Source organism: Prionailurus bengalensis, chromosome C1, assembly GCF_016509475.1.
Source record: "Prionailurus bengalensis isolate Pbe53 chromosome C1, Fcat_Pben_1.1_paternal_pri, whole genome shotgun sequence".
NCBI lineage: Eukaryota > Metazoa > Chordata > Mammalia > Carnivora > Felidae > Prionailurus > Prionailurus bengalensis.
Genome location: NC_057345.1, coordinates 130,423,623 through 130,495,711, shown reverse-complemented (window position 1 = coordinate 130,495,711; position 72,089 = coordinate 130,423,623). Strand labels below are relative to the sequence as shown.

At 37.1% G+C, this 72,089-nt stretch overlaps 1 pseudogene; it reads left to right on the top strand.

Moving 5' to 3' along the window:
• The first annotated feature begins 29,349 nt into the window (after nucleotides 1-29,349).
• Nucleotides 29,350-48,823, top strand: LOC122479474 (annotated as a pseudogene).
• Nucleotides 48,824-72,089: the final 23,266 nt, after the last annotated feature.

Below are 72,089 nucleotides of genomic sequence, written 5' to 3'. Positions count from 1 at the left end.
TAGGTCTGTCTTTTCGCTCTGTCTCCACATGGCTTTTCTTCTGCATGTGCAACATGTCTGTGTCCAAATTTTCTCTTTTTTTTAAAGGGCATCAGTCATATTAGATTAGAAACTACTCTAAAGGCCTCATATTAACTGAATTATTATTTTGAAGACCTTATCTACAAATAAGGTTACTTTGTGAGATACTGGCAATGGGGACTTCAGCGTATGAATTTTGTGGGGAACACAGTTCAGCCTATAACATGGAGCATATTTTATAATCCTCTTAGGGTTTGTCTTGAAGATCCAATGACTTTTATATGTGAAGTGCTTTTCAAATTTTAATTTGCTATATAAATGAAGAGCCTGACATTTAGCAATAGGAATCTTTAAATCCTTATTTTTAGAACCCACAAGCTGAATGGTTAAATGTTCAGTTTTATAGATTTATTACAGGGTCGTGATGTTTAAATATTAATACACTTCTATATGTTTTGATATATATTTTTTCTTTCTTGGTATTTCATACACGCTTTTCTCTCCCATCTCCCACCTGTTAAACATATCCCCTGGTATGGGTTGCATAAGGTGGACAGAGCAGAGAGAGAGGGATCTCTCTGCCTTTTGCCATTCTAGATGCACAGACAGAGTGAGTGCACACAAAGTCTAAGCAGAGGGGATCTTGACAAACCCACAGGCATTCCTAGTCTCCGGTGTGGCACAGAAACATAGTAGGGAGAGTTACAAGACCTGCAGGTCGAAGTGGACAACAAACATGAGGAAAGTTGCTGTGGAAACCTTATGATCTGACAACTAGGAGCCAGACAGAATGAAAGATGTCTCAGAATCTCTATATGGAAAATGGACATCTGGAACTGTATCTCAGCAAGAAACCACTGGCATCCTCACAGAGGACTAGCTGGGGGAGGGATTATTTACCAAAGGAATGATTACAAATGTGTGAGTACAGTGTAGAGTGCAGGAACCTGGGGCTAGCACTGTTAGCTCTGCTAGGCCTGAAAGGCTGAAGGGAGAGCATGACATTAGAAACCAGAAGAAAAAGAATCATATAGAGAAGACTGATTCTCTCTGGAGCAGAAAGAAGGGAACCCTGTCGACGTGCTCCCTTTAATTCAGGCTCCAGGACAAATTGCTGGGGTGGAGGTGAGGTGAGAATGAATCTGGAGTAGCAAATAGAAGATTTTCCATGGCCATAGTTCTTGGCACTACACATGTCCCAAAACATTGGCATAATCCTAGGGGAAGGGAACAATGTGGGCATGAACCGGTTAATACTGAGTTTCTACCACTGTAGCAGAATGGGGACTCGAAATAGAAAGTGAACTGAATTATAGAAAAAGACATATGTTATAACTTCTTACAAAATATGAGATTTGGACTGAGAATTGTATCCACCTCATATAATCCATAAATCTAGTGTTATATATACCATACACATGTGTATCCATACACATATGCATGCACACACACACACACACACAACACCAAATGACAATGCAGATGACATTTACATTGGAGTATAAGATAGACAAAAAAGTGCTGGCAGAGAGAAAGAAAGTCTGAGATGAGTAAGAAATCAGTAGGAGTGCATTAAGTCAGAAATGTCAAGCAAGGAATGAGGAAATGGGATTTGGAATGGCAGGAGCCACTGGTATTATGAGCTGGAGACTCCTTGACTGACACTGAGCACTTATGGGGAGCAGCAGAGAAATTCTTTCTTTGATCTAGGATGAGGCCGAGAGGCAGAGCAGCAAGTATCAGCTAGGAGAAGACAAGAAGGAGGAATGGGGTCCTGGTGGGACAGAGGGAAGCTTGCTTTTCCACCTTCTTATTCTCACTTCCAGTAGACCTGCAGGCTGGCTGTGCCTCTAAGTCCTCAGTAATCTCCTCTTTTAACCTAGTGTGACTGGGGCTCAATTCCATGGTGTCTGTTGTAAATTTTACATTTATTTTCTACAGCTCATTTAAGTTTTTGAAACTCAACCCCCATTCTTCATGACACAGAAAATGAAATCTAAACATTTGATCAAATTTATTTACTATTTGTCACTTCGTGTTGGAAATTGTCAGTCAGGATTGTTTTACTTTCTTTTTCTTCCTCTTCCCAGGTTGAGGTTCTGAGGGCCCTGAGCCATGGTTATTGATGGCATTAGTAATGAGGGAAAGTCCACTGCTAGTATTCTGTTTCACATAGTACTTGACCCTTTAAGTTATAGCTAGTTATTATCTGGTCCTAATGTTGTCCTCATTGACCTTGGCAATCTGCTGAAATGTGGTCACATCCTATTCTAACCTTCTGTGCAACAACCCACACCCTTTGTAGCAGGGTTCCTACATCCCAGCCATGAGTTCCATCCTCCCCCTCCTTTCAACTTCACATGCAAAATTAACCTTGAAGAATATAAAAGCTTCAAATTATCGCTGATATTGAGATAATATTTCAGGAAAAGAAATGGTCTGGGTGAGGGAGAGGGAAAGAGACACAGAGAGAGAGAGAGAGAGATTGATTCCAACTAAGGGCTTTTTCTTTTCTTTTTTTTAAATAAATATGATTTTTAATTCAGAGTGGTCTAGTTTCAAATCCTATTTTGGTTACTTATTAATTGTGTGGTATTGGGAAGCTTAGTTAAAATTGCGGAATGTGTTTCTGTAACTGCAAAATTAGGAAAAGAATGTCTACTTCTGGGGAGGGGAGGGGATACAAGGACCTGGAACACTATATGTGATTGATAAATGTTGCCTGCATTTTATTTCATTCCATTAGTGATGCAGGCTTATTGTGGGCACAGTGAGAGGAAAGGAATGACCATAAATTAAAATGTTGACTTGTTTTCAGTTACTCTTTATTCTCCTTTGTGCAGCATCCTCTCTGGTCTTGGCAATCTCCTAAGGCCAGTGGGTGTGGGAGATAATTATGGGTGAGGGTTGCCTCAGGGATCTTTAATAGCAGCTCCTCTTCCAAAAGCAGATCAGTGGATAATATCTTTGATTAATTTTGGTGCCTTGTAAAATTAAACTTTATTCTGTGTAAAAGTTTTACACATCATAATGGAGACATTGTAGATCAATGAGTAAGAGAAAGATTGCTTAATAAATCTTATTTGGGCAAAGTGTTTAGCTACTTGAAGAAAAACTAAATTTGGATTCTCATTTAACAGCATAAACCAAAGTCTGTTTTATCAAGATTAAAAAGGCAGGGGCGCCTGGGTGGCTTAGTCGGTTGGACGTCCGACTTCGGCTCAGGTCATGATCTCGCGGTCCATGAGTTCGAGCCCTGCGTCAGGCTCTGTGCTACAGCTCAGAGCCTGGAGCCTGTTTCGGATTCTGTGTCTCCCTCTCTCTGACCCTCCCCCGTTCATGCTCTCCCTCTCTCTGTCTCAAAAATAAATAAATGTTAAAAAAAAAAAGATTAAAAAGGCAATTTTAGAATATCAAAGTTAATTTGACCTACCAGAAATAAAAGGTGATTATTTTCCAATTTCTAGATAAGGGAGGAAGAATTCATAAAGGAAAGGAATAATAGATTTGACTGTAGAAAATACAAAATTTCTCAGTATCAGTATTATGAACAAATTTAAGTACACATATGACATAATATTAATATCCCTAATGTTTAAGGCAGTTAGTTATATAAATTGATACAACTCCAATATGTTAATGAGTACAAGACATGAACAGATAATTTATTTAGTAGGTAGAAATGATTAATGCATGCTTTAAAAAGTATAATGTTACTAAATGCTCAAAAAGATAAAAGTGAAATGAGATAACATTTTCACCTACTGAATTAAAAAATATGAGAACACTCAATTTTGCTCGGGTCACTTCTTATACAATACTGATAAGAGCTTAAATTGGTTTGCCACTTTGGAGAATAATTTGACAATATGTATGAAAATTCTTAAAAATGTTTACATCGTTTAACCAAGAAATCCAATCTCAGGGCATGAATGATAAACAAAAAATTCTTAAATTTAAGAAAAGCTTCATTATAATAGCTTTAATTCATTGATTGCTTACCATGTGACTGGCTTTACTTGAATAATTCACTTCTCACCAAAACTCCTAAGTAGCTGGGCCAGGATTTGAAATTACATCTGTCTGCTTCAAATTCTGCTTGTATTCTTTGTTACTATTTTATCCTACACAAAGATACCTTTCATGATATAATAGTGAAAATTTAGAAATACTTAAAAAAATCCATTAATAATGTAATAGTAAAACAAGCTATGGTTAACCGATTCCATACAATACAGTGCAGCTAGAAATGATATAGAAAGTGCTTATTTTCAATCATTTTAAATGAAAATAGTGTAAAATAAATTGGTATATTTCTTCTGTGATTTTAAGTATTTAAAGGAGATAGATAACAAAAAAGAATACCAGTTAATAGTAGTTGCCTTTGATTTGTAATATACTGGTCCTTTTCTTCTTTATCTCTATACTTTTGTGGTCTTCTCAGATTTTGCAATCAAAATAGATTATCTTATATTCAGGAAAAAGTAAATTTGAATTAAAAAGTTTGTGGAGACTTTTAGGTTTTTAAGGCTTGATAGGAGATGTATAATCTTCATTAGGTTAAATTCTTAGTCACATACTCTGTCAAAAGAAAAGTGCTCTAAAAATTGACAAATCCAATGAAAATAGGCAATAGTTGTGAGGTTAGGTTATTAGTAGTGTAATTAGATAAAATCTGTTAGTGTCATATAAATAAACAACAATATCTGTATCAACGTTATAGACTTAAGACTGTTGATTTACCTATTGAAAATACAAGGATTGAGAACCAAGTTATAAATCTAATAAAGTTTCCAATATAATGTAAAAAGAGGTTATCTTAGTAATGACTTTCCCTATGACTATATATGATCTTTAGGAATTTAAATATCTTAATCAATTGGCTGAGAGTTTTCTTTCCTTGACTTACATGGCAAAACATAGATAAATATTTTTTAGGTGCTATCATCAAAATTGCACAACCTGATTTTTTTTTAATTTTTTTTTTATTTTTGGGACAGAGAGAGACAGAGCATGAACGGGGGAGGGGCAGAGAGAGAGGGAGACACAGAATCGGAAACAGGCTCCAGGCTCCGAGCCATCAGCCCAGAGCCTGATGCGGGGCTCGAACTCCCGGACCGCAAGATCGTGACCTGGCTGAAGTCGGACGCTTAACCGACTGCGCCACCCAGGCGCCCCAACCTGATTTTTTTTAAAGCAATTTCTGCAGAAGTGTCATCTTTTGGGAGCCCCATCTAGCTTTAGAAAATAAGCTTTGCCATAACACATTTAGAACAAAGGCAGTGATTTTATATTTATTTTTATTTTAATGGTTACAATCCCCTTAATTCCATAATTAACATTGTAATGATTTGATTATGATCAGTTTGTAGGAATATTAACCACTCTTGGTTTCTTCTCACCTCATTAACTAGCAAACTAGGCACTGACTATTGACGATAACCAGTTTCTCATGGACTGTTGCTCAGTATTACCAAATCTTTTTAGTTTTATGAAGCCATTTCCATTAGAGAATGAATAGATTTTCTATTTTTTTTTCCTTTTTAGCATATGTTGGGATCACATGAAAATAAATATGACTTTATCACCTCGTTTCCAATTTTTTTATCCTAAGAAGCAGCAGCACCTATTCATTGTTTCAAATAGTGCAGCGTTAAAAATTGTTTTTTAAATCAATGTTTCAAATAAGTGGAACTAGTTTAGCTAAAATGGCACTGCTCATTTAACCTGGTATATTGCTAACAAGAGTGTTGGGGGGAAAAAGTTGAAATTAAAAAAAAAATAGTGGTGGTAGCTTGGTTATAATCATTAAGGAGTAATAATATTGAGTTTGATTTATAAGTTGGAAAGATTATGGTGAGGGAAACAAACCAAATTCAGCCAATTTGAGAGTGTATTTGTTCTCAGGACCCTGATAAATGTTTATGGTTTGAGTGAATTGGAGCCCACTAGCATTGCCAAAACACCTGAAAGGGATGTGCATGGAAGAGAAGAGTGTTCTATGTTATACATCTATTTAAGGTAAATAACTATTTAGACAAAAAAGAAGAGGAAGGTCATCATTTACAGCACTATTTTCTCAGCATTACAATTTTCACTGCTTTTCCCCCTTAAAAAAAATAAAAGTAATTTATGCATATTTCCTATGAATTCCCAAATAAGTTTCCCTTTTCCACTTTTCTAATGGAATATCATTTTCTTTTTGTTTATAGAAACTTTTCATGTAACACAGCTATTTTTGTGCTTATTTCAAATACTTCCTCTTTGTTACTTCATGTGATTTTATTTGTGAATCTCTTATATTGATTTTACCATTCCCCTCTGTATAACCAACTAGATTTTAAGGATATAAATAAAGAGAGGAATTATATTTCATTTTTCTTCTAGAGAGGTAAATTGGAGCTCAGAAAAGTTAAGTAATTTAATTAAGCCAATAGACCAGTGTTTACTAAAATTTATCTTGTGGGTCATTAGATTTAAGGCAGGTATAATCATACACACATACACATGGTTTAGTGGCCAAATTAGTTTAGGAAAGACTGCGTACTATGTAAATTCTCAGTGAGTAACAGTAAATATTATATACCAAAAACAGAAATATTTCTGCAGCAAGCAAAGTCATCTATTCATCTATTAAGCTTATTTGAATGCATAGTGTCATTTGTTTTGCTCTTACATCTTTCGTTTGAGGGTTTTTGTTTTCTTTTTGCTTCTTGAGTTAAACTTATTCATATACATATTTTTTTTTGTTTTGTTTTTTTTGGTTTTTTTTTAAATTTTTTAACGTTTATTTATTTTTGAGACAGAGAGAGACAGAGCATGAGCGGGGGAGGGGCAGAGAGAGAGGGAGACACAGAATCGGAAGCAGGCTCCAGGCTCTGAGCCATCAGCCCAGAACCCGACATGGGGCTTGAACTCACGACCGTGAGATCATGACCTGAGCTGAAGTCGGACGCTTAACCGACTGAGCCACCAGGCGCCCCCATATACATATATTAAACTTATATATATATAGGTATATTAAACATATATATATATATATATATATATATATGTTTTTCAAGTAAATGCCTTTTAGGTTATAAATTTCCTTCTAAAAACCTCTTGAATTGTATCCCACAGGCTCTAAAATGACGTAATTCTTTAACACATAGTTCTAGATATTTTGTTTTTTGCATTAGGATTTCAGGTTTAATCCATAAATTGCTGAAGATATATTAATAAGTATCTTTACTCTGTGTATTCTTAGTGGGCCACAACTAATTCACCTTTTAGATATAACATGGCACAGCATATAGTAGATATTTCCTGAAAGCTGGTTTAAGTGAACTGAATCTTTTTTGAAATCACTTAGACTGACAGAAATGAGTCTCAAATATACATCTCTTGATTTTTTAGTCAGATTTATTGAGAAATAATTTACTTATAATAAAATTCACCCTGTTTATAAACTTGACACATGTATACAGTCATGCAACCACTACCACAATTAGGATAAAGATGATTAGCTCCCCACAAAGTTCTTTGTTTCTTTTGTAGTCAGTGTCCCCCTCCCACCTCCAGGCAACCATTGAACTCTTTTTGTCAGGATAGTTTTGCCTTTCTAGAATGTCATAGGAATAGAAGCATATAGTAGGTAGCCTTTGTGTCTTCCTTCTTTCACTCAATGCATTTGAGATTCTTCCATGTTGTTACATGTAATAGTAGTTTTATTCCTTTTTATTGTTGAGTAGTGTTCCACTAGTTGGCTATGACATAGTTTATTATCCATTCGCCAGCTGATGGATGTTTAGTTTGTTTCCATTTAGGTAGTTTTTAGCAATTATGAGTGAGGCTTCTATAAACATTCGTGTACAGGTTTTGTGAGGACATAAGTTTTTATTTCTCTTGGGCAAACACCTAAGAGTGAAGTTGCTGGCTGTTCTGATAATTGTGTGTTAGTGGTGGGGATTGGTGGTGGAAGAGGAGTGGATAGGCTCTCTGATGTCCTACTGCAGGATAGTGTTTCCTGGGCCTTCCAGCAGTGATAGCACACCTGTAACACATTAACATAATATCATGGGGCTGACTCCATACTGTTTCCTGACCCCCCTCCAGGGCCAAAGGAGTTTTTCTTCTACATTTTCCCATCAGCAGTGGGTCTTTACCTGTGCCTGGTAGTGACAGAGTTTTCTCTGCCCCTCTCACAGAGGTTTAAGGTTTTGCTACTTATGAGAGGATGGTCTGGGCAGGGTGTCTGGGGTTCATGCTTTCCCCACAGCAGCAGTCGCTGTCTTCCAGCTGGCCCGTACCACACAAGGGACTCTCTCGGGTTGTCTGCTGTGCTATCATCTTTCTCATGAGTACCTGCTGGGGTCCACGGAAAAGAGCCTGGGAGTAAGTACCAATTCCTCTTATGTCCGGGGCTGCCAGGGGTTTCATGCTGTCATACTACCCACACTCAACCTTTACCAATTCTTTAAAGGTTTGGTTGATGTTTTTTAAAACTCAGTTGTAGGGTGGTCAGTGCTTTTTCTCCCATTCTCTGCCACCTGTGGGCCAGTCCCAGGGTACTTGATTCAATTTAATTTTATTCAAGTATAAACGTAAACTAAAAACAATTCAGCATAGTTTAATTTCTTTTATTGCCTTTCTATTGGGGCATGAATGGAGGGAAAGTTAGATGATTGGGAGGATCAAAATCTGAATCCAAAGAGATGTGTTCTCAAACTAGCCTCCCGCAGGCACTGGGGTTTGGCTACAAAATTTGACTGAGTTGCTTTTTTCCCAAATACTCAGAAAATAGTTAAATTTATGGGTTGAATTTTCTGAATTCTAAGATTCTACCTCATAATTTGTTATTATTGTAAAACCTTGGTAACTGCTGCTGATTGTTTGCTCAGTGGTACATGCAGCTGGGTAAACAATCAGCATGAAAATGGCAAATTGGACAGCCAATCAAGCTTTTTCATCACTTTATAAGGTAATTTGGGTTCATCTTATATGGTTTTAACTTGATAAAACATTTTCCTGAAAATTTTTGTGTGGTTTGGGAGTATAGAAACATATCATTTTAGGGATGCTTAAAAAATTTGCATTCCCTGTAGAAACCCAAAGTAGTTTTGTTGAGAAACACTGCAAAGCAGAGGGGATGATGTAACCAAAAAATAGGACCAGTAAAAGGTCTTTGATTTCAATCTCATATTATTTCTGTTACTGTGCAAATTTTTACGATAGTGGCTCATGTTATGTAAAGTAATTTGAAAAGGAAGGATTTCAGCAAAACATTTAAACACCTCAAAGGAAGATATGTGAAGCCTAAATACAAAGCTTAATCATGTACTTAATCATGGGGGAGAAGCTAGGGGTGTTTCAATAAATTTTAATTTATGCCAATTTTTATCTTATAAAAGGATGTGGAAAGTCTTCCAGGACTGATTTGAAAATAGCTGAAATATATCCTGAAGAATTTTCAACTTTTGCAAAATTCAGTGAGTGAAATAAGTGATAATTCTGTAAGGCATAGGGTGTCTGTACTTATTAGAGTTGAAGGCATTCTGGGATATAAGGTCCCTCTCCAAATCTGAAATATATTTGTATATTTAAACATATGCAGTGTGCACTCTCAACAATAGCCAAATTATGGAAAGAGCCTCAATATCCATCAACTGATGAATGGATGAAGAAATTGTGGTTTATATACACAATGGAGTACTACGTGGCAAGGAGAAAGGATGAAATATGGCCCTTTGTAGCAACATGGATGGAACTGGAGAGTGTGATGCTAAGTGAAATAAGCCATACAGAGAAAGACAGATACCATATGGTTTCACTCTTATGTGGATCCTGAGAAACTTAACAGAAACCCATGGGGGAGGGGAAGAAAAAAAAAAGAGGTTAGAGTGGGAGAGAGCGAAAGCATAAGAGACTCTTAAAAACTGAGAACAAACTGAGGGTTGATGGGGGGTGGGAGGGAGGGGAGGGTGGGTGATGGGTATTGAGGAGGGCACCTTTTGGGATGAGCACTGGGTGTTGTATGGAAACCAATTTGACAATAAACTTCATATATTAAAAAAAATTAAAAAAACCATATGCAATGTAAATATAATTTGGTTAGGGTGGGGGTGGGGTATAATGGAAATAGGCAAAGGGAGGTACAAACTTCCAGTTCTAAAATTATATATAATATCTATAATTTTGATATATGTCATATATAATTTATACATAAATATATAAATAAGAATAATTATATAAATATAAATGTGTGTGTGGATGGGTGGATAGATAGATAGATAGATAGATAGATAGATAGATAGATAGATAAAACTTAGTTGGATGGGGTGCCTGGGTGGCTCAGTTGGTTAAGCATCCAACTCTTGATTTCAGCTCAGGTCATGATCTTGGCTCAGGTCATTATCTCATGGTTTGTGAGTTCGAGTCCCACGTCAGGCTATGTGCTGACAAAGCAGAGCCTGGTTGGGGTTCTGTCTCTCTCCCTCTCTCTCTGCCCCTCCCTGTTTCAAAATAAATAAATAAACTCTAAAAAAAACTTGATTGGTACCTATATATATTTTCTAGTAATATTTTCTTCTAGAAAATGTGTTTCTAGTTTATACAATAGAACTAAATATATCAATATTTCATGGTACTCTGCGAAGAGTACTATGATTTCCAAATAATATATCACATGTGTTTGAGTGGACTTTGATGTGTTTTCCACATGACCTATTTTGGATTTGGGGCATACTCTTGGATAAAAATTTGGCTCTGAAAAGTGATTGTGTTTCAATTTCCTCATCTGTAAGATGGGAATAATGATAGTGCCTCCTTCACAGAATTGTTATGGGAAGTAAATGAGGCATTGCTTGTAAACTGCTTGTTTCAGTGCCTGGCTATAATAAGTGTTCATTAGAATTTAGTTATTATTAGTACCTAAAACATAGAGGTGGTCATGGGATTGTTTTCAGGCCCTGGAGAAGAGCTATGTATCTTTGTAGTGATACCTCCATTTGAGACGGAAGGGACAATAGTGATGATGTTCCCTGACCCATTAATTTACAGCATTTGTTGTAAGAATCAACTGAGATAATGCTTGTTAATCCACATTGCTACTTTTGGGTATGCAAGTTAAAAACTTCACAATAAGAAAGAAACTGTCTTTATTATTTTATACACATCATTTTAAGAGAATCTGTCAACTTTTATTTTACATTTTTTTGTTTTATTCTCCTAGGTTTCTTTTTCTTGTTTTTAACCAACAGCTCTTTTAACCTTAAGTTTCAGACATCTCTTTCCATAACATCTTTCATCTGACAAGCATGGGTATCAATGTGGTGTGTTAGTTCAGTTCAGGTTGTAGGAAGCCCTTGTTGCCAGGATGACTGACTGGAGTGGGTTTTCCAGTTCCCTTTTTATCTCTAGAACCAGCAGAGGGAGCACCAGTCTCTCCCTATCTAAACAATCGTGATGACTTTTAAACATATGGTGGCCCTTTAATGATTAAATTTAAAAAGATGGTTTTTGAATGAAGATGTAAAATTTAAAGTGTGAATGTCCATTAATTATTTTAATAATGCAGACATGTTTAAACTTATTCAAAGGGGAAATTTTCTTTTCAAGACTACAGGTCATTATGGAGTGAAACTGGGAGCTACCGAGTAACTTTACCACAACATAATTTAGAATATATTAGTTTTCATTGGAAGTAGAGGGAAGGAGGAAGCTGAGAATGTCTGGAATCATTTAATAAATATTTATTGAGTGCTTGCTATGTTTCAGGTGATAAGCTAAATTATGAGGCTATAGAAATGAACCAGACTCAATCTGGGAGGCAGACCAAGAAGAAAACGTTGGGAAAATTACTTGAAAATGTCTAATTGTTAAATAAGAATTTTAAATAAAATGTTTGTTGAAAGAATGAATTATAATAGTATGTGTATTAATAATGTAAAATTAACATTTTTGTATGGTGCTATAATAGCATGTGTATTAATAATATAAAATTAACTTTTTTATATAGTGCTTCCACATACATTACTCATTTAATTAGACTTAGGAGAGGTTTAAAGTTCCACAAATATGAGGCACCTGGGTGGCTTAGTGGGTTAAGCATCTGATTCTTGATTTCTACTCAGGTCATGATCTCACGGTCATGAGATCCAGCCCCACTGTGTACCTTGGTTGGGATTGTCTTTCTCTGCCCCCGCTGTACCTCCCCTCTAAATAAATAAACTAATTAAAAGTTTCACAAATAGTGAATATATATAAGGTTTTTATACTTTAAAAAGATTATCTGCTTAAAAATAAATTGTTAGAAAACGAACATCCTCCTTTAGTATATTGGGCAATAATCCTTTTTAGAAGTTATTTTCCCACTCAGTGGAAACTATTAAATATCTATGTTTAGAAGATCAAGAAGGTTGACCAGGGGAAATAAAACTAAATATACAGCAAAAGCCCAACAAGAATTTCTTTGAGGTCATTAGACAAATCTTAGCTGAAGGAAGTACAGGGTAATGCCATTCAGAAAATTTCATCTATATGGAGAAAAAAATGATCCAATAAAATTAGTAGTAACTTTGATAGAACATCTGGGATAATATAAAATGTACATGTTTTAGATTAGGCAGTTTACCTAATATACAGAGCTCAGTTCTGCACTAGAAGAGAGTAACCCAGTGAGTTAATTTTGACTTCATTAAACTTTGTTGATAAAGCAAACTTTTGGTTATTACAGACATAAAGTGAATGCATATTATGATACTTTTTAGAGATCCTAAATAAATAGGCACCCAGATCTTTCAACAACCAGACTTAATCTTACCAAGGAGGGACAAGAACTCCAAATTGATCAAATACAAATGAAGCATGTAAGGTTATGAGAAATTTGATTTAGGAATAAAAATCCTACAACTAACCCAGTTTTAGATATAGGCTATTTCAATGTTTCTCAAGATGAGATATAGCCTTTGGCCCTACCAATTCTTTTTTCTATTTTGGGGCTTAAAGTAGCCACTTTATTTCTCTCAGTTCTTTTTCCAACGTTTTTTTTGTTTTTTTTTTGGGACAGAGAGAGACAGAGCATGAACGGGGGAGGGGCAGAGAGAGAGGGAGACACAGAATCGGAAACAGGCTCCAGGCTCCGAGCCATCAGCCCAGAGCCTGATGCGGGGCTCGAACTCCCGGACCGCAAGATCGTGACCTGGCCAAAGTCGGACGCTCAACCGACTGCGCCACCCAGGCGCCCCTATTTCTCTCAGTTCTGTTGGCTGACTAGGCTCAGTTGGTTGGAAGGCTCTTGTTCAGGGTTTTGATCAGGACTTACTTTTTTTTTTTTTTTCTTTAAAACTCCTTCACCCATTTCCTCCACCTCTCTGCTGCCCCCTGCCCCACCCCATCTCAGGCAACCACCAGTCTGTTCTCTGTTTCTGTGAGTTCAGTTTTTTTAGATTCTGCATATAAGTGAAATCATATGGTATTTGTTTTTCTCTATCTTATTTCAGTTAGCATAATGCCCTCAAAGTCTATCCATTTCACAATTGGTAGGAGTTCTGGCCCCACTCAGAGGGGTAGAGCTTGCTTTCTTCTGTTTTGTCCCCCAAATGCAATGGGCTTCCAATAGTGCCCTAAGGTAATTGGTTTCACGTTTGTTCTTCCCCCTGCATATTAAGCCTTTTGTTTTGTAGGAGACATAGAGGTGATGGGTTGAGCCAGGGTTTTGGCAGCAGCTAGTGTTTCCTCCTCTACCAGCACCCCAAGAAAAGCCTTCTCAGGATTCTCCCTGACCTTCCCTGTGAGTGTCTGGTGGGATTCATGGAGTCCAAGCCTGCAAGAGTGTGTAAAGTCCTCTATAGCTGAGATCCTTAGGAGTTGGCACTCTCATGCTAGTTCATTCTCATCCTCTAGCAATTTGTTTAAATGTTTTAGCTACATCTTCTTTTCAGCTAAGATTGTATCTAGTATTGTCTGCCTCAAGTCAGTAAATACTTGGCCTTGTTTCTCCCTGAAAACACTGTTTCTTCCCAGACTTCAGGTTACTTGGTGGCCCTGCAACCTCAGTTTCTTAATGTGTTAAAGAAAAGTTATTAATTTGCGGTTTGTATAGCTTTGTCCTTACTCCAAGATTGGAGAATACTCTACATCTCTGAGCTGAAAACCTTTATCTTACTTGTCATCTGTGCCATTTTTTGGTCTTCATTTGCCACCACCATGTTTCTCAGGATTTACTATGCTTAAGAATCAACTGAGAAGCATGTTAATACTACATATTTCTGTGTCCCACTCTAGAAATAGTGATTCAGTAGTCTCAGGTAGACAAAAGGGATTTGCTTATTGACAAAGCTCCCCAGAGAGTCCCCAGGCTAAAAAGGACTTTGGAAGGCAGTATCTTCCCAAAGGTAAATTCTCCCTGAGGGATGGTAGTGTGCTCATTCATTTTTCTGTCTTCCGTTGTGTCCATGCCTTTTATATGTTAGCCTGTCAATAATTATGCAAAATATGCATTGAATTTAAATTAGTTGCATAGGATCAGAGGTGGGGAAGAAACTTCCCTTGAAATATCCCACATTTATTAAACCTATCCACAATTCAAGGTTCAGCTGAAGTTCTAAATCTTCCAACCAACTTCTTGGAGTAAATAGCATTGGAGGAGTGGGGGGGGGGGGAGTAGTGAGTCAAGAAACCTGCTTTTAGCTTCTAGTTTGAGCTTCTAGTTTTGTCAGTAATTAGTTATGTGATTTGGCTAAGGCACTTAAACTTTTCTGCAATTTATTTTTGGCTTTGATTTAACAAAATATAAGAATGGAATACACTTGGAACATAAACATGAATAATCATGAAAATCAGTTGAGAAGGTGTTTATTTTTACTTATAATGTATGAAGATATGTTTATAAACACACACATACATTATACATACATACAGACACATGCATATATGCACATACATACAGTAACCATATCGTGTACATTATATATTTTGCATATGTAATTACAGATTCCAGTGCCTCCATCTGTAGAGATGATGAGTCAGTAATTTGAAATATATATATTTTTTAACATCTCTAGATGATTCTAATGAATGGTCATGTTTGAAAACCACTCAGTTAAATGCTTTGAAAATTTTCAAGTCTAAGCCTCTATCTCCCTTTACTGAACTGCATCTGATGGCCATGAACTACCAAAGAGTAGTGACTAAAAATATATTTAAGTTTTATTTTTCATTTATATTATCATCCCAATACATCCCAATATGCTTAGTGATAGAAAACGCATCATATTTTTTCTTGAATAGAGTTCCTAGTATAGTTTATAGAATCCTGCAAGCAAGTTAGTAAATTTTTGTTGCTGGATAGATTAAAATAAAAGTAGCCAGAAGTTAGAAGTCAGGGAGGAAAGGGAAGTTAGAGATAGGTGGGAAGACGTAACTGTCTTGGTCTTAGCTATATGAATAGAATATCTTGGCAGAGGAATTTTAAATAGATTGGATAGGTGACAAAGGAGAATTGGCAGAGAAGAAGGTGGCAGTAGTCAAGGTAACTAAGCAGTTGATGAGCATCTGAGTTGGGAGCTTCCGGAATGTGGAGGAGGAAATGACACATGTGAGTATCTGAGGGAGGAGTATGTGAGAGGAAGGGAGAGCTAATGAGGGGAGGCCGCTGTATTTCTAAGGGCTAATGATAGATTTCAGAGAGAGAGAGAGAGAGAGAGAGAGAGAGAGAGAGAGAGAGAGAGAGAGACAGGAGGGTCTAGAGTTGGGAATGTGCAAACATGTGTAGCACAAAGACTCCAGAAAGCTTTAATTCCTGGAGCTCAAAGGAAGGCAGTTGCCCTGGAGATCAGCTAGGATCTGCAACCATCACTGTGAAAGTGAGACATAAACTTTTGCCGAGGAGAGCCAGTAAGATCTGAGAATCCGTGGCATAGCCTAAGCCTATCCTGTCTGCCCTGAAAAAAAACTTTAATAGAGTTTATATAGGATGTTTTTATTGATCCTGATGGATCTGTCATTTTGAGTTAACAGTAAAATAAGACCCCAAGTATCTGAATGAGTTTGCCTGTTGAATGGATTTGTGTAATGCCATTATTGCTAATTGTGAAGAACATTTGCTCAAAATAAAAAACTTGAGTTTTTAAATTTGACTTAACCTTTAGATATAAGAAGCAAATGCTGTTCCGCTCATCATGGGAGGTCATGTTTACTACCAAGTAAGGAGGTGGGATTTTGATTGACTGTATTGATTTTATTAGTAGAATAACATCCAGGAAGTGTAAACATCCCAAAAGATATTTTAAAATAAGGTTTTTGACCTAACACTGAAGTTTCAGTGCAAGGACTGGAGTGAACAAAGATCAATGATTTTGAGTGGTCTTTTTCAGAAATTATCATGGTATCCATGTTTCCTTACAAAGGAGAATCAGTGTTCAGTTGTTATGACAAAGAAGTGATTTCCTTTTTAAAAGGTGTACTGTATTGCATAGTTGCAGCCCAGAGATGACTGATGCTCTGAAGAGACGTAGTGATCAGAGAAGACATAGCCACAGATTAGAAAGTTCAGGTCTGAGAGGCAGAGTGCTGCCATAAGTGTAACAGAATATTTGATGGAAGGCAAACTTTGACTTTAAATAAGTTCAGGAGCAAAGATGTGGGGGCCCGAAAACAGAAGTAGGTGTCGCAGCATTGAAAATCATGGAACCCAGAGAGGAGAGTCTGTTCTGGCAGAAACCACTCCCTTCACCTCCTTGTTCCAGGTTTATCATAAATTCTATGTGAGATAAACAGGTTTCAGAAACTATGTATCCTTTCTAGTTCATTGTATTTTAACAAGTTTCTAGGTAACATTACCATGTATGGAGTTATTTGACCTCAGTAAAATTTTTTGTCATCTCTATAAAGTTTTGAATAAAAGCAACCTTCCAATCTTCCATCACTGAATGTAGATACTAGAATTGGGAATAACTTACTCAGTACTCATGGTCAAGGCTGTGGCTCTTAAGTCACTACTATAGAATAGACACTGCTGTGTTATTGTTTGGCTGCCTAACAACCATCAACAATTCTTAATCTTCTGTGACTTTTGAAGGAATTTCTTCTTTTCATTTATGGGAATTTTGAGTGTAAATGTCAGGCATGTGTCTTGCATGCCCTAACTGAAAACCAGGTACAGAACTCAAGCTGATTAATCTTGCCTAGAATCTTGAGCTGAATCAAAAAAAAAGTTGCTTGAAGCTCATTTACTCCAGCACTTGGACCCAGGTTCCAGTTGTGTTGTTGAGCTGCTTTGATTTGTGTTTCTGCCTGTTCTTTCTCAAAGCTTAGTTGTTTTTCCTCCTTTTTATGACAAGTAAAATTATAATATATTTAAAGTATACAATATGTTTATTTGAGATGTATATATTGTGAAATGATTCCCATTATTGAGTTAATCAACATAGGCATCACCTCATAAAGCTTTTTTTTTTTTTTGTGAGAATATTGAAGATTTAGTCTCTTAACAAATTTCAAGTATACAATATAATATCATTAACTATAGTCACCATATTATACACTAAACCCTCAGAACTTACTCATCTTATAACTGGAAGTTTGTAGCCTTTAGCAGCCTCAAAGCCTACTTTTCCAGTTTTCCCTTTATTCGGTCAGCACTTGATATCTTTCCTATAAATTATATTTTTAAGTTTACCCAAATTTGTCTTCGATACTTGAACTCTTTGCAAATGTAGTGCAAACTCTTTTAGTAAATATAGTGAATAATTCTCAGGAGGAGAGTAATTTATCTCAGTTGGTATTTCATATTATAAAGGCCAACAGGAGGGGAAAAAGGAGGAAGGAAAATGTTTTTTTTTTTTACTTGTGGGCCCCCCAGATACTCCCTGCCAGCAATGTTAGTTCAACACGGGGTTCACTCACATTAGGTCCATCCTTTTATTTTCAGTTTGTGGGATCAAGTGCTACAAATATCATCTGAGCAGATTCAATGAGCATTAGTTTGCCTTTAGTCACATAGGTTATATAGATGAAGAAGGAGCCAAGAAAGGTAAAAGAGGAGGAGCAATCAGGTCCCATAGGAATACAGGCTATTCCTGACCTCTATAGAGGTCACAAAACAGTAAATATAGACCCAGGATATGAGCGTGGGAATTAACAATGTCAGGCACAGGTGCACAGGCGATATAGAGCACCTGAGCACCATGTGATGTGCATCTAGGCAAAGGCAGAGACAGACACTGGAGTGCCATTCCTCCATTTGAATTCACACTCCTCCACTTATTGGCATTGTGACCTAGACAAGCTATATAATTTCTCATCTTTTGGTGCCTCTGTTTCCTCATGCATAAAATAAGGACAATTGTATTTCCTACCTTACTTACTTACTTTCTGAGGACTGAGTGAGTTAATACAAGTACAGCAATTAGAACAGTGGTTGGTGCGCTTAATAAATGTGATATATAAAGAATAGTACTTGTTAAATAAATATTAACTATTAAAAGGTATTGGTAAATACAGTTGGGGTTCAACAGTCAGCTTTCGTTCAGGCACTTGACTGAGAATGTGGGAAGGAGGAATGAAGAGCACTTAGTTGGTATCAGCAGTGAGTGGGTGAGGATCCAGGAATGCTTCCTCCCAAATGCAAGCCTGAATTTGGAGACAAATAAATGTGGCATAATATAACCTGGAGGGAAACTTGCAGAACCCACATGGAAGAGACCTAGATATAATTCTCATCCGGTTCCCCCCTTTTATTTTCTCTTACATAAAAAAGAATCTGCTCGACTATAGCGGCAGGCAAATCCTTAACCTCTTTTTGTTCTGTCATCCATAAAATAGCACATTCTCTGTGCCTAAATGAAATTATCTGTGTGAAAGAATTTTTCACAGTCATAGGAAGTTTGTATTATTTAGGACTCTTTCAGTTGCAAGTGATGGGAATTCAAACGAGCTAAGAAAGTAATTAGTAGACTGATAAAACCGGACAGGATGTTGGGTATTTCATAGGACTGAAAGACATGCCGTAGGAACCTGGTCCTGGGAGACTGGAACTAAGTATTCAAAGTTACCTGCATTTTTTTTTTCTGATTACTAAGACTACTTTGTGGCACAGTTTCAGAGGAACTGTTCACATGGTATTCTAGAGGAGTTGTATAAAAGGCACAAGGTAATGTAAGGGGGAATGTACCCTTTGGAGATGTGACAAACTTTTATCTCTGATTTTGCTTCTCTTTGCACCTTATTCTTTTTGATACTAGATAGGTTTCCTCCTTAAGGCTGGGAAATGTGGCACAAATAGTTATAGCTTTTATTCTTCCAACACTGTAACACAGAGAAAACAGAATCTTTCTTGTTAGTTTAAGTAGAAAATTCCCAAGAAGGACACTGATTGGCCTGAGCTGGGTCACATGCCTATTCCTAAGTCACCGTGGCCTAGGGGATGGGGTCCTCTGATTGCAGGAGCCTGGATCATGTGCTCACCTTTGCAAGTATGCACGGGGAGTATGGGGAATGTTTGGGATTGAAAACCCAAAGAAGGGAAGTATGAAAGACAAGATAGAGTTATCATAGTCCACTGTAAACAAAAGCATTATTATTTTTTGATGTTTGAGATTATTCACCACCCTCCAGCCAACATTAATGTGAAGAGTGTGTTGTGCAGTAACAGTAGTTATATACATATGAGACATATATTAAGCCAAGATTTTTCTGTTGGGAAAACAGAGTGGCTGAATTAAGATACTTCAACACAGCTGTACTATTTTTCTTCACCATTACCCCTTTGGAACACTCTAATACTGCCATGAATGAGGAATTACTTTTCCATATACTATCTTCATGTGGACATGCTTTTTTAACAATCCTGAAAAGAACTGGTAACTATCTCTGTTACTAAATGGGAAGTAGGTGAAAATAGGAATTCAACGGGCATTCATTTGCTTAGTAAGTCTCCTGAGTGTGCTCACAATACCAAGAGTCAGCATGGCTTCAGGAAGAAAGCGTGTGTTTATCAGATGTTCTTGCTGAGGCGCATAAGCAAATAGTACTGGGACTGTGGAAATGATATGTGGATATGTTTCTGGAAATTTAATCAGGAGTATTATTCAGTGAGCAGAAGACTTGGGCTGGGAATTGATAACCCTTTGAGGGCCACTAGAAAGATCAGATATGTACAGATGAATAATAGCATGCATAAAAACTGAAGGTGAACTGGTAGTCAATCCAAATTTAATATAACAATAAAGAGTGCTTCCTCTTTCCCCCCAAATTTCTTTGCTCATCATTTCTAAGTTTCTATTTTAAAGACCATGATTTCTAGTCTATATACAACCTTATTGACAGAATTTTACCCTTTCATTTCATCCAGAATTTTTATTACTATTATGATCCTTACCTTATGGATAAGGAAACTGAAGCACAGAGAGTTTAAGAAACTTGACAAAGCTTCAAAGCTAGTTGGTGGCAAAGCCAGGATACGGACCAAGACAGGCTGGATCCAGAGCATCTGCTATTCTACCGTGTTGCATTTTCACTAAATTCAAGGTAAATGTTTGAAATCTGGGGCATGGTCAAGCTCTCCTTTTCCAGGAGAGTTTTTGTATGATCAGATAAGGTCATTGTATTCATCCATTTGTTAAATGTAGCAGCAAGATTATAATTTTTTTTTGAACATGGGTATGTTCCGAATATAGGTATAATTTGAGTGCTAGAACTGTCTCATCCTCTTACTAGCTGTGTGAATATGGGTATACTCAGATTCATCACTTGAAACAAAGGAACATTACCACTTGCTTGACATGCCTTGCAAATTATTGGGAGAAAAAGAGCTGGGAAGTGTGAATTCAGGACGCATTAAGAACATTTGCACCATGAAAATGAAGTAAATTGAAACCAACACCAGCTTCTCACAACCTTTTGCCATCTCATTTTCCTGGTTTTGTCCTGTCTAATTTAGATCATAAACCCTCCAGTCAGAAACCATCACCTCTTTATACAGAGTACGATGACTGGTGTCACTATTTAATAAAAACACAAGAAGCAGCTGCAAAGGTTTGAAATTGAATCTACAAACGTAAGGTGAAAGTTATATTGAGTTCCAACTGTAGGTCATTATGGCAAAATTAAGATAAGGACATGGATTTGTTTTCTTAATTTTCTTAAAACTGGTGTAATGTAGCAATTAAGAGAATGTGGTCCAGAGTCAGGTTTCCTATGTTACAATTCTAACTCGGCCTCTTACTAATTATATAATGTTTTGAACACACTATATTTTATAGATTCCATGAAATACAATATTTTACATTTTCACATTTCAGAAATTGAGATTATTTATACAAGGAACAGTATTTTATGATTACCATTGCCCACATAGCAGCTAAGATACAGCTGGCATTGCCTGAGCATGTGCGCACACACACACACACACATGCACACACACGCACACACACACACACACACACACACATGGCCATTGCTGTTCACGTTGTCATGAGTTTACCTGAGTTATAGGCATTGGTGTTAATGCACATGCTGAGGTAATTTGCTATTTAAACTGTCTTGAGAAAAATTACACAGTGCATTTGGCTTTAAGATAAAAAGTTACTGTATATGCAGAAACAAAGCAGTGGGGCTTAAATTTGTTATTTGTGAAGCAACAATTCATCACTGGAAGAATGACTGTTATGCCAGGTTTTCTTGCAAAGAAAAAAGAAGGGGGCTTTATGATATCCAAGAAAGGAAAATACCCTCAGGTAGCTGAAACTGTGTTCCTTTTGTTACTGAGGTGCAGCAAAAGGATTGCTTATCACACACCAAGTCATGCAACCAAAAAGCAGGAGAAATCCCAAATCCCTTGGTATATGGAGAAAAAAATTGCAAGGCAGCTAGAGGCTGGTGTGACAGAAGAACACTTTCAACAAGTATAAAATAAAAATCTGAAGTGGCAAGAAAATATTATATCACAGTTTGGCAGCATTCCCCCCCCCCTTTTTATTTGTATATTTAAAAAATCATATAATGTGCTCATGGCTTCCTTGAAATGTGAAATACAGAATACCTCATTAGCTGTGTGAGAATTAAATGAAATAACATAGGTGAAGTGTTATTGGTGTGCTTGACACATAGTAAGTGTATAATACATGTTGGCCATTATTATCATCATCAAATTACAAAGGCCTTTCATTTTCGTATCTGCTCTCTAATAGATTAATGGGGATTGGAAACAATTCAAGTGGGATACGTTTCATTTGAAAATAAAATGTGGTTTTGTGATCTCAGGGAGAGCTGGGGAAAGTTTAATTGGCAATATCAGGTATTTCACAAGTGGGAGGGATGAGTGAAGTGAGAACTTTTCACAGTGTGACCAACATGGGATGACTTTTCCTGTCATGGACTGGAAGTTATATGGTACTACCCTAAGAAATTGCTGCCTGGCAACATGATAGATACAGCTTCAGCCGTATTTCCTTAGCCAACAAAATTGCAGACATTTCTATGTACCACCTTGGTGTTTTATTCGAAAGTGTAGTGTTAATTTCAGTGTACCACTTCACACACACACAAAAAAAATTCATGGCTTTAGAAATTGTGATTTTAGCAGCTATTTGGAGCTGCAAGTACATTTAAGGATTTTATTGAAAAGTTCTCAAGTAAACAAATGTGGGCCTCGGCTCAGTGAATTTACACAATGTTCAAGTACACAGATGAATTCAACCTCTGAATTTTAATTTTCATCTAACTTGAGCTGTTGCATTCCTCAAAACATAAAAGGAAGAATTTGTAAAGTCATGAGTGACGCTAATTGGGATGTGATTTTTTTTCAGAATCCATTTCCTGGTTAGAAAGTCAACATTTTGAGATACTTTCCCAAAATGTCTTTCAGATTGTGTTCAAGAGTCTCTATTAAAAGTTAATTCTTTTTTTCTTTAACAAATTAACTTTTGAAGTCTGAAATATCTACTTGAATATATTTGATTTTTATTTATCAAGATAACTAAAGTAAAGGCATGTCATACACCACTCCTCTTTCGCTCACTACGTTTTTTAAGTTCATGTTTGTGAAGGACAAGCAAAGCTTGTGTGTATTTGATTTTTATCACTTTTGTTATTTCAAGAGTACAAAGATGATAACACAAGATATTTGAGACCTTAGGATTGAAAATCTCTCTTACGGCCAGAGGAATTATGGAAAGTTCAGTGCACAAACAATTCTGGGCTTATTCATTTGGCCAAATTAGTTTGTCTTGTTTTGCATTATAATTTTGATTGCTGCACTCCAGTGTCTTTTCTGTCCCTGAAAACTATCTAGAAATATTTGGCTATTGAGTATCATAATAATTGTGTCACGAGACAGTTGTTCTAGCAGTAAAGTTAACCAGTCATGATAGAGTGCCTCTGGACAAGTGGACTTGTGTGTGTGTGTGTGTGTGTGTGTGTGTGTGTGTGTGATTGCAAGTTAACTTGGTGTGTTTACTTATTAGTCTTAACAAAGTTATCCCTTTAAAAAGTGGGGAGGAAAGGGGGCACCTGGGTGGCTCAGTCAGTTAAGGGTCTGACTCTTGATTTTGGCTCAGGTCATGATCTCACGGTTCATGAGATCGAGCCCCCATCAGGCTCGATCAGCGTGGAGCCTGCTTGGGATTCTCTCTACATCTCTCTGTCCCTCCCATCTCTCAAAATAAATAAATAAACTAAAAAAAGAAAAAGTGTGGAGGGAAGAAAAATGCTGCCCTGGGACTTTGTTGACTTAAATTTGTCCCTCAATGTCCAATTAAGGAATGTCTTTTCAGTATAAACTACTTAAGAACAATCTTCCATTTTTCACATTTGGCTTCTTTTCCCTTAAAGGTCAGGTAAATAAACAAGGAATGGATATAACTGCTAAATGTGGTTCAGTTCTTGACATTGGTACTGAGGGTCTATCAAAATGGAAAAAAACTTTTTTTTTCTTCATTTTATACCTTCTATTAATTTTGTTTAAGAAAAAAAGTTGGGACAAAACTCTAATCAGTGATGGTAGAACTTTCTCCAAAATGTTGTCTTTCATTTATTTATTATTATCTAATATTGTAGCAGGATTCTTGCACAGAGTCATGACACCGAGGCTTTTCTTTCCAGGAAGCAACTGTATTCCTGCAAGCACCACTCAGTTGGGTTCGAACCTGAAGAACTGAGCCCGGAACGCCATGTAGCATAGTTTTTTATATATTTTTTACTCTTTGTCTGCCATATGTGGTAACACACAAACATAGTCTGATTAAGTGGTCTCATGTTACAAGGTCAGGAGTGATGTTGTCAAGTAAGCAAATAGCAAGGTTGCCTTGAGGTGTTTTTTTTTTCTTTCTTTCCTTAGGGAGGGGACCCTACCACATTGTGAAGTAGTTTGACTAGTGCTAGATAAATTACACAATGGAAGAGAATTTTAAGAAAACAAGTGTTTTATTGTCTCATTCTATTTGATGGTCTACTCTATTTTTGGAAGTTCCTTTTAAGCTCTGGGATTGTAAAACAATTACCTTTCAAACCACTGAAGTGCAACTTGAATATGGTTAACACTTCATCTGGCTTCCAGGGTGTAAATTAGCCTTGTCTACAGGCCATCAGGAAAATTTAATATTCTTTATTTGTGAGTCATCAACATTCTAAAATTTGACTAAGTATTATAAAAGATAAGCAATGTAATAAGAATTCTTGAATGCAATTAGGAAGCAAGGCATTATTTCAATACTTTTATTGCAATGTGCAATACACTTTTCCCTGATCCCTGAGTTGATTAGTTTATGCATTAATTCCTTTTCAGAAGGACCCCTAACAATGTAAGGAATCAGTACCCACCCACTAGCTGTCACTTCAAATGTACACATATTTATAGAAAGTCCAGGGACCCCAAAATATTCCTCCATCAGTCCACAGGTCTTTTGGTGGAAAGGAGACAGCAGTAGGCATTAGGAACGGAGGTGTAGTCTCAAAGTCTGCCACAGGAAGGTCCCACCAAGATAATTTTCTAGTGGGGTGCTTTAGCAATGCACAGACTTGACATAAGAATAAAAATATGGCTAGCCTCTGTTAACTGAAATGTAAAAACTTTTTCTTTGTCCTCTTTACCTTTTTCCTCTTTTTCTCTTTCCTCTATTCTTTCTCTGTTGTCTCTTCCTACTTCTCATCTCTTTTTCTGTCTTGGTCTTTTACTATCCCTCCTTCCCCTATCTTCTTTTTATGCATTCTCCCTTTGAAAGCATATTTACTCTATGGCACATCAATATACATATCATTTCAGTTCTCTATCTCCAGTCTTGATCTCTTTAACCTCCAATCTGCCATTCCCACCTGCCTGTTGGACACTTGCAGATGTCATTCTTTAAATACTTGAGATTCCTCTTGTTGTCTATTGAACTTATCTTCCCCTCATTCCTCAAAACAGCTCTTGATCTTCTCTTACCTATTTCAATAACAACGTTCTCACCAATCTTTCAGTTACCTCAGCCTCTCACCTTGCTGTAAATCTTGCATTTTCTTCCTGTATCCAATCAGGCATGAGTCCTCCTGATTCTTCTTTTGTTATATCCTTAAATCTTCTTTTTATTTTTATTTCTAATATCAAGTAGTAGACCCTTTTCATCATTCACCTAAATTGGTCTTCTTACTTCTTTTCTCTGCTCCTTACTTACCTATCCTCCAAGTCAAGAGAGAGCTATGAAATCACAAGATTCCTAACATAACACAAGGTTCATTTCACCTGCTCATCAAAAGTCTTAGATGAGAGACAGGAATAGGCCAGACACTCTGAGAGATAATAACAAAGTTGAGTATGTATAATACTAGATATCAGTATGTGTTGTAAATGATTTATACTACAAGATATCAAATGCAATGCAGACAATGTGGTACTTATTCAGCAAAGATAGACAAATAGACTTGGTGGGGCACCTGGGTGTCTCAGTCAGTTGGGCATCTGACTTCAGCTCAGGTCGTGATCTCGTGACTCATAGGTTCAAGCCGCGCATCAGCTGTGTGCTGATAGTTTGGAGCCTGGAGCCTTCTTCAGATTCTGTCTCCCCCTCTCTCTCTGCCCTTCCCCTGCTCACACTCTGTGTGTCTCTCTTTCAAAAATAAATAAACATTATTTTTTTTAAAAAACATAGACAAATAGACTTGGAATAGATGAAAAAATTGCAAAGCAGTAGGTCTGGTATGACAAAAGAACTCTAAGTACAGACATAATAGACAGTCCAGAAATTGACTCACACTATGTAGTCCCTTGATTAATGAGAAAGACCATGCTGCAGTGTAGTTGGGAAGGATAGCCTTTTCAATAAGTGGTGCTGGATCAATTGAATATCCATGTGGGAAAAAAAGGAAATGTTGACCCCTCTCCCACATTGTAAAAAATCAGTTTTAAATGGGTCATAGAGCTGAATGTGCAAGATAAAAGAACCAAAGGGACACATATGAAAAATTAACTAAAAAGAAAATTACTAATAAACCAGATTGTGTTAAAATTAAGAAACATAAAGAAGTAAAAATGCACACCACAGAGTGGAAGATGTTTGCAATACATCTATCTGACAATGGAGTAGTATAGCATATTTGACAAAATCCTACAAAACAATAATAATAAAAAAAGTAACCTAGTAGAAAAATGGGCAAAAAACTCTAACAGGTAATAAAAGAGCATTTATAAATGGCCAATATACACGTGAAGAAATGCTACATTTTATTAGAGGCTAAGGAACTGCAAACTAAAACCTCCATGAAATATCACTACACACCAACCAGGATGGCAAAACTCAAACAGTACCAGTACTGGGAGAGATATGGAACAGGTATAACTTTTATAATTCTTGACAGAAATGCAGACTTTATATAATTGCTTTGAAAGACTGTTAGGTAGTTATCAACTAAAGCTGAGTATGGGCTTTGGTTGACCCAGCAATTCCACTTGTAGGTAAATACCCAAGAGAAATGAGTAAATAAGTGCATTAAAGCATATTCATAGCAGCACTATTCATAACAGTCTCAAATTGGAAAGCTACCTCAATGTCCATCAATAGTAGAATAATAAATACATTTTATTATGCTTGTTAATAAATACACATTCTACCAACATTTTGGAAACCAGTGGCTTCCATAATACTCTTTCTTTGTACTTACTTTGCATCTCCCTAAACTTCTCTGGATGGTGGGTCCAGCAGAATTCCATGCTCTTGGGGCATCCCCAACATTATATGTAAATAGGGCAGTAAGAAACAGTAAAGGCAGGGGCACCTGGGTTGCTCAGTCAGTTAAGTGTCTGACTTCAGCTCAGGTCATGATCTCATGGTTCATGTTTTCAAGCCCCGTGTCAGGCTCTGTGCTGACAGCTCAGAGCCTGCTTCAGACTCTGTTTCTCCCTCTCTCTCTGTCCCTCCCTGGCTTGCACTCTGTCTGTATTAAAAATGAATAAACATTAAAAAAAATTAAGAAAAAAAAGAAACAGTAAGGCATTTTGTCAAGTTCCTTTGTTTACACACATGATCCATTGTACCAGCAGACATACCTTACAAAACACAAATTCAAAGATCAAATCATTAAGATTTTCAATAGCAGGGCAATAAACTAAGCATGGGCCCTTCTGAGTGAGGGGCATTCCCATGAACCCAGCCATTCATGTTAATCATCCTTCAATAAAGGGTTTATTAAAAGTAAAGTGAACAAATAAATATTTCATTTGGCTTCTTCACTGTTGAACAAATAAAGGCAAAATCCCTTACGCTAAAACAGGGTTTTTAAAACTTTGGTTTAACCTCTAGCTTGCTCACTTTTCATTTCCCTCTCTGTACACCAACTAATTGTCCCTCAATACTAACCCATCTCCAAACCTGAGATTCATCTTTCACCTCTTTCTCAACTCCTCACAGCAGGTTTGGTTGCCTCAGTCTCACAAATGCATCCACTTTCCAATAGAGACTGATCACTCTAAAATAAGCCCCATGGTACCCAGGTGCCTAATCTAATAAACCAGCCAAATGCTGCAGAGCAAGATGAAAGCCAAGGCCAAACATCCTAGGGCTCAGGGTGTGGGGAGCTTCCATTCACCATCCCTCCATGATTCCCTATAGTCATTCTCCAAATAGTAGTCACTATACCCTTTATAAAATGTCAATGACTCCTGCTCAATTTCGACAGCGACTTCCCACTCCATGGAGACTGAAATCCAGATTTTTTACTCTGAACCAGGAGGTCCTGCCCACATACCTGTTCATCCTCATCTCTTTCTTCTATTCACTTACTTCACCCCAGCCTCCCTGACCCTCTTAGGACTGATTCATGGCTTATAAATTTGCCTAATTTCTCCTGATAGAATACACATCTTTGCATGGCTATTAACCTTCCTGTTAGGATACAGATCAGCAGTCCCCTCCTTGAAGAAGACTTTGCCTACCACAAAATATAAAGTAGCTCTCTGTCACCAATTCTGGTCATTGTTAACATAGTACCAAACTTTTCCCTCCTAGAACTTACCTCCACCTGCAGTGATTTGATTGATAATTTTGTTTACGTATTTAATGTTTGTGTCCTTTTTCTAGAGTATAAGCTCTAGGCTGTCCTGCTCATGGACAAGAACAAAATTTGGCACATGCACATGCTTAAAAATACTACATCTCATCACTTGCTTTTGGAAGGGCGATTGAAAGCTCTCCTCATTCTCTTGGTTAGTCTTGGCTTTATTATTATTGTTATTATTATTATTATTTTCCCATTGATGCTTCTCAGCCAAGTTTTTGTTTTGGTGAGGGGGGATGGATAGTAAGAGGCATATGAGACAGGGAACTAGAGCTCATGGTTGGGGTTGGAGAGTGGGAAAATGGAGAGGAGATATGTATGTTCTGGAGAGAATTTTTTTTCTTTTTTGGGGGGAAAGACAAAAACTTTATTGTTTAAAGTGGATTTTGGAAACTTCTGTTGTCTAAGGTGCCATCTAACCCTTTGTCCCTTCTCCTCAGAAAACCATGATTAAAGTTAACATGACTTATGAAGCATTGTCAGGTTTTTGGGGGAAGGGAAGATTGTTCCATCATGTGCTAAGATGGGGTTCATATACAAGGCAAGTGTAGGGAGCCTCAACAGCCTTCCCTCCCTCAGGTTATGCTTCTCCTTCAGCCAACATGCTAAGTTTGTTGACTGCTAAGTTTGGTTAAAAAATGCTTTCTTTGGCTATTCTGTTTGTAATATTGTTGCCAAACATCCTTTCCTAGGCAACCTACTGTGGAAAGGAATTTGTGGGTAAGAGCAAAGGTCCTGGAGCCTAACTTCTTTTAAAGCCCAGCTGTGTCCTCACTTCCTCTTGTTCTGTCTTGCCTGCATTCTAAAAATAGGATTTGACTCATGGCATGGAATACGGATACTGAAGACCTGGAAGATACACTGAAGACCCCAGATTCAGATCTTCTCATTTTAGAAATGTTACTTGATAGGGAACTTTTCTCCCCCAGTACCGGTGCAGCAAATCCAGTAAAGGGTTCTGCTTAGTTTCCCTTGAGTTATGTGCCTATCTTTGAGTTAATTAGTGTGTTGATGGAAATGGATCCTATATTTGATCAGAACTGGTTCATATCCTGAATCTAATGTCTATGACATGGAATCCATTAATAGAAGAAAGTGCTCACAAAAAAATGCTGGGCAGTGAAAACAATAGATTTCATAATTTTCCTGACTCATCTTTGCTGGGTCAGAAGATCTAGAAACCAGGGTACTAATAGCTCAGACAACCAAACAATTCATTATCAACAGTCTTCTAAAATTCTTAGAATTCCCAAAATCAACTTCAGGTTAAGGCATAATTTTGAGGGTGGATTTGCACATTATATAGCTGTAAAGGACCATGAGAAAGAAGATGCTAAGCAGCAAGAAAGGCCTGGGTTTAGGTCCTGGTTCTGATACATACTATGACTTTATATCTTGGGACCTGAGTTCTCTCATTTGTGAAGGATTTTTGCATGGACGAGGTACTGTAAATTAAAAATTCTGTGCATATATGATGTATTTAGTTTCTTACCCTTTGTCCCCAAATCACCAGGGCTTAACCTTTCTGAATCATAGCCTTTTGATGTCTCTTAGAATCATGGAACTACAACTCCCAAGGATAAGTTTAGAAGCTAAGTATAGATCTAGATAGAGAACCTTGTCCAGTTGGGACACTTGGGACCTAGAGTGTAAAATAAAAGTGAGTTCTCCGACTCTAGCCAAGAAGGAGAATTAGCAGAACATTGAGACTAGCAAAAGTCAAGGTGAGGGCAGCTTCTCTGAACCCCAAGTTGCTTGGGATCTTCTGTGAGCTGTCAGGTATTTCTTTGGCGCTAAGGAAACTCTGATAGTGCCTTTTACAACTCTCTGTCTCCATTTCTTGCTTGTAGGGTTCAGTAGCTACTGATTATATACTGTCATGTTTTATGGTTACAATGCTTCTGCCTATCACTCCCCTATTAGATTATCAAATCTTCAAGAATAAGAAATCATTCATTCAGTAAAACCAAATGAGAAATAGTATGTGGAGACTGGAACCACAATGTTGAGGTTTAAGTGGCAGTTTGCCACTAAGTGGCTGTATGACCCTAAGCAAGTTACTTATCCTTTCCATGCCTCAGTGTTTTCTTCTGTCAAATGGGGATAATCATAATATCTAGCTCATATGGTTATTTTGAGAGAAAAAGGTTTTTCAATGACATGTTGCAAGCCCTTAGTGCATGCGTGCCGGCTATTATTAAGGCAGCACTTACTATGTGGTAGGTGCTGTACTATATTTACATCATCTAAGTTATTCCTCACAACACCTCATGATATTGTTAGTACTCCCCTCATTTTACAGATGACAAATTTGAAAGGTGGAGCTCTTTGCCCAAGGTGATGCAGCTAGAAAACGACAATGGTGTGGCTTCAGAGCTTATATTTTCAAGAATATCTTACATTGCCTGCTTACCTGGGGAGTCCCTGACTTTGGTCCTGGGCACCCAGATGCTCCCTTAGAAGACTGTGTGTTTGGAGCAGATTGGTGCTCATGGAGCTTCCAGGTTTGATTGCCATCTCACCCGCAGCCCAGGGCTTTTTTCCTGGAGCTAATTCACATCATAGTTTCACAATACAGAGCTGAATGTGGAGGCTGTGTTGAACCATTTTTTTTCCCTCCTTGTCATTTAAGGTCAGGATTGGGTACAGCATGTTGAAATATATATTGTTCACAGCCTTTTTCTGTTCACTGAACTTTCCAATTAGTGTCCACTTAAATGGATGCCGGGGAGAATTTCTTACAAGTCATGGTGTCATGTTGAATTGTGGTGATTATGAAGGCTACAGTGACAGGAAAGACCAAAGATATTTTTTCTCTCCTCATGTTGCTTGGCAAAAACTGGCTGTGAAAAATAAGCCTTGAGTTAAGAATTCCCTGATATAAAAGGACATTAAGACTTTTTTTTCCCCCTTCTTGCCATTTTTTTTTGTTGTTGTTAAAAGTCCTTCTAATTTAAATGTTCCATTTCCTTGAATTTTGTTTTTAAGATTATAGTTGTATATGGTACCCTCGGGGTAATGTTATATTGATTATCAAATGTCTCCAGTGCATTCCTGCTCTTGGTCTATTTAAGTATAGAACAAAATATCTTTCATTCTAAATGTCATTTGCTGTGAGCTATTTTCTTGTACCCAGTTGCTTTCTTTCCCTTTTGTTTATCTTATTTTGCATACACTTTCACTTTTTATAAAATTGGTTATAATATGGGATGATTATGCTGTGTTCTGAGGGTGAATTTGAACATTAAGTCAGATATTTTATTTTGTGACAGAAAGATTAGGGTATTCTCCCCCCCCCCTTGTATTCTCCTTCAAAAAAAGAAATGCCCCAGTCAATGAATAATTTAAGTCCTTGAATTCTGAAGAACATTTTTGAGTATTTCATGGTACAGGCATCTTTATTTTATGTTTCCTTCCCTGAGGCAGGAGAGGTACCCGGTATTATAATATGAACTCAATCAGTCATGTCCTTTCCCCCAGCTGCATGGTGATGAGAGTCTCACCTCTAAGAGAATTTAATTCAGGGACAGGAAGAGAATTCAAGGAAGGCCGCTGTCACCCTTATTCAATCTCCATTGCATTTTATGTTAAGTCTAGGACCACAGGCTTCAGCTTTTCTCATGCTAAAACCAAGAGGGACTGGTTTTCCTGTGAAAATATGGTTGTCTCTGGAGTTTTTCTGGGGATCACCAGGTTGTGATCAGGGGTTTAGAACAGGCTGTCCGCCTAATTCCCTCCTGGTTCTCTTAACAGATCAGTGGAAGGAATTGGGTACAGGAGTGTTTCTAATTCTACTTTGGTTCTGGTCTCTAGATCAATTTTATCGAGATTTATTGCAACATACTGGCTATCTCAATAAAAAGAAGCATGTGCACATTAAAGAAATGTGATGAGTTGACTTATCAGCAATTCAGAATATAATGGTTGCAGAGGATTATTTATGCTGAACTGTGTTCCTTGCCAAGTTTCAAGGCTATTTCAAGGTGTGGCAAGTCACTGCTATAGCTAGTCTGCCTTTTATTTGTTTGCTTGTTTGTTTGTTTGTTTATTTATTTATTTATTTATTTATTTTCAATATATAATTTATTGTCAAATTGGTTTCCATACAACACTCAGTGCTCATCCCAACAGGTACCCTCCTTATGCCCATCACCCACTTTCCCCTCTCCCTCACCCACCATCAGCCCTCAGTTTGTTCTCAGTATTTAATAGTCTCTTATGGTTTGCCTCCTTCTCTCTCTGTAACTTTTTTTTTTCCTCTTCCCTTCCCCTCTGGTCTTCTGTTAAGTTTCTCAGGATCTACATATGAGTGAAAACACATGCTGTCTATCTTTCTCTGCCTGACTTATTTCACTTAGCATAATACTCTCCAGCTCCATCCACGTTGCTACAAATGGCCATATTTCATTCTTTCTCCTTGCCAAGTAGTATTCCATTGTATATATAAACCACATCTTCTTTATCCATTCATTAGTTGATGGACATTTAGGCTCTTTCCATAATTTGGCTATTGTTGAAAGTGCTGTTATAAACACTGGGGTACAAGTGCCCCTATGCATCAGTACTCCTGTATCCCTTGGGTAAATTCCTAGCAGTGCTATTGCTGAGTCATAGGATAGATCTATTTTTAATTTTTTGAGGAATCTCCACACTGTTTTCCAGAGCAGCTGCACCAGTTTGCATTCCCACCAACAGTGCAAGAGGTTTCCCATTTCTCCACATCCTCTCCACATCTATAGTCTCCTGATTTGTTCCTTTTAGCCACTCCGACTGGCATAAGGTGATATCTCAATGTGGTTTTGATTTGTATTTCCCTGATGAGGAGTGTCTAGTCTGCCTTTTAGAAATGTATTGGACCTCCTTGTAAATTGGCTGTTTGGAATTTAGGAGTGTAACAGTCCATAGAAACGTTTTTTTTTTCAAGTTTTTATTTAAATTCCAGTCCGTTAACATACAGTGTAACATTAGGTTCAGGTGTAGAGTCCAGTTATTCATAACTTACATAAAACACTCAGTGCTCATCACAAGTGCCCTCCTTAATCCCAGTCCATAGGAACATTATTAAAAATAGTGACATAATTCCTAGGGTAGCCTACTAAAATCTATTCAACTCCCAATGCAATTGTAGTGTGGTATAACAGTACAGCAAAACCAACAACCACTTATGCTTGGAAATGTTTTTGGATTTCCAGTTACCTCCATTGTGGTCCTGGTTTTATGATCTGATGTTTTCCTTCCACTCCCACCAACTCCACCACTTCCCTGGCTTGCTACAAAGAGACATTTACTTCTCCATCTCATGCCTTCAAATTCTACATTTAGTCTTTGTCAATTCTTTTCAGATGTTCAATGTGCCATCCTTCTATCAATTCAAGGCCCTCATTGTGTGTTGGGGGGGGTGGGGGGGTATTAAACTGAAATCAGTTAATCTGAATTAAGGTTTCTAAATCTTTATTCATAATTAATATCAGCCTATAGAATAAACCTATACATATAAATACAAACTTATTAAACCAAAATTGTAAAATTACCACCAACCTAACACCAAGTGACCAAAAAAAAAAAAAAAAAAACCACCACCAACAACAAAACAAGGCTCTCAATTTTGCTGGCCACTCTACCTGAAACTCTCCGTCATTCATGCTTCTATTGGCTAACTCCTATTTGTCCTTCAGTAGGGGTGTCACCTTTCTGTGTAAGTTCCATGGTTCCTCCTTCTCATGTTTCAAGTTTATGTTAGGTCTCCCCACCTTGAAACTGTCCAGAACCTCTGAGAGTGTAGTTAGTGCAAGGAAGAGAGGATGGCCAGTCCAGCAGCTCTACTCACACGGAGAAACAGCTGCTGTTTCTATTGGCTGTTGGTGGTACTTATTGTTCCTCATGAGCACTGGTCCTACAGAGATGTCAGAACCTGCTCTTCCACTCCCCTGACAATGACAATGAGACCCCTCCAGGGACTTCCATGTGTTTTTGAAGAAGGGTGACACACCAGCGCCAGTGCTAAGCTCAGTCACAGCTGCCCCACTCTTGGCTCCCAGGGTTGGATCCTACTGCTCAGTTTTTCCATTCACATGGATAGCTCCCTCCTTGAGGAATGAGTTTCCACTGACACTGGGTCAGGACTGATCTGTCCTATACCTCACAGATTCAGACTACTCTCTTCCTTCTCTCCCCAGGGATTTACATCTAGTGAATGAGCAGTGTATTAGTTTCCCAGAGCCATTGTAACAAATGAGCATGCACTGGATGGCTTAAAATAAGAGAAATTTATCCTTTCACCATTGTGGAGGCTAGAAGTCTGAATTCAATGTGGCAGCAGGGCCACTCTCCCTTCTAAGACTCTAGGGAAGAATCCTTTCTTGCTTCCAGTAGTTTTCTGAAAGTTGACAGCAATCCTTGGCATTCCTTGGCTTCTAGATATACCACTCTAATCTCTGCTTCTATCTTTAAATATCTTTCTCCCCTCTGTTTCTGTGTCTTTGTGTCCTAATTTCCTAAATCCCATCATATTGGGTTTAGGGCCTGTCTTAATTCATTGTGGCCTCATCTTAACTTGATTACATCTACAAAGATCTTGTTTCCAAATAAGGCCACATTCAGAGGTTCCTGGATGAACATGAATGTTGGGGAAAAACTTTTCAACCCAGTATAAGCAGTTTCACCCTAAATGTTCACAATCCAAATGGTCTCGTTATACCTGTTTTCTCCACAAAATGGCAATAACTTCCCACACTCCCTTAGAGGGTTACCTCTAGCAGTTATAAGATGATTCATCCTCATAAAGGAGATTCCCCAAAAAGGCTGAGAGGTAAGGAGGCAACTAGAGTACAAAATTTAAGGAGGTACTCATTGTCTGTGTCATGTAGATTATAGGGTTGTGCTTACATGAGCCTTAAATTTTGGGTATAGATCTCTTCTTGCCTCACCCAAGTCCCAACACTATTCCCCAAGGCAACACAAAGAATATACCCATGAAAATGGCAGGTGGGGTGAGCAACTTTCGTGGTATCTTTGTCAACAAAAAGAGAAAAAAGTCTATAGTTTTCATTTGTGGCATGTCACCCTGATATGCCTGTCACATAATGTCATATGCATGTCACATAATGATAACAAATGATGGGGTGATTCCTCTGTGTAAGCACTGAGCTAAGGTCTTTTTATATAATTTATTCCTCAGAACCCTAAGAATGTAATAATATTTTCCCCATTTTATAGATGTAGAAGCATAACTTCAATTCTCTTTCATTTCATAACACTTTGACTGCCATAGTACCTGACACAGCAGGTGTTCAAAAAATGTTTGAAAAAGAAATCCTGGAATATTTTGAAGAGATTTGTTTATTTGACAACTAATCATAGTGGTTCTTTTTGTATTCATCTGCTTAGGCTGCCATAACAAAATACCTTAGACTAAGTGGCTTAAAGAAACTTATCTTGTCATAGTTGTGGAGGCTGGGAATTCCAAGATTAAGGTGTTAGCTGATTCAGTTTCTGGTGAGAGCTCTCTTCTTGGTTTGCAAATGGTCACCTTCTTACTATGTACTCGTATGGTCTTTCTTTGGTAAGTGGAGAGAGAGAGAGAGCACATGCGAGGTCTCTGGTGTTTCTTCTTATAAAGGCACTAATCCTATTGGGTCAAGGCCCTACCTTTGTGATTTCATCTAACTTTAATTATTTCCTTTCTCCGAATACAGCTGTACTGGGGTTAGGGCTTCAACATATGAATTTTGTGGGAACACAAACACTGAGTCTGTAATACTTTATGTCAGATATTGTTATGGACACTAGCATGTAGAGATGAGTGAGGCATCATCCTATTCTTAAGGAACTTAGAGTCTATTGGAGCAGTTCCCAACTTGAGGATGTGGAACAGGGAAGGAACATTGGAATTACCTATGAAGCTTCTCCCAAACTAACTGGAGGTCATTCTAGGAATCACAAGATTTCCGATCTTAAAGCTTGCTTACCCTGAGAAGTACATCACTTCCTAATCCCCAAGTGACCTGCCTAAGCCATGAAAATGCTATTATGCAAATCTCCCTCCTTGTCCAATAATTGAGTTGTGCTTAAGTGCTGTGTAACAACCTCGAATTGTGCTATTTCCTTAATAAAAAAAAGGAGATGTATTTTGGAACGTTTTTCCTCTGAAATCCCTCTGCATTAATTAGGCTTAATTGTGTAAAGTGATTTTATGATTAATTAAAAATCTAATAAATTATTAATATTCTAATAATGAGGACTCACTAACATAAAATATTTAGGATTCCATTTTTTTCCATAATTTATTTGATATAATTTGATTATATTTGATATATTTTATTTTATATAATTTATTGTCAAGTTGGTTTCCATGCAACACCCAGTGCTCATCCCAACAGGTGCCCTCCTCATGCCCATCACCCACTCTCCCCTCTCCCTCATCCCCATCAACCCTCAGTTTGTTCTCGGTATTTAAGAGTCTCTTTGGTTTGCCTCCTTCTCTCTCTGTAACTTTTTTTCCCCTTCCCCTCCACCCTGGTCTTCTGTTAAGTTTCTCAGGATCTACATATAAGTGAAAACACATGCTATCTGTCTTTCTCTGCCTGACTTATTTCACTTAGCATAATACTCTCCAGCTCCATCCACGTTGCTACAAATGGCCATATTTCATTCTTTCTCCTTGCCAAGTAGTATTCCATTGTATATATAAACCACATCTTCTTTATCCATTCATTAGTTGATGGACATTTAGGCTCTTTCCATAATTTGGCTATTGTTGAAAGTGCTGTTATAAACATTGGGGTACAAGTGCCCCTATGCATCAGCACTCCTGTATCCCTTGGGTAAATTCCTAGCAGTGCTATTTCTGGGTCATAGGATAGACCTATTTTTAACTTTCTGAGGAACCTCCACACTGTTTTCCAGAACGGCTGCACCAGTTTGCATTCCCACCAACAGTGCAAGAGGTTTCCCGTTTTTCCACATCCTCTCCACATCTATAGTCTCCTGATTTGTTCCTTTTAGGCACTCTGACTGGCATGAGGTGATAGCTCAATGTGGTTTTGATTTGTATTTCCCTGATGAGGAGTGATGTTGAGCATCTTTTCATGTGCCTGTTGGCCATCTGGATGTCTTCTTTAGAGAAGTGTCTATTCATGTTTTCTGCCCATTTCTTCACTGGGTTATTTGTTTTTCGGGTGTGGAGTTTGGTGAGCTCTTTATAGATTTTGGATACTAACCCTTTGTCCTATATGTCATTTACAAATATCTTTTCCCATTCTGTCGGTTGCCTTTTAGTTTTGTTGATTGTTTCCTTCGCAGTGCAGAAGCTTTTTATCTTCATGAGGTCCCAATAGTTCATTTTTGCTTTTAATTCCCTTGCCTTTGGAGATGTGTCAAGTAAGAAATTGCTACGGCTGAGGTCAGAGAGGTTTTTTTCCTGCTTTCTCTTGTAGGGTTTTGATGGTTTCCTGTCTCACATTCAGGTCCTTCATCCATTTTGAGTTTATTTTTGTGAATGGTGTAAGAAAGTGGTCTAGTTTCATTCTTCTGCATGTTGCTGTCCAGTTCTCCCAGAACCATTTGTTAAAGAGACTGTCTTGTTTCCATTGGATATTCTTTCCTGCTTTGTCAAAGATTAGTTGGCCATACATATGTGGGTCCAATTCTGGAGTCTCTATTCTATTCCATTGGTCTATGTGTCTGCTTTTGTGCCAATAGCATGCTGTCTTGATGATTACAGGTTTGCAGTAGAGGCCAAAGTCTGGGATTGTGATGCCTCCCACTGGTTTTCTTCCTCAATATTACTTTGGCTATGCCAGGTTTTTTGTGGTTCCATACAAACACCACTTCTATTATTTATTACAAAATCTGATGAAAATATACCTGCAAGGAACTCCACACTTAAAAAAAATTTTTTTTAACGTTTATTTATTTTTGAGAGAGAGACAGAGACAAAGTGCAAGTGGGGGAGGGGCAGAGAGAGAGGGGCACACAGAATCCAAAGCAGGCTCCAGGCTCTGAGCTGTCAGCACAGAGCCCTATGTGGGGCTCGAACTCATGAACTGTGAGATCATGACCTGAGGTGAAGTCGGACGCTAACTGACTGAATCACTCAGGCACCTCCAATGAACTCCACACTTTGATCATGGTTTCATTTTATTCTATATCCCTGGCTCACTATTTTGGAAAGGAACTAGTAAGTTTGTTATATTGAATACGTCACAGAGAGAGAGGAAGTGGGACTTATTTCACGTGTTTAAGAATCTTTCTCTTCATATCTAGCAGGAATTGGAGCGAATGAATGACCTTCCTGTGTTCTCATTTAGCTTCCTAGAATATCAAATGATTCCTTAGATTATAAGTTTCATACACTACAATATGTCAGCATCTAACACAATGCCTTAACACAGAGAAGATGCTAAAAAATATTTGTTGAATGAGTGAATAAATAGCAAATCTGCTATTTAGCCCTCTTCTTTCTCTATGAAATTGGCTGTTCTATCAGTAAGAGAAATAGAAATTGTTCAATGACTTCAGAAAAGGGCCTAAAAATATGATTCCTTTCATTATATGGGGAGATTTGAAATGTGTGTTAATAAACATGTATACACATATTATAAATATATGTATATGTTGATGCATATAAAATATATACAAAATGTATTATATTGAAACTTAAATTTCTTCATTTAGAATTAATCTTTTATGATGCTACAGATACGTATCTGTTAACAACAAAGTTCTAGAATGCTGTCCCAGAATGTTTTCCCACAAAAATAGCTCCCTAGCTACTGGACAGAACTGAAATGTTTTAGTAGAAAATAGTATGCAAATACAGAAGAACACTGACTTTTCTTTTTTTGGGGGGGTTGGGAGGGTAGAGAATATAATTAGTTTGTATGTTAATACACTGCCAACTTGCAAGGAATAAACAACTTTGTTTGCTTCCAAAATGTGCTTTTATTACTTAGCAGATTCAACCTGTATTTAATCAGACTGCTAAATATTTCTTCTTGTAATGGTGTTAGAAAGATAATAATGTCCTTAAGGAGTTTTCCTCAGGCAGTAAGTATTTGCAAGAAAACATATATACTTAGAACATGCTTTTTAATAATTGGACAGGATTTTCCCAGCATTCACCCCCTAGGTCCTAGAAATATTTTAAGTAGAACCACAAGATTGACTTTACCTTAGACTTAACATCTATTGATAAGAAGTCATGCTAGAAACTAGAAAGGCAAAAATTGTTTTGTTGCCAATCAGTGATGTTTTAATTTAAACTTAAGTTGTTTGGTACATAAAGTGCCTCAGTTACTACTAGTGATTGATGGGGGTTGTTCTTCAAGTGCTAAACTGTAAAACTATTTTATATAGCTGAAAGATATGGTAATTTTTTTCTCACTGATTCAGGAAAAAAAAAGTAGTTTAAAAAATAAACTCTGAACTTGAAGAGTTATTTCTGTGGAAATGAAGAAAACAACTTAGGATATTAAGTATTAAAAAATTCACACTCTGAATCTCGAAGCAATTGTAAAAATGTATTCATATTCCTAGGTGGTACATTTTCTTTCTTTCTCTCTCTCCCTTTTATTTATTTATATTTTATAATGAGATGCACCAAGTTTATTTGGGTTAAGTAAAATTCCCCACTTTCAAATGTATGCTGGAAGGGAGCTTGTCTTCTATGTTAATGTTAAAAAGGCTAGCAAAGCAATTTTGTGTTTTGAGAGACTTTTCAGCTTCACTGTGACTGTATAAAGAATGAGAGGAAGATGATGTGTGATTTGACTAGGATTGCCATTGCTTGCTGGGAGAGCAGTAGCGATCATTCTTCTTGATAAAACTGGACAGAATTAAATCCTGCTTCCTGTCCTCCCACCCCCTGTTCTGGTATTCCTAAGGTCCAATGCAGAACTCAGGGAAAGCACTGGAACTACTTCAGTCTCCAGTATTGTGTGCCTTAGAAGAGCTGTGTCCTTAACGACTTGTTTTGGAGGAAGCATTGAGGGGTTTCCAGTGCTGAAATCTCTTGTGAAAATGCGAACACTTTAGATAGTTTAGATAGTTAGATAGTATCTAACTATCTAACTCTTTTGAGCACAGGCCCTAGTTAGAGCCAAAATAGCAAGGAAGTGTTGCTTTCCTTTCCCATTAACACTTATTGAGTGCCCATCATGCATCAGTTGTGGTGGGATGTGATGGGAAGTGCAATTGCTAAGGCTTAGTCTCTTCTTCCAAGGAAGGGTGGGGCAGGAATTTACCTGTGAATATGTGAAAAGCAGGAATAAGACAAAAGGGAGAGTTGGGGCTTGAGGCAGTTGAGGATACCTACCAAATCCTTCAAATTCAGTTGTTTACCAGTATTGTGCTTTGTGGTAGCCAAACAGATTAATCCGTGGCATGATTTTTGACCCCTGGGCTGGCTATTTGGTTGTCTATCTACTTTACTATAAAACTTAATAGTATCTCCAGGTGTTTCTCTCCTTAAATATCTCTGAAGCTCTCCAGGAGAGTATATAGTGTTCATGAACCATTTCCTACCATTCTCCCATGCTGCTTCCTGCTGGGGGAGCAGAAACTGATGCCCTCCTTGAGGACAGCCACCATATTGACCACTCTTTCTGAGACCTCCATGCCACCATTAGTGGATCTAGAAATCTACCACCGATGGCTCTGCATTCCTTCCTGCCATGAACATTATTAGCTGATTTGTCCCGGCAACAGTAGCTTCATGAGTGGTAAAATCTCTTTCAATTCAGAGCCACTCACCCTGTGGCCCATAAAGTACACTCGTATTACCAAAATTAATTGTGCTAATAGTAATTGAATTTTCAATGTTATTTGTGGGGAGAACCAGAAGTCTCAACTCACCCATAGCTTTGATAAAGAGACGTACTCATGCTTCCAAACTACTTCTATCTTGTATGCTGTGTTCCCTCTCAGAGGTCTTATTGCTCTTCGTTAGAATCTGCCTTGGGCCAGACCCTTGCCAGTTCATTGACTTATTTTAATACCTTTGCATGTCAGTAGAGAAAGGTCTTGGACTCAGATTCATTACCCTTTTTTCTAATAAGTCTTATTTGTTATGTTTTCATTTGTTTTCACAAATAATTACAAAGAAGGCAGGCTGCTAATCTGGCAGCATCGAAAGATGAAATGAATGCACCTGGGTTTATTGGGAAAGGTATGCTAGAATTCAATGGGTAAGTAGAGTTTAAGCCCTGGCCCCGTTTGTAATGCCATGTGACACTAGTCACTGAAAAAAGATTTAACAGAAGTTAGCAAGAGGCTAGGAAAAAGCAGTCAGCAAGAAGTGGTGTGGCCAGGGAAGGAAAGATCTGTGACAGAGGTAATGAATTGTGATGGATACAGACAATGGACTGGAGAAACATCTCTTTTGCATGGTGATTATGTGTCATGAGGAAAGTGATGGCATTTGGGAATGGGAGCAGTGTCATCAGAAATTAGAGATAAAAAAAGATGAAAAAAATAAAAAGAAATTAAAAAAAAAGAGAAAAATTAGAGAATATCACTGACAGAAAAATTAGGAGGACTCCTGAATTTGATTCCCTTCCTTGTTTTTACCCAAAGCCAGTAATATATATGAGCATTTTGAAACTATTCCCCAAAGTATTTTTAATGATTATAATTCATAATTAGTTCAACTTTAATATCAGTTCTAAAGAAATGACAGTTTTCTTGTGCTTTACAAAAACTATGTTATTATTAACTACTTTTGAATATATTAGGTTTATTCTGGAGTGATGTTAGAAATTCTCCCACCCCCCAGCATTTTCTTCTATAAGTATCCAATGTGTGCGTCTTGGGTCTTTAGAATTTTAACCTTTTAATAGGGGTTAATAGCAGAGACGTTAATTACATTACTTTATGGAACAAAGGGATTGAACATGATTCCATTACTACTTCCACACATAGTAGAATGGTGAACAACAGAACTTACCCTTATTTTGCAGATAGAGAAGGAGGAGGCATAGAGTATTAGCAGAACAAGGTATCCAAAAACATGATTGTGGACAACTGGTGGCTGCTAGCATGATCACTACTACCAGGGGAGGGACCACAGGACCACGGACTATAACAATAGGAAATTCAGTATTCCCTGAGATGATTTATCTCAGTCCAGGCTGGCGGCCCTGGGAGAACAAGCCCCAAGAAGGGGAACTAGGGATGTGGGGATCAGAACTACAGTCCTGAGGCACTAGGGAATCCTTGAAGGATACTAAAAGAGATTTAAGTATACAGAATAAAGTAGGAAGGATAGGGTCAGGGCTTGAAAGAACCGTGAACTGAATTCATCTGTAACATTCTCCATACGTTCTAGATGGCATCATCATCAAGTACAGAGATTTGGAGCTCGTTCCAATTCGTGAACCTTGGGGGATTCCATTTTGCTTGACTGGAATTACTCCATATTCACTGGTACATGACAATGAGCACCCTCAGACTTAAAACTGACAGCACATTCTCCAGTGTCTCTTCTCTTCTCTCACCATGTGATTGTGTAGCTGTGCTAAAAAAGAGACTGATTAATATACTAGTAAGTATTATTTGAATATAAGACTATGCTAAATACATCATACCTATTGCCTCATTTAATTCTTAAATCTTAAAACTACATATTAGGAAATTGAAATAGAGGAATTGGGATTTGGGTCATCTTTCTTGAAAGCTCTTAACCGGGGTGCCTGGGTGGCTCATTCGGTTGAGCGTCCGACTTCAGCTCAGGTCATGATCTCGCGGTCCATGAGTTTGAGCCCTGCGTTGGGCTCTGTGCTGACAGCTTAGAGCCTGGAGCCTGTTTCGGATTCTGTGTCTCCCTCTCTCTCTGACCCTCCCCCGTTCATGTTCTGTCTCTCTCTGTCTCAAAAATAAATAAATGTTAAAAAAAAAAGAAAGCTCTTAACACTTGATGTTTTTATATATAAAAATGCTGTGTGCACCACACTCCCCCCACCCCACAAAGTGGAGCAAACAGTTTCTTACCCTACCTCCTTTCCAATTATTCAGTTAACAAAGTGTTTGACATTGACATTTTTGAGACTTCCTTTCATGTTGATTATAACGTATTAGTAATTTACAAGAGGAAGTTCCCTAGTATAGCTGTGCTTTTGGACATCTCCTGTGGGAGATGATACAACATCATATATAATTATATAGCCCTCAGCTTCCCATAGATCTTGGTTTAAATCAAGTTTTTCATTATATCAGATGTGTATCCTCAGGAAAGCCGCTCATCTTCTCTGAGCCATTTTCCTCATCTGTAAAATAGGGATAATAAATAAAATAGAGTTATTTTGAAGATTAAATGAGATCATGTGTATAAGGAGGCATGGTTTCTGCTTCATGCAGTCTTGAGCCTGGTAGGGGTGGGTAAACAGGCAAACTGATAAAACCAAAACAAAAATGAAAACTACCCATAATAAATGTATTAACAAATTATAATGTATTGTGAAAAAAATAATTTTATTTGAGACATAAAGGGTGCAAGGTATATGATTTAAATTGTGCTTATACTTTATCTTAAATACAATGGGAAGTTCTTGAAGGCTTTTAAGAAAAAGTGACATAATGGGATTTTCACTTTAAATCAAAAAAATTTTTAATGTTTATTTATTTTTCAGAGACACAGAGAGACAGAGCATGAGCAGGGGAAGGGTAGAGAGAGAGGGAGACACAGAATCCGAAGCAGGCTCCAGGCTTTGAGCTGTCAGCACAGAGCCCGCTATGGGGCTTGAACTCATGGACTGCAAGATTATGACCTGAGCCAAAGTCAGAGCTCAACCAACCAATCTAGCCAGGTGCCCTGCAATTTTCACTTTCAATTGGTCATTTGGGCTGCCATGTGGAGAATGAATGGAGGAGGGAGGAGGGCAAAAAAGGGCAAATGCTGGGAGGCCAGGTAAGCAATCAGAATGAAAAGAGAAATGTAAGTAATTTAAGTAATATTTTGAAAGTCAAGTTAACCAGATTTTATAGTGGACTAAATATAGGAGTCAAGGAAAAGTGGTAAGGTATCAAGGACAATTCTCAGATTTTTCTGGCTTTAGCAGTATAGAGATTGAGAAATCGAGAGAGGAAGCAGATTTGGTGTTAAAGAAGGATGATCAAGAGATCAATTTTGGAAAGGCTAAATTTTAGAAACATCTGAGATATTTGAGCAGATGTATAAGCTAGGGAAGAGGCTATCACGTTTAAGGTCTGTACTGGGCATTACATTCAGGAAGCACCAAAATTTGTATGGTTTCATAGCCATAGGAAAGGGTGAGATCACTGAAGGAGTGTGTAGAGAAGGGGGTAGAAAAATTAGCCCTAAAGATACCCAATATTGAAAGGTAGAGGGGCTACTAAAAGAATAGAAAGATCTTAGGAGTGACAAAAATAGAAAGAAAATGAAGATTTACTGTCTGTATGGCACAATTTTATACTGCAATAGAATATTTAATTTTCTACTTCTTCTTACCTAGTTGTATTATTTTTCTAATGAGATGAACATTTTTAGGTAAAGATTATGATTCTTCCTCCTCTGAGTGCTTTATATTGCAAGGGCCCAAGAAATATTTTTGATTGATTTGAGAAGAGATGATAAAATAAAGATTCTAACTTACATCAGAACACTGAAAGTGATCTTACCTTACATATCAAATACTTATAGTCTTTAATGGACCATTAGGAAGACTTTAACTCATCTCTTTGCATAAGCGAGAAGGAAACTTTTCATAGCAAAACCATTTTATTACTTGTCTACTTAAATCAGATATCTTATTTGTTAGTCGATTAGGGCCATTCAATTGCAATAAAGACTCTAAATCAGAGGTTGACAAAATAGGCAAGTATCTGATTATGTTTCTGGACTTATTCAATGGCTAATCAAAACTATAATCTTTACTTGATTACATGTAAGAGGGGGTAACACTTCAGTTTTCTATCAGTTAATCATGAAACCAAAAAAATCTGTTAAAATACTTCATAGCCTTTATACCACCTGCCCACAGGTACACTAATTACTGGAAGGCAAAAAAGAAGAGTAGGAAGAAAGATTATTTCTAAGAGGATTTTAGCTTTGACACTTATTTAAATTATGGCTGCATGATTGTCAAGACAGATCCACAGAATAAATGAAAGCATTTTAGTGGAAGATGACACTTAAGTTTAAAAGTAAGAAGTATAGGTCGTTGTGTTTATCATCTGACTATGGTGACACTCTCACCTCTGATTTTCCATCTATTTAATCTGGGGAACTGGACATTTATGGGATGAGCCTTCTAATCAAACAAAACCAATACCAAAATCACAGCCCCCCAAAACAAAAACACAAAAATCTTATTCTTTGGGTAACATCTATTGTATTGCTCTGCGTTGATTCATATAAATTTTAAGGTGTGTGTGGTCTCCCTTAGATTCCTAACATTAATGAAAAAGAAGTCAACATGGGCACCTGGGTGGCTCAGTTGGTTGAGCATCTGACTTTGGCTAAGGTCATGATCTCACGGTTTGTGAGTTCGAGCCCTGCGGTGGGCTCTGTGCTGGCAGCTCGGAGCCTGGAGCCTGCTTTGGATTCTGGGTCACCTTCTGTCTCTGCCCCAACCCAGCTTGTGCTCTCTCTATATCAAAAATAAATAAATGTGAAAAAAACTAAAAAAAAGTAGTCAACAAATAATATTGTTTCTTAATATTTATTAGTATTTTAATAGAAAGCAAAAAATGTCCTATAATCCCATTTTCTAAGTAATTATAGTAGACATGGAAAAATAAGGAGGAATATATGAATACTAGCAGAAAATGGAAACAATATGAAGAAGTATAAAGTGAAATTAAGAGCCCAAATCCACCCTTCCTTATTGAAGGTTTTTGAATAGTGCATGCATAGCTTCCAAAAAGCATATATGTGTATATTGATTCTTTCATTCATTCAACAGATAATTATTGAAGATTTATTATATAAGTGTTAATATATGGTTAATATATACATAAGTATAATGTATATACACATGTCATTCAATGTGTTATATATGACACACATATATGTGTATATATAATGTATTAATATACAGTATATACATATATGTACACATAATACATTACATCTATAAGATAGATATATGTGCCTTCATACACATATATGTACCCTAGTATAACCAGAAGTGACTAAAAATGATTTTCAGTTATTTAGATTATCTGCATACCGGAGATTTTTCTAGGGAGACAGCTTGCATAATTTTTTCTCTATTTTATTTGTATTCAGTCTTATCATTTTACTTTTTTATTATTTTTCTTTCTCCAAATTTTTTTTTAATTTTTTTTAACGTTTATTTATTTTTGAGACAGAGAGAGACAGAGCATGAACAGGGGAGGGGCAGAGAGAGAGGGAGACACAGAATCGGAATCAGGCTCCAGGCTCTGAGCCGTCAGCCCAGAGCCCGACGCGGGGCTCGAACTCACAGACCGCGAGATCTTGACCTGAGCCGAAGTCAGATGCTTAACCGACTGAGCCACCCAGGCGCCCCATCTTTCTCCAAATTTTTATTTAAGTTCCAGTTAGTTAACATACAGTGTAATGTTAGCTTCAGGTGTAGAATTTAGTGATTCATCACTTACATACATATATTTTTCTTACCTTTCTTCCTTTTTTTCCCATCTTTCCTTCTTTCATTTCTACATTTCCAAATGATACATGATATAGTAGACATTATTGTCTTCTAATTAATTTACAGAATATGCCTCTACTTTCTCATTTTAAATATAATTTTTAAAGATATTTGTTATAATATTAAGGATATCATAGGGTCCTGGAGCCAGAATACTTGAGCATAACTTCCTAGATGATGACCTTGAGCAAGTTTTTCTGAGTCTTTGTGGCTCAGTTTCCTTGTCTGCAAAATAGAGGTAACAATAGTGCTGATTCGAAGGGTTGTTGTGAAGATTAAGTGAGCATTTTCCCCCAAACTCCTCAGGGAGGGGTCCATATGGCATCGTTTTGCATTCCTGTCAACTTAAAGGGAAACTTTCACAGTGTCCAGAGTCCTTGATGTCCTGCAAATGAAGGAGGAGTATGTCCTCAAATTCCTTGCAGCAGGAACCCACTTAGGTGGCACAGTACATCTACAAAGTGATGTAGATACAAAGTGATGGTATCTACATCATAAACCTGGGAGAAGCTTCTGCTGGCAGCTCGTACTATTGTTGCCACTGAAAACCCAGCTGTTGTCAGTGTCATAACATCCAGGAATACTGGCCAGTGAGCTGTGCTGAAATTTGCTGCTGCTACTGCAGTCATTGCTGTTTCTGGGGGCTTCACTCCTGAAAGCTTCACTAACCAAATCTAGGCAACCTTCTGAAAACCAAGACTTCTGGTGGTTACCGATCCCAGGGCTGACCACCAGGCATTCACAGAGGCATCTTGTGTTAACCTACTTGCCATTATTCTGTGTAACACATTCTTTCCTCTGCACTATATGGACATTGCCATCCCTTTCAACAATAAGGGACTTCACTCTGTGGGCCTGATGAGGTGGATGCTGGCCCAGGAAGTTCTGTGCATGTGTGGCACCATTTCTCGTCATGTGTGATCTCTATTTCTACAGAGATGCTGAAGAGATTGAAAAGGAAGAACAGGCCACTGCTGAAAAGGCTGTGACCAACGAAGAATTTCAGTGTGAAAGGACTGCTCCAGCTCCTAAATTTACTGCTACTCAACCCATAAGTTGCAGAGTGGTCTCCGACTAAAGGTGCGGTTCCCGACTAAAGACTGCTCTTCAGCTCCCACTACTTAGGCCACATGGATAGGACCAGTGAGTGGTCTTAAGCTGCTTTTTCACAAAAGCAAACAAGATGGAAATAAAGTTTACAAAAAATAACCAGTTAAAAAAAAACAACGAAATGAGTACGTGTAAAGTGACTAGAACAGAGACTAAGGGCTCAATACACCAATACATGTTAGCTATTGCTATTTTCCTTCTAATCTTCACTTGCTAAAGATCTTTTTTGTTGCTGTTTTAAAATATGTAATATGGGTTCAAATTTGTTAATTGCTCTTGAGTCTTTGCTTCCTTTTTGCCTGCTCTGCGTTTTTGCCTTTGGAAAAAAATCTGCCTTAAAAGAGTCAGTTTTCCTACTTATAAAATCATCTAATTACCACTTTGCCTAAAATAAAACCCTCTTGAAAGTTTTTACATTCATTTGGTAGCTCCTAATTTCTGCCATATTTTAAACCATATCCAGTCTTTGAAATTAATGTACCTAAATATTTACTATGACAAATAGCTGTAAGAAATAAAAAATAATCAAATTTACAGCATTTTGTGCTGAGATTGTTTTGTATTTCTTCGGTAAGCCTTCTTATTTTTGTCCATTTTCATGACTTAAAAACTCTTTTTCCTGTACAATATTTCATTAATGCAGCATATTTCTAATATTAACTCCTTATTAGGTGAAATATTTCATATAAAATATATAATTTCCAAGGTGGTTGTTATATAATTTATTATGATATAGCTCTGACAAAATAATAGACAAAATGGAGCATTATAACTCTCTTTGAAGCACTAGTGCAATTTAGTGTAAAAGTCTGGGCATATATACTCTCTGTAAATTACTGCATATTATAATCCAGTATTATTTTATGAATTAGAGATTTTTTCCAAAATCTGAGTTTAATGAAACTATAATTCATTTCTCACGTCTTTGGTAATATCTTTGATTAATGTCAATTCCTCACTAAACAGAAGCTAGTATTTGGTTGATTTATAAGCATTTAATAAATACACCAGACATACAAAACATAGAAAGTTAGCATTAATTTATAAAGACTAATCACGAAGATAGAATATGAAATAGCTTTTACAAAACTGTCAGATTTGATAAGTACTTGTTACTAGAAACCAATCTTTGGGGTGGGATTTCTTGAATAGCTGATAAAAATTGTTTTCAATATTCAATAAAATATTAGAATGTGCCTCCCAAGAATATACACAATGCCACCATTCATGTAATGCTGCAAAAGTAATGATTTTATGTATTTGCAATAAGGACTCATATTGGAAATTCCTTAATAAAAATAAACTATAAGATTTTCTCAGAGGGGTGCCTGTGTGGCTCAATCAGTTAAGCATCTGGCTCTTGATCTCAGCTCAGGTCTTGATCTCAGGGTCATGTGTTCAAGCCCTGCATTGGGCTCTACAATGAGCGTGAAGCTTACCTTAAAAAAAAAATTCTTTAGATAACAAAAAGATGGCGAGAAAAACATTGGTCTCCAAAATGATTGCAAAAAAGACATTGTATTTAAGAAGATTTGTGTGTTAGACAATGAGATGGAGTTTAGCTTTTAAAACAGCTTATTTTGGAGACAATGCTTAGAAATAGGCCTTTGCAAAATCAGATAATCAAAGAATGTTTTATTAAAATTTGTTTGTGACCAATTCAGGTATTCATTAAAAAGTGAGATCCTTTAGGATTGGATTTTTATCTGTTTTGTTTCCTACTATTTCTCCAGTACCTAGAAGAGCTGGGGCTCATAGATATTAACTGAATGAATGAATATATGAACTTGTTAATAATTATGTTTACATTTTTCCAGGCCAAAGTTAATGGAGCAAAATTAAATGCAATAAAACTTTGGGATCTTGATGATACTTTGGTGTGAATATTGAAGCTGATCCAAATAAATGCATAAGGAAGACTTTGACCTGTCTTTGATTAATCCCTGAGCAGATGTGGGATATCTTCCAGTTAGTTTTATGTCCTTGTAAGGTGTGATTTTTATGAGAGTGCTGTCTTATAAAACCCTACCGCTACTGTTAAGGTATACGGGTTGGTTTTTAACAACACAAGAGCAGAAGTCCAGGGGCTAGAGAGCAAACTCATTGCCCCTTGTAGCTGTCAAAGCCTAAATGAGAGAATTAACCTTTAAAGCAGATTTATTATACTTTGAACATCCACTCTTATTTCCACAGTCTTAAGCCTATTCCTTTATTAATTATGCCAGCATAGAGCTAACCCTTATAACTGAACCAGCTTCACCTCTTTGGTAGAATTAGGCTTTATCATGATGATACTGGCTTATACTTAAGAGTACTACAAGAAATGACCCTAAAATATTGCAGTTGTGTTTTTGGTATGTTTGTTATTGATAAGTATTTTATTACATTGTACGAGGGGATTTTGTTTCAGCTTTCATGTTTAGCTGCTTTTATCTAATGGACCTTATAAACTGTTTGATGAATCAGCTACTATGGTTGCATTTTTATGTTCTCTGTTAGCTTAGAGATAAACTCTTAGGCCACCTATTGCAATACAGTTGTTTTGAGCTCAGGGTATACTTGTGTGTGTGTGTGTGTGTGTGTGTGTGTGTGTGTGTGTGTGTGGTTTTGTCATTAGCTTCACCTCCAGCACTGTTTTATGCCTTATCCTTATTTTGCTTTCTATTTTCTCAAACACATTTAAATTATTTTAATAAAATATACCTGTTCTTATAAAGTAAAATTAATCAATTTTAAATATGTGGGATTATAAATTATAGCTTAATAAAAACAAAGAATTTTATTTTATAAATTATGAAAAAAGTAAATTAAGAGAAGTGATTGGGTTATAAATGACTACAAATGGCAAGGTGATTTCATCATTATTAAAAAGCACCAAACACCCTATAAAGAACAGCTCTTCAGAGACGCCTGGGTGGCTCAGTTGGTTAAGCCTCTGACTTCGGCTCAGGTCATGATCTGACAGTTCGTGAGTTCGGGCCCTGAGTTGACCTCTGTGCTGATAGCTCAGAGACTGGAGCCTGTTTCGGATTCTGTGTCTCCCTCTCCCTCTGCCCCTCCCCCACTTGCACTCTGTCTCTCAAAAATGAATAAATGTTAAAAAATAAATAAAAAAAAAAGAACAACTCTTCAAAATACAATCTCTTATAGGGAAAGAACTTTAAAATACCTCTTAATTTTGTTCATTTGTTGTTCAAACCTACTCTGATAATGAAGGTGAGTGTGGAGAGGAAGGACAGACAGTGCCAAAGGAATAAATGAATAAACAGATGGATAGCATTGATACAAGAAAGAGATAAAGATCTTTGAGGACTTTTAGCTGCTCACTATGTGCTCTTCAGTGCATTCTGAGATCTTGGATATCCCCAGGGAATAAGTGAAGTCCACACTCTGTGGGAACACTTTCTAAGTTGATGGGAAGGTGTTGTTGAAAAGATATGTCAGAGCCACTAATCTGAATCTCTCTTCTGTCTGTAACCATGTCTCCTCACACTAGACTTCAGGTTTCTGAATTCTCATGGAGGTGACTCTCATGGTCATCTGAGGAACCCTACTATTCACTCCTTAATTACCTGACCAAATACCACCCCCTCAGAAGAGGGGTTCAATCTGACTACAGTAGCCTGGGTACATCTGTGGATACTATCTTAGCCTCGTATTCTGTGCAAGACAGATGAGGCTGGATATGTGGATTTAGAAAAGGCTTCAGGATAACCTGTCTGCTGAGTCAGCAGAAGGGTCAGTCCTTCAGGCCCCAAGGGAAAGCTTAGCCAGGCGGGTTGTAAATGGCCAGGGAAGTTTTTGCAAGGTTGTATTTCTTTGGGACTGGAAGGCAGGTGACCTTAAGATTCCTGAAAAGGTTCTGAATAAGTAGTATATTATGGCTTTACTATACCATATTCCCCCTTTCCTCCTAAGAACTCAACCAGACACTCCTCATTTACTGAACTCGTAAAATTTCCACTAATGGATGGAACTAATTGTCCCCTAGCTCAGACCTGGGTTCTGCTGCCTCTACTTTTTACTATTATAAGTAGGATTGGGGCCAAATCATTATAGATGGTGCCAAGGTGTCCAGTTATGCACTTGAGAGGTCAGGGAGTGCCTTTCTCCCCCCTTGTAAAACGTACCAATCTATATCTTAAAAGAGTTTAGTTTTGAAGTGCTACATAAAGCCATAGTGTTTTCTTAAAATTTTTATTTTGAAGAATAAAAAATTAGAATGAAATTGTATTTTATTTTGAATACACTCTCTGGTATGAAGCTCTGGTATTATTAAAAAATATTATTGATTCAGTAGTCTTGGTCTCCTTATCATAGAATACCATTTCTTTGGATTTGTTAGTTTTTTTTTCCTTCCAATTTTAAAGTAGGAAAGAAGGGAAAAATCATTAAGAATGTCAACATTTAAGCATACCATTGCTCAAATTTTGAATTTTGACATGAAGTAGAGCCTTGTTGCTAGGTAAGGAGGATGGAAAGAAAAGAGGTGGTACGAACATAATCTCAATTACCTTGAGAGCTTTAAAAAATATAGTATTCATTTTTTTTTTATTTCTTACAGTTTGGGTGAGAAACATGAGGAAAAGAATGGTAGTAGTGAGTAAATATTACTTGTGCATTCCATTTTTCTGGCTAGAAAGCATTTGACAGTTTGAGATAAGATATCGACTAATTTACAAATATTGTTTGTGCTGGGCCTCAGCTTATTTGCTCTGAAATCCATTCATGTTTACTTAGTATTACTGGATGCAGAGCATGATGGGGGAGGAGAAGCAATTCCATGGTTTCAAATTCCTCCAGGTAACCTTGGCTGTTGGACTTCAATACCCTGCTGCCTCTAGGCCTCCTCCTCCTCCTGCTGCTGCTGCTGCTGCTGCTGCTGCTAGCAGGTTGCTTCACCATCCCCTTTCTCTTTCAGCTCTTTCGTCACCTGGGGAACCAATTGCCAGTATTAAGTTTCCTCTGTTTTAAATACTTAGAGTAATTTTTATTTTCCTTCCTCAAACCTAATGATATACCATTATAACCTTTAACTTGTGCATAAAATAAAGAAAAACTAAAAAAGTAAGTAACTAAAACTTCCCCATTAGTTAATGTTCATCCAATCACAAGATGGAAGAAACCAACTTCCGCGAACAAGGCAGTGTATTTAGTGGCTCTCCTAACTAAAAGACTACAGATTGTAGTTTGATTTGGAAGTCTAATGATGTTACCAGACATAATCTGACTGGGTGATTTCTTGCTTGTTTTGTTACCTCTAGAGGGAATTTTAGTTCCCTCAATTTTAGTTTCCCTTTATCATGATACAAATTCCAAAAGAAGAACTGACTTTTTTTTAATTTTTATTTATTTAAAAAAAGCTTTTTTAATGTTTATTTTTGAGAGAGACAGAGTGTGAGCAGGGGAGGGGCAGAGAGAGAGAGGGAGACACAGAATCCAAAGCAGGCTCCAGGGTTTGAGCACAGAGGCTGACACGGGGCTCAAACCCAAGAATCGTGAGATCATGACCTGAGCGGAAGTCAGACACTCAACCGACTGAGCCATTCAGGCGCCCTAGAACTGACTTTCCTAATAGCAACCAACCTCCTGGAGGCAGCCAGTCGTGGTTGCTGGGTCAGTTTCCCAAGCTCTGCCCACATCAGTGATGAAGTCTGTACCAATCCCAGATCGCTCCACTTTCTGTTAAGTTTGTAGAGCCAGGCTCTATCTTGTCCTTTTCCAGTTTTTATGCTTTTTTACTTCATCAGAGAGATGTTTCTCTTTGAAGGTGTTCACAGAGTTTGTCATGTGATTCATGAAGATCAGACAAAGCCTTAGGAAATTAAAAGGACCATTAAAAGACCATTTCTTAATGGTCACTACTGACTTATAGCGAACACATAACCTATCAGGCACTGAAGTGAATAACCACTTTGTTTTGAAGTTTAAATAGGTGCCTTGTTAATTATCCATCCCTACTAGAAAAATGTTTACAGGTTTAAACCTCAGTGTAATACACATTCACAAAAAGTAAGTCCCCAAAGCTGAAAGTAGAAAACTAGGCAATGAGATTGGTGAGATTTTAGGAGCCAATAAATAGCACTCTTCTCTTAGTCTCTTGAGTTCTGAGCAAATTTATGTAAATGAACAAAAAATAAAAAAGTATGGAATATCATTTTTCTCATTGGAAAGGCTGGAATGGTCTTTCCAAAGCAGACACACTCACTGAGGGCTAATGCTTTATACTATGAGTTCTCAAACAGAATGAGATAGCTCTTCAGAACTGCTTCCAGAAAGTAGGTCTTGGTCCTGACCCATGTGTGGTCACCCCCCTGGAAAAGCAATACAGAAGAATGAACTCATCCAGTTAATCCAGAAATGGGAGAAAAGGCCCAAGTTGAGTATGGTCAATTGTTATTTCAATTCCACCAATGAAATGTCAGTCTTTCCTGTGGCAGTGAGTAGAAATTACCAAATAGGTAGAGGATTTATTTTCTGGGATCAAGCTAGAGTATTAGAGCAGAAATGATCCACAGAAATTGGCCCCTTGACAAATACCTATAAAATATGTGTAATCTTTTTTTACTAAGAAAGTTTATCTTGGGATAAATGCTTTATAACTCGAATATATTAAAATGTAAAACACATAGCAAATGACTCCAAAAAAGTCAGCATAATGATTATCACTTAAGTGGGAGTTCAATATCAAATCATTAGTGGACTTAGCATTAAAAAATGACCATGAATAATAGACCAGGCCATTAGTATTATTGTCTGGTGATTGTAAAAAAACACAACATTTTGGAGCCTTATTCTAAAAACATGATATATCAATCAAAATAAATTACGTTCACATTAAATGTTACTTGTTCTCCCATGGGAAGTTTAATATGATTTTACATGACTAATGACACTAAAGCCTACCATCATGAAGTAGAGGGGTAAGGCTATTGGCTGGGTAAGTACAACAGAAACCAGAGAGAAAGGATCTTTAAGATCCTGCTTTTTTTCCACTGGGATAATGTGTAGAGATTAAGGCACTACCCTTCTAACTAAGACATTTTAGTTTCTTCACAGAGATTTCTGGAAAGTGTTTTAACCCCTAAGTATAATTGCCATAAAATTAAAGATGCTGAATGGGGAGGTAGAGTGTATTGTGGTGTGAGCATGTCAAACTTCCAACATGGCTAGGGTCCCAATATTTAAGAAGCCATAATCCAAAAAAAAAAAGCAGCCTTAATCTATATTATCTATATTTATGATTAGTTCTAATTTGTGTTCGCTTTTTTGTTGTTGTTGCCAAAGCCTTTTTAAAACAACTTTGTTTTGAAATAACCTCAAACACAGAGAAATTTGAAGAATTATACAGAAAGCTGCTGTATAACCTTTATGCATTGCCTTGATCATTAATGTCTTGCCACATTTATCATTCTTTTTCTCTCATCTTCATATTTATGTATGTGTGCCTGTATATCAATTTCCATACATGTAAATATTTCTGAGCTATGTAAAAGATGCAGATATGTTTCTTTATCCCCAAATACTTCAGTGCATATTTCTTAAGAACAAGGGCATTCCCTGTGCAATTATCAAAAGTGGAAAATTAACTTTGACATAATATTATTATCTAATCTATGGACCTTGTTCAAATTGTGCTAATTGTCCAATTACTATCTTTTATATAGTTGGGCTTTTGGATATGACTCTCTCAGGCTTCAGATAAAGCATAGATAACCAAAAACAAGAGATCCCTTTTAGTGGAAACAGGTGGCTTTTCCTATACTGGGATTACTTATTCTCTTGTGTAAATATAAACTTTGACCTGCAAAGAGAATTCTGAAGGCTTCCTTTCAGGGAAGCTTCCCTAGCATCTCTTCTAAGTCATAGTTAATGTTAAATAGCAGACCTCTTGGTTCTTTAAAGACTTTCCACCAATTTCTGACCTCCCCCTGGATGGTCCCACAAATAGTTCCCAACAAACACTTCACTCAGTGTGAGGCTTCTGCCATTATTTTTTCCAAATCTGCTCTCATTCCTAGGTGGTGTCAACCCCTCAACATGCAACACCATACTGCCAGTGTTGGTCCTTGTATTTTGTTGCTTCCTATTTGATTACCCTGAGAGATTTCACTGGATTGTGTGATCCTGAAATCTGGATGAGACCTGGCACTGTGCTCTAATTTTCTTTTCTGTATGCACTGTTTCCACACTCCTTTCTCTCCCTGATAAACCCTCCCTCTCCTCCAAGACATTTCCATGCCCATTAGAGCTCTAAGTCAGCCCTTTGGGCCCGAGATTCCTAATTCACTCTGAAGCTTTTACCACCCATACTTATCCTGCCAGGATGAGGCTGGTTTCATGGTGTAAACCTCCTGTGACACTGATTCTTGGAGACCAGCCTGTGTGTCTCATGTTATAGAAAATACATGAAAATTTACAGGTCCACATATATGTTCACACACATACACATGTACTATGTGACGCTTTAACTGAGACCCTTATACTGCCCACATTAGAACCTGTTATCTTATTCTTCATGTGAGGCAGGAGATGGATTCGATATTAGATTTGATATTTGTTTTATTGTTTTTTTTAAAGTTTATTTCTTTTGAGAGAGGGGGGTGGTAGAGGAAGAGAAAGAGAGAATCCCAAGCAGGCTCTGCACTTCAGCATGGGGCTCAACGTGGCGCTGAAACTCACAAACCATGAGATCATGACCTGAGCAGACAGGAGGTGGACATTTAACCAACTGAGCCACGAAAGCACCCCAACATTAGATTTGTTTGTTACTGTTCAGATAGCTAGTTTAAACTTTTTCAGCCAGCCACCCCTAATCTCATGAGATATCTATCTATCTATCTATCTATCTATCTATCTATCATCTATCTATAAACTTATATATATGTAATTGAGCTGCTATTGATGGCAAGCTAGAGCGAGTCAGATGCTAGCAAGACAGGCAGAAGAATAGTTTGTGAGTCACAGAGCCTGCAAAACTAGGTGCTCAATGCTTTTTTGCTGAATAAATGACAAAATAAAGAATACTTAATTTAAAAATATGCTAGGTCTAGCTCCAAGAAATTAGAGCATTTCAAACAAAGTGCCTACCTGCAATTTTGATAAGATTCTTTTGAACGACCCTTCTTAGGTTAGCAAATGTTCAAGAGATAAACAGGGGGTTAAGCTTTCAATGCTCATGAGAAAGCAAATTACAGTATTTTTATTAAAGTCACATAATTTTGACAATTAAAAACTAGATACGTATTGACCGCTAATTATCTATATTCACATATTTAGAAAAGGATTTTTAAGTAAATGCTACTAGTTGGCCCAGATAAATACCTTTTCATTTCTATATATTTATTTTAAATTGCTACTTAAAAACCACTCTGTTTTTTTTCCTAGAGGTCGGAAATCTTCCCTGTCATTCTTATAGTGGGCAGCAATGCTATGGAGCTTTCCACATGTATGACCTGTGCTAATTGTTTAGCCTTCTCTAAAATCACTGTATCTGACCTGCTTGGTACTTCTCAAGCTCCTGACTGCTGGGTTTCTTCCTAGTTTTTTCTCTTTAACTTTCAATTTGATTTTATAAAAGGAACCACAAATTTCCTGATGTGGACTCTTTGGTTCTTTCATTTTCTCTTTGATTGATTGCGTTAATTTTTAAAAATTAACAAGCTTTATTTTTTAGAATGGTTTTAGGTTCACAAAAACCTGAGGAAGTAGAGAGAGTTTCCACATCTCTCCCATCACTGTGGCATCTTCCCCATCATCCATACCCCCATTAATGTGATACATTTGTTGCAATCCATGAAACAACACTGGTACATCATTATCAAAAAAATCCCCATAGTTTACATTAGGATTCATTCTTGGGGTTGTGTATTCTATGGGTTTTGACAAATGTATAATGACATGTATCCATGACTATGGTATCACACAGAGTAGTTTCACTTCCTTAAAAATCTCCTGTGCTCCACCTACTCATCTCTCCCTCCCCCCAACCTCTGACAACCACTCATCTTTTTTTACTCGCTCCATAGTTTTGCCTTTTCTAGAATGTCATATAGTTAGAACCGTACAGTATGTAGCATTTCCACATTGGATTCTTTATCATGGCTTCATAGCTCATTTCTTCTTACTGCCAAAGAATTTTTCATTATCTGAATGTACCAGTCTATTGTTTCATTCACCTCCTGAGAGACACTGGTTACTCTATATCTTTGATAGCATTTGGTATTATCTGTGTTTTGAATTTTAGCTATTGTTATTTTAATTTGAAATTCTTTAATGATGTATGGTGTTGAGCATTTTTTTCATGTCTATTTATCACCTGTATTTCATCTTTATTGAGGTGTCTAATTCAGATTTTTTGCCCATTTTTAAATTGGGTTCATTTTCTTATTTTCGAGTTTTAAGAGTTTACTGTATATTTTGAATAATAGTTCTTTATTAAACATGTCTTCTGCAGATATTTTTTTCCCAGACTATGGCTTGTTTTCTCATCTTCTTCACAGTGTCTTTTGCAAAACAGAAGTTTTTTATTTTAATGAAATCCAACTTAACAATTTTTTCTTTCATGGATTAAGCCTTTTGTGTTGCATCTAAAAAGTCTTGCTGAACCTAAAATCATCTAGATTTTCTTTTATGTTATCTGTTGAGAATTTATAGTTCTATGTTTTATATTTAAGGTTGTGATCTGTTTTGAGTTAATTTTTGTGAAGCATGAAGGGTGTAAGGTCTATGTCTACATTCTTTTTTCTTTCTTTCTTTCTTTCTTTCTTTCTTTCTTTCTTTCTTTCTTTCTTTCTTTCTTTCTTTCTTTCTTTTTGCATGTGGATGTCCAATTGTTACACCAACAGTTGTTGAAAAGACTATCCTTTCTCCATTGAATTGCCTTTTGCTCCTTTGTCAAAGGTCATTTGACTATATCTATGTGCGTTTATTTCTGGGCTCTCTATTGTGTTCCATTGATCTATTTGTCTATTCTTTTGCCAGTACCTCACTGTGTTTGTTAGATTTAAAGTAGGTCTTGAAGTTGGGTATATCAGTACTTCAACTTTGTTCTTTTCCTTCAATATTGTGTTGGCTATTCTGGTCTTTGGTGTCTCAATATAAACGTTAGAATCAATTTGTTGATATCAACAACAACAACAACAACAAAAACTGACTGGAATTTTTACTAAAGTTACCCTGAATCTATAAATCTACTTGGGAAGAATTGGAGTCTTAAAAATATTGGACATTATTAATAGTATTAAACTTCCTTTCTATAAACATGGAATACCTCTCCATATATTTAGTTAATTTATTTCATCAGAGTTTTGTAGCTTTCCTCATGTAGGTATCTATCTATCTATCTATCTATCTATCTATCTATCTAGTTAGATTTATACCTAAGTATTTTTCTCTCTCTCTTGCTCTTTCTGATACTAAGGTAAATAGTATTATAATTTTAATTACAAATTCCAGTTGTTCCTTGCCAGTATATAGGAAAGCAATTAACTTTTGTATATTAACCTTATGTTCTGCAAACTTGCTATAATTGCTTATTAGTTTCTGGAGGTTTATTTTTTGTTGTTCTTTGGGATTTTCTACATAGACAATCAGGGCATCTGCCAACAAAGACAATTTTATTTTTTCCTTACCAGTCTATATACTTTTTATTTCCTTTTCTTATCTTATTGCATTAGCTGGGACTTCCAGTACAATGTTGACTAAGAGAGATATGGGGACATCCTTGCCTTGTTTCTGACCTCAGTGGGAAAGCATTTAATTTCTCATGACTAAATATGATGTTAGATGTTAGTTTTTTGTAGATTTTCTTTATCAAGTTGAAGAAATTCCCCTTTATTCCTAGTTTGCTGAGTTTATTATGAATAGTATTAGATTTTATCAGATGGTTTTCTTTGCATCTACTGATATGATCATGTGATTTTTTTTCTTCTTTAGCCTTTAGTTGTGATGAATTATAATAATTGATTTTTAAATGTTGAACCAGCTTTGCATACCTGGAATAAATTCCACTTGATTCCACTTTTATATATATTGGATTCAATCTGTTAATACCTTGTTGAGGACTTTTGCATCTGTGTTTATGAGAGGTATTGGTCTATAGTTTCCTTTCTTGTAATGTCTTTTCAGGTTTTGGTATTAGGATAGCATTGACCTTATGGAATGAGTTAGGAAGTATTTTCTCTCTTTTTGTCTTTTGGAAGAGATTGCAGAGAATTGGTGTAATTTCTGATTTAAATGTTCACTAGAATTTACCAGTGAACCCCTCTGGGCTTATTTATTTATTTATTTTTCCTCTCCTAGTTTAGAGTATTCTTGAAGAGAGAGATGAAAGCCATCAATGTTGTCTCTTCCAATGAATACCAGTGTTGACCTTTGCTAGGTTTACTGGTGATCTTACTATTATATCATCTGCTACTCCTTAAGATCTATATACTTTTTAAAAATTTAATGTTTATTTTTGAGACAGAGAGAGACAGAGCATGAAGAGGAGAGGGACATAGAGAGAGGGAGACACAGAATCTGAAGCAGGCTCCAGGCTCTGAGCTGTCAGCACAGAACCTGATGTGGGACTCAAACTCACCAACTGTGAGATCATGGCCTGAGCTGAAGTCAGAAGCTCAACTGACTGAGCCACCCAGGCGCCCCTAAAATCTACATTCAAAAGGAAAATAGGGGCGCCTGGGTGGCTCAGTCGGTTAAGCAATTAAGCGTCTGACTTCAGCTCAGGTCATGATATTGCAGTCCGTGAGGTCAAGCCCTGCATTGGGCTCTGTGTTGACAGATCAGAGCCTGGAGCCTGCTTTGGATTCTGTGTCTCCCTCTCTCTCTGCCCCTCCCCGCTGCTCATGCTCTCTCTCTTTCTCAAAAATAAACAAAGATTTAAAAAAATTGTTTAAAAAAGAAAGGAAAATAAAACCCTACATATTTTTACAATTAAGTTCTCCTTTTCTCCTCATCTAAATAGACTTAGAATTTCTGCTTCAAGCTTCTGATCAAAATACTTACTTTTCGTTCTTTCCAAACCTGAGTTTTTAAAAGTTTTTGAGCATTATTTAAATATTTTGAACTCAGTTTCACAGTGATCATTTCACTTGGGCATAAAGGTTGAGACTCTTATGTTCTACTATCCTGCATTGGTATTACTACTTGTGTGCATATTGTGACTGGAAAGACAAAAGATCAGCAATACTTTTTATATCAACTACTAATGAAATGATTATAGTTTTAATTTCAGACTCCTTTGGTGAGCTGCCCTTTATAAAAGGGTAAAACCAGCCTGCATATGAGTGATTGCTGTGCTATAATTTAGGACTGATACGCTAGTGTTTCCTATTCATTGTATCCAAATTACATGTCAGGCACTTTATATATAACACCTCATTTATCCTTACAACAACCCTATATTCCTCATTATTCACTGAGAAAAAATCATGCTGTGGTGAAAAAGCTTGCCACACATCATACAATGACAAAGTCAGAATTTGAACTCAAGTCTGTCTGATACCAGGCCATGTTTCTAATGCCTATGGTAAATAACCTCATTTAATAAGTATATATTGAACCCATAAAATGTTAGATACTATTACGGTATGATACAAAGTTTTTTAAAGGTGTGGTCCATTCTTTCATAAGACGTATAATTTAATTAGAGATACAAAAAGATGCAAATGAAGCACCTTAAAACACAAGGGAGGGGAAAAAAGTATGAATTTGCGATGGCTTGAGGCATTATGGAGGTTGTGATGCTCAGACTAGGGTTTATATGAAGAACAGATTATAGAGACATGGATAGGATATGGCAGGCCACTGAGGAATAGCACAGAATGGACAAAGGTGAAAGTAAATGAGTAAAAGGTGCATTCAGTTGTAGCTTTATGACAGAAGGGTCAGTATTTGATTCATTTCTGATTCTAGAGCACCCAATGTGATACATAATAACCAGGAATTCAGTAAATGTTTGTGAAGTGAGACATTGAAGAATTATGCCTGAAAGTGGATGGGTTTGAATGTTTTGGAGGAGACATAATGAAACAAGTATTGGAAAGAAATAAACTAAGATGGGGGAGAGAAAGATGACAGGGAAACTAATTAGTAAGACTATTACAAAAATCTAGTTATGAGGCAACAAGAGTATCTCCCAGCCTAAAAAGAAAATCTAGACTATAAGATCTTAACTTTTGCTTGACACCATCAGAGTTGGTAAGTTCACAGGGCAGCCAATTAGTCTGAAATCTAAGAAAAGACAGGTGCCTCCAAGAAGCTGGAAGGTGAGCACTGACTTACTAGTGGCAAAGTATGGACAGAATTAGGGCTGCAATAGTAAGAAGCATTAAGCTAAATTTTTTTAAGAAATTGCTAAATAGACCCTAGCTGCTGCAGACAGGGCTATTGGCACTCATTTGTAGGATTTTCTCCATGACTTTCTACGGGGCACTGTAGAGAAAGATCGAAACATAAGAGATCTGGAAAAGTGTCCAAGGAAAAGGTTTTATCCTGGATGAGAACTTTGTCTCCTATAGAACAAAGTCTTAGGCCACTGGGAGAAAGGCAGCAAACCCTGTTGTCCCAAGGCACAGGGAAGGCCCACTGCTGCTTGGAGGAAGGTAAAAGAAAAGCCTGTCTCTGGGGAGGGGCAGAAAACTTCCCTGACTCAGTGCCATTTGAGGACTCCTGCTGCTGGAGGAGAGCAGAAAACAGTGACCTGCAGAAGTCTCGCCTGAGACACAGGGTGCAGCTTAGCTGCCATGGGAAAGAAGATGGTTGATCAACTAAGCTCCACTGCCAAGACTCAAGCACACAGGACCTACCTGAGAATGAGGCTGGACCAGGACAACAGAGAACCTCCCAGCCCCTGCCCCCACTAATAAGTAAACCCTGTCCAACATGGGGGTGGGGGGAAGGACAAGAGTGTGGAGAGAAATACTTTCTAAGGCACGGGCATAGGGGTGTCTGAAAGCTGAGTACAGAGTAAGGAGGGAAAACCTTTCCCTTTTTTGTGCTGTTTAGAGGATAAACTGTAGGGAGGTGAAGATCCTGTCGAGGAGCCCAGATAGCAACTTAGATAGGGCGGCAGCAGTTGAGCAGGTATACAGTGATCGGATTTTGATTTTGTTTCTAAGCCAGAGCCTACAGGATTTGCTGATATATTAGATATAGGATGTAAGAAAAATATAGGAGTCGAAGATGACTGAAGCTTTTGGACTGAGTAGTTGAAAGGTGGGTTTGGGAGGTTAGGGGGCAAATTAAGAGTTCTAGATATTTATTGTAGAAAACTATTCATAACCATTTAGAAATTTCATAATTATCTCCACATTACCCTTCATATCCTTGTGTATAGGTGCTAAAGGAAAGGCTTGCAGAACTGAAGGCATTCTTATCAAGGTGCTTCTTCCATGAACTGAACATTTCCCTGGTCCTTTTATACTAGTGGGCCTTGCTGTCTAGTTTTGCAACATGGGGAGATTTTCTCTTCATCCATAGTCTTGGTTGGTAGAAAATGTGACTTGAGACTTTAGAGATGATATTTACCACTGTGTTTCAAACCTTGTAACTAGATTTGCAACTTTTATGGTTCCTTAATTTTTTGATGTCATCTTCCCTTCTCAATCTGGAGTCAGCAGTGCGTGCGGATTCATATGCTAACACGTCTTTTCAAGTAGGAATTACAAACTTTATTGGAAGAAAAGGGGATATTGAGGATATTAGGAAATGGTTTCATTATTCAGTCCCTCAGAACTATTTATGATGCTCATAAGGGAAATTGTGTTTCAAAATAAAATGGATCTGCAGGTATTATTTTTTATTGGCTTAAAATGGAAGGGACAAACTGTTCCTCTTCAAACTAGCTTCCCATGGTAATCTGACCATAGGAAATGAAGTAGTGCTTAATTGCTGAGGGTGGGGAAGAACTACTTTCTTCAAAATGGGAAATGTTTAGGAGCAGGATTGTAGAAACTTCAAGAATGCAGCCTTCCAGCCATCAGGATCACAATCCTGAAGTGCTACAAGGCTCACAATGAGGTTTGCAGACAGTGTCCCTCAAAACAACTGAAACGCTTGTTGAACATTCAGTTTCTTGGGCTTCATCCCAGATCTCCTGCTTCACATTCTGATGTTGGGGCCAGGACTTAGCATTTTTAAAAAGTGATAACCCCAAGTTTAGGTCTCTAGTGTACCCTGCAGCTTCTGGTTTTCTCATTTGTGTCTCTCCCAAATAGTAGTATTTACCATGTATTGAATGTTGATTATGTATCAAGCATTTTGAAAATGTTATCTCTTTGAAATTTCACCCTTAAAAGAGTATATAGTCATGTTTGCAGATGGGAGTTATACTCAGAGAGGTTACATAGATTGCTCAAGTTTATATAGCTGATGAGTTGGGAATCTGGATTTGTTTCTACGTTTGTGGATTTCAAAGTCTACACATTTCCTGTTGTGCTTTGTGCTTCTCATATAAGTCAATATTTTTAGGCCATATATCAACTACTTGGCATTAGCCAAACCAGCAAATTCCTGTGTAGTCAGCAGAATTGAGTGCTGTTATTATTCTGATTAATAAAGTCACTATGGTACATATAAAATACCGGCATTCAAAACCTAGAATAAGACCTACATAAAATAATATCAAATGAATTTAATTTTCTTTGATAATGCCAAAGGTACTGGAGTATTTTGCAGTACTCTGAGATTATTATTATGAACCTCAATTATCATTATACAGTATTGAACAAAAGAATTCTATTCATTTTAGTGTTCTTGTTCTTTGGATAATTAATAACAGACAACACATGGAGTTCCATATGACAAAAATGAATGCTGTGTTTTGTAAATTCAAAGAACATGCAAATCTTCTATCAACTCTATTCATTCTATGAGCAAGGGCAGCCTTTTTCCAAAGGATATTGCTAGCTTATGTCAGTGTTTTCCAAATCTGGCTTTATAGCAAAATCAGCCATATGGATTACAGGTTATAAAAGGCTGGAAAATTCTTAAAAATACAGATTCCTGGGTTTTACTGCTAAAGATTTTGATTTGGCAAGTCTTAAGTGGAGCCAGAGAATCACTGTTCAGAAAGCTTCCAAGTGATTCTCATGGAAGCCAAGTTTGGGAATATCTGGCTCCTGTAATTTGAAGATGAATGAATTTGAAGATGATACTAGGAGTATACAGTCACTCAAAATACCTTCATAATATGTTTTCAAACTCTCAAATTTCTCTTTGGGACAGCCATTCATTTAGATTCTTCCCTTTGAAAACTGCTTTTACCAGAGTCTTACCTTTGTGAATACATGAAACTAAGACATAAAGTATTTGTGGCTTCTGGTGCTTTCCTCTCTCAAGAGTGAGGCTGCATAAGAGAATTTTTGAGAGAATAAGGGAGTGGAAGATTGTGGGCACATGGATGGGTTCAGAATATCAAAGTGAGGATTACCAAAACCAAACTGGTCCATTCTGTACATATGCCTAGAATAGTATTAGTATTAGTTAGTTTTTTGAGTTAGTTTTTGTTAGTTGTCTTCAAGGTTAGTATTGTCTTCAAGTCAGTATTTGTTGTTTTTCAAGTTAAGGCACATATTTCCAGAATCCTTTGAGTGTAACTCCTTTTTTCAATATTCTTAGAAAGAAGAGGGAACATTGTTTCCTGCTGTTTAAACTATTTCTAGTCTCAGACTTGGAATTATGGGACATTGGCATCCTGTTTTGTGAGATCAATAATTCCTGCTCATAACCATTCAACTTCAAGGAAAAGTTGATTAGAGATTTCCAGAAAATAGAAAAGAAAAAGAGGAATTATGTTTCCCTGGTGTGTTCTGAAATGAAGTGGCACCCCAGACCACTGATAAAGATATGTTACATTTTTGGAGGGGGAAGGGTCCTAAGTCTCCATAACATTTTAAACTGAGAACATTTTTTATGTGTTATATGGTACCATGAATGTTTTTACCATGAATCTGATTGGTATATTCCTCCTGGATTTTTAGACAGTGGCTCAATTTTTATTTTGGTTTGTTATATCCCCCAAATAAAAATGTGTACATATGTAATTATAGTCAACAAACAAACCATTTTACTAATTGGGTAGAGGTACTTTTTTCTAATAAAAAAATTATTTAAGGAGCGCCTGGGTGGCTCAGTCGGTTGAACGTCGATTTTGGCTCAGGTCTGATCTCACTTGAATCTTGAGTTCAAGCCCTGCATTGGGCTCTGTGCTGATAGCTTAGAGCCTGGAGCCTACTTCAGATTCTGTGTCTCCCTCTCTCTCTGACGCTCTCCCGCTCACACTCTGTGTCTCTCTCGCTCTCAAAAAAAAATAAACATTAAAATTTTTTAAAAATTATTTAATCAGTTTTTTTTTTTACCAGAAGGATGGAGGGAAGCACTGGTTATCTGTATCTTGAGTATGGTTGCTAGTTTCCAGTTTGCCAGTATTACTTAAGGACAGGTTCTGTTTGCTTGTTAGATATCACATGAGGGAGAGCCTACAGAATCAAGGACTAGCCATAACCCAAAGGCATCTGGATTCAAAGAGAATCTGATTTATAAAGAAAGAAACACTAGGGGCAAAAGCAAGAATATTCTGAAAGGAACAATTGTTTCAGGAGTTTAAAAATATTTTGATAAAATGTTGCTGTGCCCTTTCCCTCAATATTTAGACTCTGTAACAGGTGGACATGGGACACCTAGAATAGAGACTATATATCCCAGATTCTGTTATAATCACTGGCTAAGTTCCAGCCAATGCAGCATATGCAGAGTTGCTTGTGAACATTCTGGAAGGAGTCCTTAAAAGAGGAGTTTTAGGGGCGCCTGGGTGGCTCAGTCGGTTAAGCGTCTGACTTCAGCTCAGGTCATGATCTCGCGGTCCGTGAGTTCCAGCCTCGCGTCGGACTCTGTGCTGACAGCTCAGAGCCTGGAGTTTGTTTCAGATTCTGTGTCTCCCTCTCTCTCTGACCCTCTCCCGTTCATGCTCTGTCTCTCTCTGTCTCAAAAATAAATAAACGTTAATTTTTTTTTTTAAAAGAGGAGTTTTATCACATTTTTTTCTTTCTTTCTTCTGGCTGACTGGAGTGGTTGGTGCTAGAGGAGCCATTTTGGAATGTGATGTAGAAACTGTATATAGAAGATAGCAGAACAATAAGATAAAGGAAACTTTGGCCTAGGTTATTGTGTACTCACATATCAGCTTGTCCTGGCCTGCTAACCTGTAATTATACATGGAACAGAATGCACTGTTATTTAGTTGAGGGACATTTAGCACCATGGTAAAGAGCATAGACTCAGAAATCAGAAACCAGACTTGTTTGAATCTTGAGTCTATTTCTTACTAGCTATGTGACATTGAACAAATTAAAGTAATGAATGATGCTTCCATATCCTGTTATAAAATAGGTTAATTATAACATTTAACTCATGAATTTGCTGTAAGGATTAAATGGGACAGTGTTTATAAAATACATAGATAGCAGTGTCTGGCACATGGAAAGCTATAAATAATAGCTATTATTATTTGAGCTATAATTATTTTTATACTTTTGAGATCACAGAAGAAACTAATCCTAATTAACGCAGATGCTCTGGTACATACAATAGTGCCTGGTACAAAGTGGGTGCTTAATTAATATTTGGAATGAATTTCTGTTTACCTTTAAGTTCACATACTATAACAACCTGAAAAGTGACATTAAAGAATATTGCAGCATTCATTAACCATTTGAATTATGAGCAAACCAATTAGAGACCAAAAAGGATTATTAGCTTTGTGTTCAGGTGATTACCTGGATATAGTAGTGTTCTTGGTACGGAATCCCAAGCATCAATGGCCATTAACCACATACAAGTTCAGCAACTGCTCACATGGTCACTGCTCTCAGTTCTCAGTCCTGTGCATCTGTCATGGCATAAGGCTGTTAACCCATTGAAGGCTCCTCTGTTCCTGGCATGTGTACAGACTATCCCTGTGGCACCAGCCATTGGGATACACTCAGAAAAGACCAATCCATTTATTATTAACCATATAAAGACCATAATTAAGAAGGAAGTCCACAGCCAAGAAAATGCCATAATTTACTGAATTAAAACAAATTACTCAAAAACGGAATTATTCAATATTGAGGAAAGAGGTGCTTAGCTATTGTCTTTTTTTCTAAGCACCAATAATTTGGGTCCACCAAACTTTAAGAGTGAGTTCTATTTTGTAAACTAGCCCTATGTTCATACCCTATATGTATGACATGCTTTTTCAAGGAGTGTTGAAAGGAACATATGATCTCCATTCTATTATTTCTCCAAATATAGAACATACAAAACTTCAGGAAAAGTGTATGACATCTGTAATATTTATAGATTTCTATTAAAAGCTTTGCTACTATATAGAGCATACAGTTAGTTTCAAGTTGCTCTTTTGTAATCAGTCCATACATTTTCTTTAAAGTTACTATAAATTAGACCTACACTATCTAGAATTTGACTGCCTTATAAAGAAGATGAAAGAGTCTATAGTATAGGTATAAAACTGATAAAGAAATGTATCTGACTCAACAATAGTATACCTGGTATTTTCTTTCCCTTATATGCACAGTATAAAAAATTTCATTACTCAATGGCGCAATTTTGCATTTAAATATGAATTCATTTAATTTTGCTTTGCAATCAGGTAAATTAGTGAGAAGGAATCTAAACAATATGCTTTAATTGCGTTTATAAATTATTCTCTCTGTCCTTCATGAGCATTCTTTCTTTTTTAGATATTGAAATGTAGTGTCTAAATATAAAGTGCAGTAACATCTGGTTCTAATTGCCGGTTTGAATAATATAGACAGACCTTCAACATTTCATGCTTTTGAAAGGATGCATTTAGTAGGAGGTACTGAGTCAAAGGTTGTAAAAATTTTGTGCCACTAAAAATAGTTGAAATCTCAGATGCATTTAAAATGGAAATTACCACTTTCTGAGCAAATAATTCCTTCAACATAAGGTGTATGTATGCTAGAAATGGTTCATCAAAAGAATCTTTTTGCTTTTTTTTATATCTTATATATCATCATTCTTAAAACCACAGTACTTTTATTTTTTACAGAGTCTAATTCTTATTCAAATCCTGAAGTAAACATTCAATTCAAAAATCACTGAATCCACATGTAACGCAAAGTTTTATGTTTAGGGTTATCTTTTAGATTATTTTTAGATTAACCATGATAAGCTGGAGTAGAACAGCTCAGTTGCCCTCATGGATTGAGGCAGATTGGTTGTTGTACTGGCAGGACTGTGTGCCCAAATGTGTGTGTATCTTAGGAATTATGTGTGACAGATCACCGTCTCATCAAAAAGTCCCAAGGAGTGCATATTTATATGTTTAAGCCTTTCTTCCTTCTTCCTTGACCATAAACATCTTTCCCCAAATACTTATCCCATTCATAACTGTTTTCCAAGTTCTGATTTTGTAGCTTTATTGCTGCAACACTCTTGAGAAAGAAATATAAATGCAAAAAACTTTCATCTGATAAACTCTCCATGAATAACTCTTGTCTTATGCTTAAATCAATACAATAATCTGATGTCTTAGAACATTATTGTATTAGATAATTCAGTAGGTAATAATGTATTTGGACATATAATTGTATTTAGAATAAAATCTAGTATATATCTGAATTCAAGATGTCCTTACAAAGAAGCATTACTCCCTTTCTTGAAGGTCAGTGCCACTGAGAAGGTCATCTGAATGTTCAGGAGGTGTCTCTTTATAAAACTTATTGGGCACCTGAGACCATGTGGGCTGTGAACATTCTGAGATGTTGAAAATGACCACTTCTGAAATAGTATTTTACAATTCATCTTGGCAGATTCCTGCTTTGAAATTATCAATTAAACTGATATTTTGAACTGATTATTATGGTGACCATTTGAGATAGACCAACATCTCTCTCCATGGTACGACAGCAATGGGCCTGCTGCTTAGTGCTGGGTGTAAAACTCATTGTGTTTAAGACTTGGAGCCAGACTTCTGGGTTCAAACCCAGATTTTCTATTTATTAGATGTGTTACCTTGAGTAATTTATTGTTTATTTATTTATTTTTTGAGAGAGAGACCAAGAGCAAGCTGGGGAGGGGCAGAGAGAGAGAGAGAGGGAGACACAGAATCCTAAGTAGGCTCCAGGCTCCAAGCTGTCAGCACAGAGCCTGATGCAGGGCTCAAACTCACGGACTGTGAGATCATGACCTGAGCCAAAGTCAGATGCTTAACCAACTGAGCCATCCAGGCACCCCTGTTACCTTGAGTAATTTAAATACCTTCATTGCACCTCATTTTCTCATCTGTAAAATGAGAAGAATAATAGTTCTTACTTCACAGATGGTAGTGATACTTCATTGAGTTAAATTACATTAACTGCTTATTATTACTGAGATTATTTTGGGCTCTTTTTTTTTAAATGACTTTATTGAGAAGCTAGGATCTAAGTAATCTCTCCATAGGCATATTCTAAGCAGAAAACTTGGTCAGGAAAGCAGATGTGAAGGTGAAGAATTCAATGCAGAATGTATGAGCCAACTCTAAACCAGCACCAGCAATGAATCTAGTCAGCCTTTTTTGGAAACAGACCCAAGGCAACTAGTCATAGCTCAGACATTTTGATCCCCTGGACCAAAAAGATTGTGAATCTGCCCCAATGTCTATAGGGAAAAAGTTTTTACCTACTAAAACCTCTTAGGAACCACGCCTTCTAGTAATACACAAGCTCAGGTTGTGGTTCTGTCACAATTTCTGTGAGTTCTGGTCCCTGGGTTAGAGTAATGCTCAAATTCCTCCTATCATATTAATCTTTCTTCCTAACTCAGTTGCCAGAGACTTCTTGACTGGAAGAACTTGACAGTAGTCAATGGTTTTATAGCATGCAAATTAGCACCTTATGCACTGTGAAAATGCCCCCAAAATATGGCTGTTAAAAATACTACTAATAATGATCTCCTGATAATCTCAGCTATTGTTAAATAAAATTGGTTGAGCATATAACTAACATGGAATGAGGTGTTACACTTTGTCAATTTTGATTAATGGAAATTTTAAGGAATAAATATCTCTATTAACGTTTTGCTCCTTTATTTTACTATCCTACTGGAAAACATCATTCAATTTAAAGGGAAGTTTTAGTTTCGAGCATGATTTGTTGCAATTAATGCAACTGCCTGGCTCAGGTCCTAAACATTTATTTTTTATTTTTTATTATTTATTTTTCCTTTAAATTTACATCCAAGTTAGTTAGCATGTAGTGCAACAATGATTTCAAGAGTGGATTACTTAATGCCCTTTAGCCATTTAGTCCATCCCCCCTCCCACAACCCCTCCAGCAACCCTCAGTTTGTTCTCCATATTTATGAGTCTCTTCTGTTTTGTCCCCATTCCCTGTTTTTATATTATTTTTGTTTCCCTTCCCTTATGTCCATCTGTTTTGTCTCTTAAAGTCCTCATATGAGTGAAGTCATATGTTTTTTGTCTTTCTCTGACTGACTAATTTCACTTCTCATGATACCCTCCAGTTCCATCCACATAGTTGCAAATGGCAAGATTTCATTCTTTTTGATTGCCGAGTAATGCTCCATTGTATATATATACCACATCTTCTTTTTCCATTCATCCATAGATGGACATTTGGGCTCTTTCCATACTTTGGCTATTGTGGATAGTGCTGCTATAAACAAGGGGGTGCCTGTGTCCCTTCGAAACAGCATACCTGTATCCCTTGGATAAATACCTGGTAGTGCAATTGCTGGGTCATAGAGTAGTTCTATTTTTAATTTTTTGAGGAA